General features: G+C 33.6%; 5 protein-coding genes and 1 non-coding gene across 10 annotated transcripts in view; 3 read left to right on the forward strand and 3 right to left on the reverse strand.

The window, feature by feature from the left end:
* Window positions 1-9337, forward strand: part of LOC112015848 (serine/threonine-protein kinase TOR) — a gene marked incomplete at its 5' end in the record, with an annotated part of 56672 nt that extends 47335 nt beyond the window's left edge. Inside the window, 15 exon segments of the mRNA XM_065761312.1 lie at window positions 1-104; window positions 444-650; window positions 4415-4528; window positions 4626-4829; window positions 4989-5069; window positions 6505-6579; window positions 6704-6770; window positions 6859-7019; window positions 7123-7296; window positions 7579-7707; window positions 7817-7900; window positions 8274-8335; window positions 8414-8486; window positions 8569-8703; window positions 9131-9337. The exon segment at window positions 1-104 is cut by the window's left edge and continues 117 nt beyond it. Of these exon segments, the coding sequence (XP_065617384.1) occupies window positions 1-104; window positions 444-650; window positions 4415-4528; window positions 4626-4829; window positions 4989-5069; window positions 6505-6579; window positions 6704-6770; window positions 6859-7019; window positions 7123-7296; window positions 7579-7707; window positions 7817-7900; window positions 8274-8335; window positions 8414-8486; window positions 8569-8703; window positions 9131-9337 (1877 nt within the window).
* Window positions 9338-11020: 1683 nt separating this feature from the next.
* Window positions 11021-17651, reverse strand: LOC111988111 (uncharacterized). Of its 2 annotated transcripts, none has more exons than XM_065761316.1 (3): window positions 17321-17651; window positions 15077-16128; window positions 11021-12086 (listed from the first exon to the last, which is right to left on the reverse strand). In XM_065761316.1, the coding sequence occupies exons 2-3, from the start codon at window positions 16043-16045 to the stop codon at window positions 11199-11201; spliced, it is 1857 nt and encodes a 618-aa protein (XP_065617388.1). In that variant the 5' UTR covers window positions 16046-16128; window positions 17321-17651; the 3' UTR covers window positions 11021-11198. The 2 variants fall into 2 exon arrangements, with proteins under 2 accessions (XP_065617388.1, XP_065617387.1); XM_065761315.1 differs by having other exon boundaries at window positions 17230-17651.
* A 12196-nt stretch (window positions 17652-29847) lies between these two features.
* On the forward strand, window positions 29848-37420 carry LOC111999950 (MDIS1-interacting receptor like kinase 2). The gene is given in 5 exon segments (XM_065761313.1): window positions 29848-29852; window positions 29935-29994; window positions 35043-35073; window positions 36226-36859; window positions 37080-37420. Coding segments are annotated over 5 exon segments (1071 nt in total).
* Window positions 37421-43851: 6431 nt separating this feature from the next.
* On the forward strand, window positions 43852-51996 carry LOC111988112 (MDIS1-interacting receptor like kinase 2). Of its 4 annotated transcripts, none has more exons than XM_065761334.1 (3): window positions 43852-46328; window positions 46540-46932; window positions 51791-51996. In XM_065761334.1, the coding sequence occupies exons 1-2, from the start codon at window positions 44153-44155 to the stop codon at window positions 46914-46916; spliced, it is 2553 nt and encodes an 850-aa protein (XP_065617406.1). In that variant the 5' UTR covers window positions 43852-44152; the 3' UTR covers window positions 46917-46932; window positions 51791-51996. The 4 variants fall into 4 exon arrangements, with proteins under 4 accessions (XP_065617406.1, XP_065617405.1, XP_065617407.1 ...); XM_065761333.1 differs by lacking the exon at window positions 51791-51996 and adding an exon at window positions 47331-47576; XM_065761335.1 differs by lacking the exon at window positions 51791-51996 and adding an exon at window positions 47331-47576 and having other exon boundaries at window positions 46597-46932.
* A 10023-nt stretch (window positions 51997-62019) lies between these two features.
* On the reverse strand, window positions 62020-64030 carry LOC111988107 (uncharacterized). The gene has a single exon (XM_024019868.2). It carries the CDS (start codon window positions 63782-63784, stop codon window positions 62435-62437), a length of 1350 nt encoding a protein of 449 aa, XP_023875636.2. The 5' UTR covers window positions 63785-64030; the 3' UTR covers window positions 62020-62434.
* A 7447-nt stretch (window positions 64031-71477) lies between these two features.
* TRNAM-CAU (transfer RNA methionine (anticodon CAU)) lies at window positions 71478-71562 on the reverse strand. Its single transcript is given in 2 exon segments — window positions 71478-71513; window positions 71525-71562. It is a non-coding gene; the product is annotated as a tRNA-Met (tRNA).
* Between the last annotated feature and the right edge of the window lie 527 nt (window positions 71563-72089).

The following is a 72089-nucleotide window of genomic DNA, read 5'->3' on the forward strand; positions in this document are numbered from 1 at the left end:
TTACAGCACAGTTTGTTGCACAGTTTGTTGTTGCAGCAGTCACTGGATATTTTCATTCAATAGCATGTGCAGCAAATGCTAAAGGTGTTGATGGTAGTTTACAGGTAAATGAAATCCCTGGATCTGAGGCCTTCTTGCAATATGAATATTTGTTCCGCCTGCTTAAAGAGTTTCTATTTTGTACGTCATTCTACAAATATCTTGTCCAATTGTGCCGATTGCCCCCCTGTACATTGATACATAAATGAAGCCATTAATTCAATGTGTATAGACGGATCATGATCCTCATTTCTACATTGCTGCTGTCTGTAGTACCCTGCACCTAGTGTATACTTTCAAATATGATATTCATTCTTCATTCAATTTGTGGATCATGACTTGTCACTGGATTTTAAAATTATCATTCTAATGGAGAATTATTTTGATCCTGTCATTTTCTTCAGGATATACTTCGCCTTCTCACATTGTGGTTCAACCATGGATCTAGTGTAGAAGTCCAAATGGCTCTACAGAAAGGATTTGCACTTGTTAATATTAATACATGGCTTGTGGTTTTACCTCAAATAATTGCTCGGATACATTCCAATACCCGTGCTGTGAGAGAACTGATACAGTCACTTTTGGTGCGAATTGGACAAAGTCATCCACAGGTTTGTTTTCTATGGTTTCTATGCATATATGATTTTCAAACTCCTAGCATCAGTATTGTTTGGATTAATTTGATTATATAATTGAAGGTGACGATCTAGTTGAGTGTTTATGCTAGTCAATGATTTTTAAACACTATTGTATCTATGTAATGCCAATTGTTAGAATAATGTTTAAATGATTAAATTCACCATTTTCTAACAGTTTTGGAACAAGTGATAGTTTATCATGTGATGCAGGGCAATTTCAAGTAGCTATATCTTAATCCTCTTATAACTAATTAGTTAGTTAGTTAGATGATTTTTTAAGCATTAGCCGATAGGATTTAGACACTTGTCAACCATCTAGAGTCTACAAATGCCAAACAACTAGCATAAGTAGTAGAATGTAAGCTTTTTGTAAATCAATTTTTGGTAATTGAATGAATTGTTAGCATTTGTGTGCTATTGGAACTATGTGTTCTTGTAGAGGTACTTATCCACCTATCAATGTGTTCTAAGCAACGCAGCCTTTCATTGTTTCTAAACCATACACAAGCAGCCCATCACAGTCCCTGCATCAGTTTGGTATCAGAGATTGAGATACTTAGGATTCAAGTTCATTTGCAATTTGTTTCTTCATTCTGTCCAAGAACCCATCAAGATTCAGTTTTGATTGCTTTTCCTAGCCTAAAATACCTCTCTTACCAAAACCAAAGCCTTCATATGTGCTAGCAATTAGTTTGTAGTAGCAAGAAGACATGGGTTTTGAGAAGACAACGAAGGATGAGGGCAAGAAGCAAGTTGTTCTTGTAGTAGAGGAAGATGATATTGCAGCCAACGGACCAAGGTGTAGAAGGGTTCAAAATGGCTTAGAAGCTGAAATGTAATTATTGAGGAGGCAACTACAAGCCTTGACTGAACAGTTGAGAAAAGATAAGAAGATACAACAGCAATACTACCAGCATGATACTGCTGAAGTGTAGCTTTATATGAGGAGGATTATGAACAACCTTTTGTTCATATTCCTAGCGAGACAAGAGAAGTATGGCCATAACCCTGTGATGGTTCAACCAAAGATGCCAAACCAGAATTGGGAATCAAGATTTGAGATTGAATTCCTTGAATTTGATGGCAGCTTGGATCATGAGGATTTTGTGGGTTGGCTTTAGCCAAGTTGAAGAGATCTTTGCTTGTTATGATATTCCAGAATCCAAGAAAGTTAAATTGGCAGCTACTAATTTGAGAGGCAAGGGAAGATCTTGGTGTGAGCAGTTGAAGATTCAAAGATTGAGGGAAGGGAAAAACAAGTTTCAAACTTGGGAGAAGCTGAAACAGAAACTCAAGAAGCAATTTTTTCCGTACAGCCACATCCAAACCCACTACAGCAACTTGCACACCTGCTGGACAAATTCAAATGCAGCAAATAGAGCAGTGTTGATTGAGACTCAACAAACAAAGAGATCACAATCAGCCCTTTTCAATTCAATAACCAGCCCAAGCGGTGGTGCTGCATCAAACTTCACTAAGCACTGGAGGCAGCCAACCAAGAATGTTAAGTTTGGGTCAAATACTGCTAGATCTAATGAAGTTTCCAAGGTACCAACCAAGAACCAGCCTGTTTTGTTGAAAGGTAAAACCTTGGTGGTTGAAGAGATAGAAGATCAAGACTTGTTGGTAGAAGCGTTCGAAGATCAAGATTTTCTGGTTGAAGAGTTAGAGGATCATGACGTGGGGCAGCCTATTTTTGATAATTACATTTAAGAATAGATTGGTGAAGAAGGTAAAGAAATGAGTGATAGCATGAAATATGTGGCTGAACCTGTTTATGATCAATCTATGGAAGAAGAAGATGTTATTGTTGAGGAAGAAAAGGATTTATCATTAGTAATAAAGGCCTTGCAAGTTCCAAAGCAAGAAATGGAGGAAGACAAACAACATAAAGGTAAAATTTTTCCAATTAATTTCTGCATTGAAGAAAGAATTTGTGACTTGTTGATTGAGAAAGGTAGTTATGAGAATATGGAGTCACAAGAGATTTTGAACAAGAATTGAAGCATCAACATAAACTGTCTTTGCTTACATAAAGGAGATGAAATTAGAGTTTCAAGAGGTTGTATTCCATTCTTTGTGATGAAGTAGACAGACAATCATGTAACTACGACAAGCAAGCCATCTTGGGAGGAAGGTGTAGCACACGTGGTTTGCACAAGATAGTGCTTCACTACTCATTGCAACCAAAGAAGAGGAAAGCAAGTCCCAAACCAATGGTCAAGATGAAGAAGGCTTTAAAATTGGAGGATCAACCAAACTTGAGGACAAGTTTGCTTTCAGGAAAGGGAGTCCTCCTAATGCAAATGCATCTACATTGGAGTTTCAGTTGTGTGGGACTTTGCTGTGCAGAGGCAGCAACATTTGGTGTGCTAACAACAACAGCAAACTCATTATACAAGGCAACTGCATCATCCTAGAAGGCTAGAAATTCATACAAATCTTGTGGCAACCAAGAGCACTTGAGGTCAAGTGCTTCTTAAGAGGGAGAGTCCTGATGCAGGACAATCTCAAGTAGCTATATCCTAATCCTCTTATAACTAATGAGTTAGTTAGTTAGATGATTTCTTAAGCATTAGCCGATAGGATTTAGACACTTGTCAACCATCTAGAGGCTACAAATGCCAAACAACTAGTATAAGTAGTAGAATGTAAGCTCTTTGTAAATCAGTTTTTGGTAATTGAATGAATTGTCAACCTTTGTGTGCTATTTGGAACTGTGTGTTCTTGCAGAGGTACTTATCCACCTATTAATGTGTTCTAAGCAACTCAGTCTTTCATTGTTTCTAAACCATACACAAATAGCCCATCACATTCCTTGCATCATCATGGAATCAGAGCAATTAGTCCTGATGTTGAACTCTATCTTCACTCTACCTTTTCTTTGGAAAGTTAAAGAAAGCTTATGTGTTGGGTATGTCAAGTGGTAGTTTATCACTAAAATTACTAGATAGATGGAGAAAATAATTTCAATGACCCTGTTCTCCCTTGTTTGCATTTTATCTTTTCAAAATCTCCTTTACTTGTTTCAGCTCATTATTTCTCAATCGTCTCTCTCTCTATCCCCCACCCAGCTAATAAAATATTCATATTTATCTAGTTATATCTAAAATCCATTTCATCACAGTTCAAAGAATTTGGTTAATGAAACAAGGATATTTTTAATTTAAAAAAAAAAAAAAAAAAAAAAACTCATTTAGTTAAATCATGGGCAACCTAGAAATGGTATACTTCTGGATTCTTCATGTAATATTGTACTTGAGATGAATAAATATAAAGATTATAAATGGTGAAATGTCAGTATGCACTTCAAGCATTTAAATTAAATAAAGGAGTTATATATATATATATATATATTTATATGAAGAAGAAGAAGAAGAAAGCTTTGAACCTTTGGTGGAGATTTTGTGAGTCTTAAAGCTTCAATTGGTGGAATTTTATGTCTGTGCCTAAATTTTTCCGGTGAAACTGCATTTGCTTTGCAATGTCAGCGTTTCGGTTGTCTACATTTATATTTGCATGAATGGTGATATCCCTCCTCAAGTTATGTCTGGGAATTGACTTTAATTGGTGCTCTTTCAATTTGCCGGTTATGTCATAACTACAGATTCTTTTCATTTTATTGTCATTTCTTCCACGTTATTTTTATTTTTTATTTTTTATTTTTTTAAGTAAAGAAAAAATTTTATTAGAAAATTTCTTCCACATTAATTATAGTAATTCAATCCCTTTCACAGGCTCTTATGTACCCTCTTCTAGTAGCTTGTAAATCAATAAGTAATTTACGTAGAGCTGCGGCCCAAGAAGTGGTTGACAAAGTTCGGCAGCATAGTGGAGTACTTGTTGATCAGGTGAAATGATTGATTAATTTGATTTTGTTAAGTTCTTTTCTTTTATTTAATTTTATTTCAATTAAAAAATTTATAAGTAGGTCCTTTTTCTCCTCAGGCACAACTTGTATCAAAAGAATTAATCCGTGTTGCAATACTTTGGCATGAGATGTGGCATGAGGCATTGGAAGAAGCTAGTCGTTTGTATTTTGGTGAACATAATATAGAGGGGATGCTAAAGGTGTTGGAGCCATTGCATGAAATGCTTGAGGAAGGTGCTATGAAGAATGATACTACGATAAAAGAGAGAGCATTCATTGAGGTTTTTTGCATAACATCATCAACTTTTTATAAACTTTCTATGGAAGCATAGGTCAAACTATAGCTTGGAGACATTTAAAGTATTTTGACCCTTAAAGCATTTAAAGTAACTTTGGCTTTCAATTTTTGATGGTTGGTTCTTTTACCTTGTGATTTCCAGGCATATCGTCATGAATTACAAGAAGCCTATGAATGTTGCATGAAATATAAGAGAACTGGAAAAGACGCTGAGCTTACTCAGGTATAGAATCTTTTGTTAGGATTAAATTCACCATTTCCTATTAGTTTTAAGCTTTTTGGGACTAGTGGCTATTTATCATATTATTAGAGCAGGTTGTCTTGTGTTTGAACCACTTCTCCACTCTTCTTTCCTATTTATATTTAAAATTTTGTGTTGAGCCCCAGGGTGACTCTCCCCACATGAGGTGGATTGTTAGAATAATGGTTAAATGATTAAATTTGCAATTTCCTAATTGTTTAAGCCTTTGGGACTTGTCGTGTATCATCTTTCAAGAGCGAAATGGGTTTTTTTTTTTTTTTTTTTTTTTTTTTTGAGCTTCCTAATTTATTTTATGAAGAAAATTGTCATGGACAGTTTTGAATATTATCATGACAATCACATAAGCCTTTCTTGAATCCTTCTACATGGTTGATGGGAGACATTTCCTACATAATTTGATTCCTTTTTGCATTTAGTATTTTCCTCTCAACTTTTTGGTGTGAATTCTATTACAATGGCTAAAAATGTAAATGCATATGAACCTACCCCCGTTTGGCTACTTGCCTATCACTCCATGTTCATGTTACCATTACATTAATGTCTTGAAATAGCTAGTTTTTCTAACACTAAAAGAAGTTCATCATATGGCTAACCATACAATCTCTCTCTCTCTCTCTCTCTCTCTCTCTCTCTCTCTATATATATATATATATATAAGCAAAGACCTCTTGTGGGAGAGCATGAGGTTTTGGCATGTGGTGCATTCTATGACATTCTTTTCATTTAGGCTTCTACCTCATCAAAGTTTTGCATTTGTGTCAAAGTATTAATAAGTTTCAAAGAACCTCTCTCTCTCTCTCTCTCTCTCTCTCTCTCTCTCTATATATATATATATATATATATATATATTCAAAAATACAATTTACACCCTATAAGTTTGGTGAATTATGATTTTAGTCCACTAAGCTTAATGTTTGTCATTTTAATCCGTTAATCTTAGTAACCTAAGGTTATTCCATGTGACACATTTGTAGGAAAAAAAAAAAAAAATCCAACAAATACAATTTCACACACAATCAAGAATATAAAAAGAAGAATTATGTTCTTAAGTTACAAAAGTAATTAAATAGTTGTCAATTTATGCAAACAATAGTACAACAGGTTCATATTTTAAATTAGATTAGTCAAATATTATATTACTTAATGATTATTATAAATTGGACATTAAACTATAACATGATGCAGCTATATTCATTGGATTTATATGTGAGCTCTCTGCTCTCTGCCTAGACATAGTTTTCTTGTGTTTTATCATAGCCATGGTTTTGTTTATTCTTTGAAGAAATGGGTGCGAAAATTATAAATAGTGCCTTTGTCAGGCATGGGATCTCTACTATCATAATTTTTTCCCCCCTTGAAAAATGGGTTTTAATATTTTAAGTTTTGCCTTTGTCAGGCATGGGATCTCTACTATCATGTATTTAGACGGATAGATAAGCAGCTTCAAAGTCTTACAACCCTGGACCTGCAGGTAAAAAGATCCAGATCTTCATATATGGGATTTTTTTTTTTTTTTTTTTTTTTTAATTCCATTATTGTGGCATTAACATTTTATTTTTCTAAAAATGCAAAAAAAAAAAAAAAAAAAAAAAAAGTCTGTCTCTCCGGAATTGTTAGAATGTCGTGATTTGGAGCTTGCTGTTCCTGGGACATACAAAGCTGGTAAGTTTCGGCATATGGTTTCATGACAATATATGGGTGTTATACCTGTGAGTGTTACTTTGATATATACACCCTTCTCTATATTTAGATTCACCAGTGGTGACGATCGCATCATTCGCACCCCAGCTGGGTATCATAACATCTAAACAGCGACCTCGGAAATTGACAATTCATGGGAGCGATGGTGATGATCATGCCTTCTTACTGAAGGGGCATGAAGATTTACGCCAAGATGAACGTGTAATGCAGGTATGTTCAGGTTTCCAGGATTATAAAGCATATCTTGTTTCTGTAGTCCATATAAATGTTAGTATTTTTTTTTTTACTTTTCTGCACATTCTTGGTCTTGCAGCTTTTCGGTTTGGTGAATACTCTGCTGGAGAATTCTAGGGACACTCAGGAAAAGGATTTGTCCATTCAACGATATTCTGTCATTCCACTATCTCCAAACAGTGGATTGATTGGTTGGGTCCCAAATTGTGACACCCTTCACCAACTCATTCGGGAGTACAGGGAGGCCAGAAAGGTCAGTTGAAGTTCATTGGATGCTGTCCTTTTAATGTGAGAAAAGTGTGTGCGCGTGTGTATGTGTGCATGCGTGCACGCATATGCATATGGGGGTGGGTGGATATGTGTGTGTGTGTGAACATGCACATGCGTCTTTATGTGTTTTGTGTTTGTTTGTGATGTTGGATGGTTGATGGGGTTTTTGATGTAGCTTCATCTAAGTAACTACTTTATAATTGTGAGTGTTTATGGATGGATGTGTAGCTGCATAGGTGGTTTTATAACTGTTTTGTGGTTTCAGATTGCCCTGAATCAAGAGCACAAACATATGCTGAGTTTTGCCCCAGATTATGACCATTTGCCACTCATTGCTAAAGTGGAAGTCTTTGAGTACGCCCTGCAAAATACTGAAGGCAATGACCTGGCAAGGGTATGTATTATTCTCAAAATACTCATTGCTTCTTCCTCTCTATCTTCATTGTTTTTGCTTTGCTTGTTAATATGTTATCACAAGGTGAATAGATCTGGCCTTTTGACAGGTTCTTTGGTTGAAAAGTCGCACTTCTGAGATATGGCTAGAGAGGAGGACAAATTATACTAGAAGTTTAGCAGTCATGAGCATGGTATGTGTTTACCTTTTAGCATCTTCATTTCCTTACGCCCTTGTAGACTTCCTATCTAGATCCATTTTGCCTCCCTGTGCTTCTTACTAAATTCTTGTCTATCTTCAAAAGAACTTAAGAAGCTCAGTCTATTTCTGAATTTTACATCTCTAGAGTGCTAATTATTACTAGTCAAGTTTTCTTATGTATTTAACGTTATTATTGCACGTATATGTGAGTTTTATTCCAATTTAGCATGCATAAAGCACCACACACTCCTATTTTTTACTTTTAGCATGCATCACCAGGATTTCTGTAGTTATTTTTTACTTTTATAATTTTCCCATCTAATTTTTAGTTTTGAAGTGAGCTAAAGATAAGTTGCTTGTTTCAGGTGGGTTACCTTCTTGGCTTAGGTGATCGTCACCCAAGTAATCTCATGCTACACCGCTCTAGGTAATATGTAGTAAAGAAAGAAGATAGGTGTACTTTTAGCTAAATTTCAGTGTCTTACATTATAAAGTTGTATTGCAGTGGCAAGATCTTGCACATTGATTTTGGAGACTGCTTCGAAGCTTCAATGAACCGGGAGAAGTTTCCTGAGAAGGTATGACATGTATTGTAATATGCTTTGCGTTTTTCGGATTTCTGTATGTTCTAGTTTTCATATTTTAGAATCCATGGTGTAGGTACCCTTCCGCCTGACTAGAATGCTTGTGAAAGCTATGGAGGTTAGTGGTATTGAGGGCAACTTCCGTTCAACTTGTGAAAATGTGATGCAAGTTCTCCGAACACATAAGGATAGTGTTATGGCTATGATGGAGGTATAGACACTAGCAGTCTTGTGTTTACTTTTGCTTCTCTAAGATTTATCATTTGAACAAGTTCATGTTCTAAAATTAATTTAATGGTGTGGATAAGGTGAGAAACACTGCCACATAGGGTAACACATACAAGTATAAAGGATGAACAATCATATGGGAATGTCATATAGTTTAATGCATCAATAGTTGTGGGGTAGCCATGATTTGTTTATGCCTTAACTGGCCCAAAATAAATAAATTTATTGAAAAATAAAGTAATATGGGAGGGTCATTGTTCAGAAATTCTGAAGTTAATGGTAAATGCTTTCACATGGGCGTGATGGGTCTGGTTTTCAGTCTGTTTGACCCAAAACTATATAGAAATAGAAAATATTGCTTATCAAAATGATGGGATAAGGAAGTTGATTCTTAGTCATACCTGTTTCAGGCCTTTGTTCATGATCCTCTAATTAATTGGCGTCTTTTCAACTTCAATGAAGTCCCACAAGTGTCAGTGTTTGCAAGTGCTAATGTCACTCCTGTTGTGAATGCTGAAGAATCTGCTCCAAATAAAGAGCTCACTCACCCTCCACGGGGTGTTCGTGAGAGGGAACTTCTTCAGGTATTTCTGAATCTCAATTGTAAAATAATTTGAAAAGCTTCAACTGAATAGTGCTCATATTATNCATACAAAGATCCAGTAATCACTATGAACTATTTGTTACACCACCCCCCCCCCCCAACAACTAGCCCTACACCTAACCCTGCCCCACTACACATTCCACAAGCCCATAAAGAATCCATTGATGCTATTTTGGATTGCAGGATGTTTTCACTAGGGGTGGAGCGATGCAATGCTTTTAGGTTCTCTGGCAAGGATGACCAAAGTCTGACTGCACTTGGATTATCAGAGACGATCTTCAGCAACTTGATCCATATTTATTCAAGCACTACCAGAGTGGCGTGGATACATCACTAGATCAGGGACATCGCCCACCGATTACAAGAGTTTAGGGGAGGTGTAGGCGACAAGGTTGAGTCTCTCTCACCTTGGGGGAGTGTTCGAACACCATATAGCTTAGATAGTATTTTCTTTTTTTTTGGGGGGGGGGGGGGGAGGGGGGGGTTGTACTACAACCCCTTTTGTCCTTAGTATCTTCAAATTGATCTTTGTAACCCTTGTTTTTGATTTCTGTACCTTCAAATCAGTGGGCATTTATTATGGTTGTAATCTGGAACCTATAAGAAGAGGCACCCCAAACATTCTGTGGTCGTGTATTTTGAAATAAGAGGATATTTTCTGATTTGTGTTGTACATTTGGTGATGATGCCAAACACCCCAAGGTGGTGAAGCCTTGGGTTTTTGTTTTGTTCTTTTATTTACTACTATTCACCTACGCGTTCTGCATCACCTTTTCTCTCTCTGCCCTTACAACTCCTAACCCACATCTCTCTCCATCGGTCACTTACAAACTCAACTCGTGTTCTCCCCTCAGCCCCTAAAACCCAACTTTTGCAAATACCCATTTCATAACCATTCACTATTTCTAGTCCTCACCGAGCTAAGAATCGCCGTCATGGAGTGGCAGCCTCCGCTTTAGATCAAAGAGAGAGAGAGAGGGTCTTGAGGAACAGTGAGAGGATCTTGACATTCGTTCGTGGTGGTTCAGCTTTAGGAAGAGAGAAGGATTGATCTTAGGAGCCACCACCGGTGGTGGGGGTGGCAAGTGGCATAACTAAGCAGGTAAAGACTTCTTTGGGTCTGATAGCTCATTTAATTGGTCATGTGACAAAGATACTTGTCAATTTTTAATTGTGACACCAAACCTAGTTTGGAGGAATTCCTCCAAACTGGGTTGTATATAAACTATGTCCGACTCTAAAGTTATGAAAACCAAAAGCAGGAGGTACTTTAAAATAGACAAAAAGAAAAAGGGGTAATCTATAAAGATATTTTAGCCTATTTATAATTTTGCCACACAAATTAAGCATTATTATCATATCACAGTGAAGTAATATTTTCATTGAGAGAACCAACAACTATATGCAAGAACCATTTTCTTTTTATTTCCAGACAGTTATCTTTTCTTTATTTATTTATTATTATCATTATTTTTTAAGTAAAGCACACACTTAACTGTCGATGGAAACCATTTAATTTAACTCTTCTAGAGTTTCACATAAATATCACCTTTGACCATAGAAAATTTTGATTCATCATATGGTTAAATTTTTCATCACGGCAAGTTAACATCATTTTATAGGTTGGGCAAATTGGATTGTGGGATTACTCTCCACATATGGACCACTTGCCCTTAGCATTCTTTTTTTTTTTTTTTTTTGATAAGTAATAAAGATTCATTGATATCAAAAAGAGAGAGACACCCAAGTACACAGGGAGTATACAGGGGTGAACAAATAAAAAACGAACATTACAAAAATCAAGTAAATCCAAAAGAGAAGAAAAAGGATGGTTTCTCCACACAAAGTAGATAAAGTTAGCAGTTATAGAAGTCTCAAACAATACCTTTTATCGAGGGTTTATCATATTTATCTTTCCTCTCGTCCTCATTCTTCCATTCACTGTCATCATCATCATCATCGCCCATCTCATCTCTTCCATCATTTCCAATATCACTTTCACTAGCTGTCTCCCACTCGGAATCATCAGTCTCTCGGCCATAGATGTCACCAGCATCACCCTCACAATGGACACCCCCATGTTTGATAGCTGCCTCCCTGAATAACCAAGCTGCACGCATCTGCTTCTTCACTAATCGTTCAGCATAGTCAGGAACCTTATTTTGCCTCAATGACAGATCAGGGTCATTTGATTGAGAGCACTCATTTATGAACAGAATGGCATCTAACAAACTCTCTTTAGCTAAACCCAGCATGTCATATGCCTGAGCTCTTCTCCATAAACTTTTGGCATGACGGTTAAGAGGATTGTGAAGACAAAGAGCACGTGTAGCATCACTTATGGCAAACAAAGGTTGTTGCAAAAGAAGATAACACTGAGCTCGATTACTGTACAAAACCACTCTCTCTTTCTTGGATCTCATTGGACACAATGCCAATGCTTCTGAGTACTTTGATGCTGCTCCAGATATATTACCTGATGAAAAGAGGGAATTTCCCTCAAGCTTGACCACTAGGGCTGCTGCCTGTTTAATGTGGAGATCCTCCTTTGGCATGCTCTTTTCCCATTTCAATCTCTGCCTAGAATTTAGTAGTTCCTCGATCTGTTCTTTTGTGCGGTTGCTGAGAGAGTTACGTCCATTCCCTTGTGATTGGATGCATTCCTGAAGAACAGATACAATGGTATCACCAAGCTTCTTGTGATCACCTAGAGCTGATATCTCTGCAAGATCTACAAGTGCTGGTACTGCCTTATCGATAACCTGAAAAACAAGTCAGGAAGTATTAAGGTCAAGTATAAGCTGATTCTTCCTAAGAAGTTTATCATGGTGTTCACTCAATCATAGCCCCACAAAATGATACTTCTTCTTTTTTGATAAGTAAGTGCAAAATGATACTTCAAACTGTCAAAATTTGAAATTAATTCTTAAATTACCAACTGTAACCTAGAAAACATGGCTAGGCAATGTGAAGCAAAACTATATTACATTTTGAATGAACAAGGTTCCAACAATGTAGAGTGCATCTTTGCAAACAGCATTTAAGGCAGAGAACTCCATATCACATTACCAATATTAGGTTGAAGAAAATAAATAAAAATCACAAGGTGAGAGTACTATGATATTAAATTTCTATAAGAAAAATCATTTGATTTGATAGAATGAAACTGAAAAAGGAGTTTATGATATTGTTAAGTTTCCAGCAGGCTTGCCATTTGAGCTCCCTAATTAAGGCAAGAACTCAAACACAAAGTTTAAAGCCAGTGACATGCAACCATGAAGTCCATATCAAAACACAGTCTTCAATTTTCAAGATACAAGATCAGATGATAGCATCTCCAATATGTTGCCTTTCTTAATTGTCCTATTCATAAAGGCACTTATTTGCACTGCAGAGCTTTTATTCATCTTCAGTCGCACAATACAATTTAAAGAATAAAGTAGTTATTTGAACATTAAAGGAACCAAAAAGCTATAGAGTTGAAAAGAACTCATATGATGTGCATGTTTCATACATATAGTGAGGCTTAAGGTGAAAAGAAAATGGCGAATGAAAGCCTTAAAATCTTGGTGTGAGCCTAGAATTAAGCCTAAAGGTTATGCTTTGAGACATTTGTCTTGACTTTCACATCAAGGGGCGCCTCAAAAGCCACTGAAAAGTATGTTCTCTATAAGTTAGCAGAAAGCCAGATGCCATTAGCACCTTATGAAACACATTTCTGTGATTTACTGTAAACTAAAAGATAACAATATGATAGCACACAACCTTAGTATTAATTTTGGTAATAGTCAATCCAATATGAGCTGCTCTCAAAAGCATAAAAATGCTGGTCTCTGAAAAAAATAAAGGAGTGAATTTTTGTCTATGGACTCGAAGTGCTTGCATAATTAACAGTTTATCCTATGATAGCAAAACAGTTAGTCAAACTTGCTTCCATCTCTGGAATTTTGATTGCAATTTGAGTAGACCCATTAGTTTTAACTTTCAAAATCCAATATACATAAGTGAGTAACATGTAAACAAACATTTATTTATTAATAGGGCATATTAATCTATACATTTAACTACAGAAAACAAGAAGGGAGTGGGGCTCTGCTTAACATCTTTCAATGTAGAGGTGTTCATGCATATAGCTTGTGGAAAAGCATTTGGGCTGGCTGGGATAGATTCTCTGATTTCTTGTCTTTTAGGGCAGGGAATGGTAAAAGAATCAGGTTTTGGCATGACATTTGGTATGGGGATCATTCATTGAAGGAATTATACCTAGATTATATTTGATTGCCGCAAATAAGGATGTTACAATGAACTAATTGATTTCATTTAGAGGGGATAATAGAAGTTTGTATTGGAACCCATGATTCTTTGGTACTTTTCATGATTTGGGAACTAGAAGGGGTGAATGAATTGATACATTTGCTTTACTCCTAGCAAATTTCAAAAGGAAATAGGATTGCTTACTTTGGATTCTGAATGGGAAAGGGAGGTTTAGGGTAAGATTTTTTTATGAGTATTTGAGACAAGTCCCTTCATCACAATTCCCTTAGATACCATGCAAGGCGGCTTTCTTTGCATGAACAATAGCCATAAATTCTATCCTAAACTTAGATAATCTTATTAAAAGGAAGATGGTGGTTGTTATAATGTGCAAATGTAGCTGTGAAATCTGCTACTTCATTTTCCAATGGCCCAACAGCTGTGGTCTTTTGCACTCAAAGCTTTTGGAGTGATAAGGGTGGTGCAAAAGCAGGTGATATATTTGCTGTTTTCATGGAGTGATGCGTTCAGACGTCATCAAAACCAGGTTGTGCGGCAAGCAACTTCTCATTGTATAAAGTGGACCGTTTGGACAGAGAGAAACCATTGGACTTTCAATGATGAAGAGGAATTAACACTGGATATTATAAATAGTTTTCTAAGATCTTTGTTTGGATATTGCATTGTGGTTAGGTGGAGGTGAAATACAATTCTATAATTGATTTTTTGGACCATTTGAATGTCTGTTTGTAATTCTTTAGAGAAGCTTGCCATTTTGAGCTTTCCTTTCTTTCAATAAAACATCTTACTTACCCAAAAAAAAAAGGTAATGCTTTGAGGTAAGACAGAACTTTCGAAAACCTAAAAAGAGTTGTGCCTTGCATTAATATTTAGTTAGACGTTGATCCAGCTATTAATTGATATCTTGATCAAATGTAAACTGTATCAGATGAATAATGATTCTTCAGAAAAATAGACAACTTAATATAGATAAGGATTAATGATGGGCCTGTTCAAACGATTTGGGAAAGCTTAACCATCTTGCATGACTTGTGCAAGGAATACCTATGAAAACATCAGAAGATACTTATTCCACATTTCCCTCGACGAAGTGATAGGCTCCTAAATGCAAAGGGTTTTCCAGAGTAAGAAATAGTCATTTTATAGCATAAGACACAATACTTTAGGCTACTGTTACAGGTATAAACTTTCCACGATAAAAATCAAGTCCAAATAGCATAAGTGGAGTTTTCAACATAAGAAATAAGAACAATAAAATTCAATATAAGGATTTAATAGACTAAAACTTCTACACCTAAAATTTATGACAATAATTATAAATAATTGAAGGACAAAAGAAAAACTAAATTATCCACATTAACAGTCACTAAAAGGTTTTAATTAAATCTGTTGTGCCATTTGGATTTGCTGGGAATTTTTGGAAATTAAAATTGTTTGCAAGGTGAAGTATATGAAGCATAATGTGAAAGATACATACCTTATGACAAGTACTTGGGTCTTGTAGCAACCATAGAAGACAATCAATAGCCATATATTGCCAATCATCTGATGATCGAGCAATATTGCACAATGCTTCAATAATGCCAGTACAGTTAGCAACAGGTCCCCTGCCCAGCTTATGATGGCAGATTGTTCTTAATAAACCAATACCAGCAGGTGAATTTTCATTAACAAGTCCACCCCACATTCCTGGTAGCTTTATTAAGAATTCAGGCTTGCATATAGTAGAAAGAAATTCAGGTTTAAAAGCAAAGCAATTGATGAGCTGAAGGGACCAGCACTGTAACTGACTAGCCCATTCTTCTGCCTTTCTGGACTCCATTTCAACGCCACCCATGCCACGGGTAAGCAGATCACAGTGATAACTTAGCCTTCTATCAACATACTGGTAAAAATGTGAGTAAACTATTTCTAGGGAACTCATCGCTAGCTGAATGGAAAGCTCCAGAATCTCACCATGACTTGCTAAAGCAGGAAAAGTGCTGGAATATGTAGCCAAGTGTCCTAAAGCTCGAACTGCTACTCTTTGTTCAACCCAAGTTAACCTCCCTCTCAGAAGTTCAACCAGTGGAGGGATCACTCCAGCATGAACAGCACTATCTGCAAATTCTTCCATGTTCATGGTGTAGGATCCAATAATATGGGCTGCATAGTATGGAATGTATATGTTTTGGTCATGAGCAAGCCAACGGCGATTTTTTAGGCCCTTCCATATGAGTGCAGCCATGCATTCAAATATTCCCAAATCAATAAACTCCTGGTCATTTGGGTGTGCCATGGCAGTATTCCAAAGACCACTGATTGGGAGAACCTGACCATCATCATCCTGTGAAGGAAGTTCTCTAAAAAATTTCAGTATACTTGCTCTGCGCTTGCTCGGATTTCCTTCCTTCATGACACAAAAGAAGCAACCTGGATACGGACAGTCAGATGATACTTTATCCATGCTCAGCAACGAACTAATCAGTATTCATAGAGCTGACAAGTTAATTCCTCATCAACTAGCTGAACTGAATAAATACTTCAACACTGCATAAAAATGACACATTGGATTAGCAACTGGCTGGAAGAATGTCATTAGCTGCCAACCAAAGCCAATAAACCCCCCAGAAACATTCTGTGGCAAGAAAGGATAGTGCAGACACTGTAGATTGTGGACTGTACATAAGAACTTGAATGTAATAGTACTTGTTAAATACACATTCGCCCATGTTATCATGCATAACCACTAATCCATGATCCATTGAATAAAAATATTAACTTTACTAAACTACTTAACTGCACTAGAAAGAAACACAATCTGGTTTCCCTATCATGCTCTTATCCAAGCTATATCTTCATTCTAAATAACTACCTGATTTCCTAGATGTATTTACATACAAATTGCAATACATATTTCCTAACACTAATAATTCTAGAAAATCCAGGCTATAGGTGTAGAGAATTTTGAATTAAGGAATATCCATTCCCATTTTTTCTACCTAGAAGGGTCTCCAAGTAATGGTTGAATACATTGTTTAGGGATTGACATATAGAACCAAATAATTAATTAACTACACAAATCACTAGCAAAATCAGCATATTACTCAATTTTCATTTCATTTCATCAATGCAAAAAGTGAATCCATAGAAACCACAGAAGTCATAAATATTAATTTAAACCAAACCCACATAGACATAAAAAAACTGAGTCAATCCAACACATGCATTGTCAACAAGTTCAGAATTTCTACATATCCAAAAGCCCAAATTGTTAAAGTTCTGAAGAATCGGCATCTTTAAAATTTTCAATTAATTTACCAAAAAAAAAAAACCTATGACAAAATAGAGGTTGACCACTCTAGTACAAACTACAAACAAACAGAACAACTAAACTTAAATTTTCAAATCAATTAGATCTAAAGGACAAAGCTTTAACCAAAGGGTTCTCTTATAAATACAAGTTCTTAAGTAAGATCCAAACCCCAAAACGACCTAATCATTAATCACACAGTAAAATTCAACCTCGCAAACCCACAAAATAATAACAAGCAAAAAACAACAATCTCAAACATGAAGAGTGAAAATTGAAAAATACATTTGAGAAGAAAAAAAACAGAGACAGTGAAGAAGTGAAAAAGAGAGAGATACCTCTGACGACGAACTCGTTTTGTAACAAGTACAACAAAAGAAAATCCTTAGCCAAACCGAACACTGAAAAAAAAATGAAGAAAGAAAAAACCTTTCTCTGTCTGTGTCTCTCTCTCTCTCTTTCTTTTCCCAAGTGCTTGAAAGTAGAATATATTGCTTTCCAGTGATTTGATCTTTTTTGTTGTTGTTGTTGTTGTGTTTCTGCTTCTTCTTCTGGTGTTGTTGCGAAATGGAACTGAAGTAAAAAGACAAGAAGAAGAGAGAGAGAGAGAGAGAGAGAGAGAGGAGTTGTACTACATACGAAGTGTTGTGTGTTTGTGTTTGTGTTTGTGTTTTGTGTATTTGAAGGGGGTTTTGATTCTGACGACAGGCGAGAGAAGATCTCGTCTCTTTGCAATGAAAAAATATGGTCACTGTTTTAAAAAAGCCTACAACCCATAAAAATTTGATTTTCCCAAAAGAACAGAATCAACAGATCTATTCCCACGCGCGCTGCCTGTTCACGTAGTTCCCAAGCTTCTTCTTTTTTTGAGCAAAAGCTTTTTTTCATTTTGTTCAACATATTCTGATATATTTTTGAAAATATTATAAATTTGTGATATTTTACAATATTTTTACAATAAATTATAGGTGATTAATTGTTATTAGTTCAAATTTGAACCTAATACTAATATTTTTTTTTGTCCCAACAATAACAACTAGAAACAACCTACTACTTAAGATTTGTTGTAAAAATATTGTAGACATATCATTTCTTTTTTTGGGATAAAATGTAAATTGTGTACTTTAAGTTTGACTGAAATTCATTTAGTTAGAACTTTGCTTTTCTTCATTTGAATTCTCTAATTTTTAAATTTATTTAAGGCTAAATTGTAAACTACACTCTTAAAGTTTATGAATGTTTGAATTTTACACACTGAAATTTCAAAATTTAGATTTTACCACCTGAAATTTAAGGGTGTTTGGTTTTTATACCTTAACATTTCAGAATTTAGATTTTACTATCTAAATTTTTAGAGTGTTTAGATTTTACTCTCTAAAGTTTGGAGATATTTAAATTCTACACCATGATATTTTAGAATTAGGAGGCATAAAATCTAAACTCTCCCAAAATTTAGGTGAGAAAATTCAAATTCTGAAATTTTAAAATGTAAAATTCAAATACCCAAAACTTTAGGAATGTAATTTACAATTTATCATTTATTCAATTCAGAACTTTTTTCTAATTTTGTTAAAAAATTATCATTAAATATGTAATTAACTAAAGAAATAAGATTTTTTGGAAAAAAAAAAATCTCACATAAAAATCTATAAAATATTGAGCAGAATGCTTGAATTAAATAAATTTAAAACTTAAAATATTCAATTGAATAAAAATAAACTTAAATTTCAAACTTAAAACTTGAAATTTGCATTTTATTCTATTTTTTAAAAGCAAATTAAATGTTTTTTTTAAAGAAAAGAACAGCTACTATAGAGAATGGGAAGGAAAGGAGCGTGAGAGAGAGAGTGAGAGCGCGAGGGAGTGCCGTTATGAAAGTAAAGGGGCAATTGAGGATGGGTCATGGGGCTGGGTGGGTAGTGGCCAGGTTCATTTTCTCCAATTATAATAGCGCCAACAGTGTATTATCATTAACCTTTATTTTTCTGCTCTTGGTCCCAGTTTCCTACACGCCTGTCTTTTTCTTTTGTCTCAAAGACTCTTATTAAACAACACTTTGAATTTCAGGGTCTGTCTTTATGGCCCAAAAACTTAAATTTAAAAATTACATCTCTAAACTTGTGGATGCATTATATTTTTTGGTGTTATATGGACAAACAATATCATATTTAAAAAATTATTTATTATTTTTCATAAGGATAAAGTTTAGTTATAAAATTGTTTGTAATTTAACGTTACAACCTTACTAAATAAAATAGATATTACTATATATTTTGAAAATTTAACCGTTGAATTGCATGTTCTTTACGCACATAATACACATGTCAAATTTTGTGTCAATCGGATATTATTTACTATATAATCTATAAACTTATATTTTGTGCATAATTTTAAATTATAAAAAACTTGTGATTTAAACAATTTATTGATAACATAGCTATTAATATTTAATTTTTTAGAAAATTTTGTAAGTATAGAGAATATAAGAAGAAAATATAATACAATGGTGAATTTATCAAAATTCACCTTCAATAAAAAGATATTGAGTAAAATTGTAACCTTAAACTACAACTAATTTTGTAACTAATTTTTGTCCTATTAAATATTTGGCATATAATTTAAATTTTGAATAAGCAACTACATTTCTTTGTTATGGTATTTGTGCTCACCTCACCTTCTTATTCTTATCCATGACCATTCATTCTTAATTTGTAATTTTCCTATTAATTTTCATAATCATTCTCCTTCCAAAACAACAACTATTCAAATATTTTGTTGAAAATGCTTTTTTTTTTTTTGAATACTAAGGCCTCGTTTGGGAGAGTTGTTAAACAACTCATTTTCAATTTTTAAACAATATTACACACATTTTTATACATTTTTTCACTCACACGTATTTCAAAAAATTACAAACAACATTACTTAAACTCCTCTACCAAACGGACTATAAATATTTTTAACACACACGTAAAAAAATAGGAGAAAGTCTTAAAGAAACTTTGTATATCCAAAAGGGCCTTTTGTTGAAAATGCATTAGTTGACCAGTTTATGTGTAATGACTATAAATATGCAGAATGGTAGAAGTACTACTAAAATTAATGATTAAATTAATTTAAATTTGTCTAATCAACTTTCCTAATCTTTCCTTTTTATCAGTTATTATTATTTTTTTAAATAATTAATTGGTGTAAAAAATCTAATATACTCCTGCAGTAGAGTACCCTTTAGGGAAAAAAAAAATTCCAAAAGGAGATTAAACTAATAATTAAAAAAACTAACAAAAACATAATTGTCATTACAATACACATGCATTCACTTCCTCAATAATGTCACATCATTAATTTTTTTAAATGCATAATTACTAATAATAACAAAAAAAAAACTACCAAAAATATTTCTTTGACAATAAAGAACCTAATAATTACCAACCGAAAAAAGAAAATTCCAATAGGGAGAAATGGCTCATTAAACCAATAATTTTTTTTTTAAAAATCCTATTTAGTGGCATCATAGGCATTATTTCCTTCAATAATGCCACACTATAATTATTAATAAATGCATTATGACTAATAATTTTTAAAAAAATATTATATTAGTAATAGAGTACCCTATAATTAATATGTATATATTAATTAGATCTCCCTAACATCGTAAAAAAAAGCCAAAACAATCATGATTCTTTATCAGGGAAGATCTAGGGTAGCATAACTGTCCTTGGTTTAATCTTTTTTATTTTTCAATGGATTAATTTTTTGTAGGTAGTATATATTTCAATTAACTTGTGACCCCATGCATATGTATAGGGAAAATTAAGAAAAATTACAATTGCACACTATTTACATCATTTAATATATTTTTAATTGCATTCCTTTATTTTTGTAGTGTTGTTAATACCTACACCAAAACTAATAAATTAAATTTGACACTTGGCATCAAATTATACTCCATATGAAATCTAATTTGATTTTTGTTTAATTTTGGCTTTAAGAGATTTGAGTGTATTTGTTGTTGTTTTCTTGCCTTTTGTGTTAGGTGTTAATGCATCATTTATTTTAGCACAAAAATTTAGATGTGATACATAGCACAAAATTAACTATCCAACTTAGAATTTAATTCCTTCTCAAAAAAAAAAAAAGAATTTAATTGAATTATATATATATATATATACACGCACACATATGATGTCAACCTCTTAATTGGGTGCTATTTTTTACTTGCCCAATCCAATAGGTATGCATCTTTTCTTTATTAGTTGCCTTGTTAAATTGTTTATTTGTGGCTTTGTTTTTTGTTTATATTTTGTTAAAATTTATTTTTGTTTATGCAGCTTCTCCCATCACCTGTTTGAAATTTATCCACTTCAGTTATATTCGGTCCATTTTGTCCACTTTGGTCTTATTTGGTTCTTTTCAATCCATTTCGGTCCTATTGAGTCCACTGTGATCTATTCGGTCTACGTTGGTTCTATTTGGTCCACTTTAGTCCTATTCGGTCCACTTTGGTCTTATTCGGTCGTATTCAATCAACTTTGGTCCTATTAGGTCCATTAAATCCTATTCAATCTACTTTTGTCCTATTGGTCCACTTTGATCATATTCAGTCTTAATCAGTCCAATTTTGTCCTATTTGGTCCACCTTAGGGGTGGTTTTTTTTTTTTTGGGATGGGGAAAAGATGAATCCGGCCACTTTGGTGTTATTTAGTCCACTTTAATCCTATTCGGTACATGCATCAAGCCATCATTTGTATTAATTTTGATTTAACCTTTTACAACTGAAATTATTTCTCAACATTCTATATGATGGCTTGATGCATGTATGACTTTGAATGTCAAAAAACTATCCTGGTGTGTTATAAGGGTTAGGTATTTTTTTAAAAATAAATAAAATAAAAAAGCTTATTTTGCTTAAACAATAACTTTTTTTTTTTTTTCTAAACTCCAGGTCCAACTATTAAGAAAAGTACTCGCCAGCTTAAACAATATACATATATATATATATATATATTTTTTTTTTTTTGAGAAACAGCTTGAACAATGAGTTGAGTAAAAAGAAAAGTGTTAAATTTTCAAAAGTTGTAGATAACTAAATAAGCTACACTAGACTCACAAAACTAATGGCAATTAAGGTCCATAAATACTTTCTTGACAGTGTTACTCATACGTGAGATTAACCTTAGCATCAATAAATAGGAGAAAAAGAGAATAATGCATTATGATTAAATTTTTGAAATCAATTTGATTTTTTTGTTTCTTCGTCTTGGAATGGAAGATTTTTAAGCAAGATGGACGACAGGTCACGTGACCTTGCACGTTAATAATAGTAATCGATAACCTTCATGAACACTTATTATTTTGGCTGGGACATGAAAACTTTGTTATTGACTTATTGTGTTGGTTGTAAACATCATTAATTAGATAAAACCAAACGGATTAATGGAGTATTACCGAAGGTGGCTGTCTGGCTGAGGTAGGTAGGTAGCTAGCAGCTAGGCATGCAATAGGGCTCTGTGTTTGATATTTAGCGGGACAGCCATTATGGAAGATCGTCATTAATTATGTTGCTCCTATTTCTTTAAAAAGTGAATCGTGGAAATATATGTCCTCTCCAACTTAAGAATTACAGGAGGCTATCTATTATTTCAAGAAATAATTTATTTCATAGTCTTAGGATTGGTGGTGGAGGTGGCTGAGCTAGTAGTAGGAAGTCCTTGTTGCCCATTACACTTTCAAGTTTAAGAGTTGTCGGTTCGAATAGTGGTAGGTTCCATTAGTATTTAAGTAGTCTCACGCCATTACTCGATACAAGAGTTTAAGTGATGCGGTAATAGTGACCACACCTACAAACTCCATTTTTATATTATTAAATAAAAAGTAGTATATATGCTTGATGATAAAACAATGACCGTGTTTGTTGTAATTTCAGTTTTACCATATCCAAAAAAAGAATGAAAAACGTGTCTCTGTAAGGCTTTCTTTTCTTTGATACATTGTCTCTTAAGTGCTTTTCATTCGTAGAAGCTTACCACTTTGTGTTTAGTCATAAAACCAATATAGGTATGGTTAAAGTTGTTGAGTGAATGAACACCTTGTGTTTAATCATAAAACCAATATAGGTATGGTTAAGGTTGTTGAGTGAATGAAGAGAAGAAAAAAAATGGAAACAAGATTTTAACATAATTTTGTTTGATGTTTTACGCTCACAATGCAAAATTCTCTCATACAGACTTCACAGTCATGTGAAATCTGTGTACTATGAGAGATTGTACATATATATTTAATGTATAAGATACCTTCTCGGAGGGGTGATGCAGAATGACATGCCATGTGCTACTTTATTTGATTTTATTAGAGATCAAGATTTGAAATTCATACAATTAATCTCCAATAATGTACACATGTGCCAAATTGCATCTGATTTCATTGAGTGAGAATAGGGTGTAAGGAATTATTATTTTTTTTTGGTAAACATATTGCCAAGAATTGGACTGTTTATCATTTGCATCACTTACATAGAGAGGAAAATCATTATGATTATTATCTCCTCGCAAAAGAATGCTGTCGTCTAGCTAAAACCTTTGTTGTTTTCTCTGTCCCTACTTTTGTGCAGAGCCAACTTGAGGTTGATGTGTATGGGGTGTGACTCACCCCGGCCCAGACTTGTACGGATGTTTAAGTAATGTTGCTAAATTTCCTTTTCCCAATAAAAATAGGGAAAGAAAGAGGAAGAAGAATAAATCAATAGATTAAAAAAAATGATAGAAGATCGATGATTGCAATGTGTATATAAACACTAAACACATAACTCTGAGTCTCTGACAAAAGAAATAAAAGGGGATATGACATGGAAAGCACCTAGTTTTCTTTTAGCTATGGAGCCAAGTTACAGTAACTGTTTCTGCTCATACGTTGTCTGCATATATAGTATATACTAGCTCCTGCAGCTGCAGGTGCTTCTTTTCAACTCTCCCCATAATGTTAATTTTTGTTTTACTTTTTAATCATGTCATCCAAGGCCTTCAAATAGTTTATGCTTACATTCTTTTGTGGGATCAATATAATGCATATACGTGGAATTGATAGCCCGGCCCTAGCAGAATAATGACAATTATATATGTATGAAACATTTTTTCTTAATAAATAGTGGACAATATATATTCAATTTTTTTTATTAGGACCATATATATTCATAGTAGTAATTAAATGTAAGAACAATAACAATAAGTACAATGAATTCGAATTGAATCTTTTTATATTTTCCAAACATAGATGCAGGAATTTATGTGTAACGTCACTTTAAAATGATAAACAAATTTTTATTATAAACGACTTACAAAGGTGGTAATCAACATAATTAATGTCATTTTAATATGATAAACAAATGTTCGACTTAATTTTTTTAGAGATTGATAATACATTAATTTATAATTGTATTAATTTTTTTGTGATTGATAATATATCTGTTTGTAAGGTTTATGCAATAAAATATGTATTATCATGATGAGGTAATTTTGAGTAAAAAGGGGACACGCACAACCAGTCCACAGTGGTGTATTATTATTAAGCTATAAATGTCTGTTTCCCTGGGATTGCAGCAGATTGTACACAAGTGCGGTTCTAATTTCTAAAACCAATATGTATATATCTCTTTGGTTTCTTGTTGTGGTGTGTGAAAACCATGTTTCAGAAGTTTAAGAAGAGGCATCAGTCCCTTTCATTTGAGAATTCATGCATGCGCACTTGATGAAAACCATGATGTGTATATAGTACTGTACAACACATGGTGATATACATGTGCTTCCAAAGGTGCGAACAAATGTGAAACTAGGGACAATTTTCTTGTTTTACTGTCAAGCACTTGAGAGACAAATGGGGACCAATGTCCAATCCAATGGTTTGCTATGGAAAGTAATACTTCAAGAAAATAGTTTCCGATTCTAAAACATGTGGTGCTGAATCAAATTAATTTTCCCTCCTTGAAGAAAGAACCAAAAAATTTTAAAAAAAACGTACACAGAAAAATTACGGGCTTATTAAATGTTTATTGTTTCTGAATTAAATGCTTGATTCGTAAACTTAATTTGTTTGTACTGTAAATCTTTATTGCAAAAGAATTTGCTGCTGTCCATTAAAAAGATGGTAGAAATTTCAGTTTTAAAAACCGGTTCTATGTTTTGTCTTTCAGATAAGTAGATTTGCATTAATTCAATATTCAAATTTCAAAGCATTCGTTTTCTCAATCTCGCTGGATATCCATATTACTATTGGAGGCCCTGAAATTGAAAGTACTTCTGCCATTTAAAACCATGCACTCACCACCCAAATGGTACTTCCATCTAGGAGTGTAAATTTGGGTTAGCGCATCAGATTTGTGTTGTGTCGAGTTCGTGCCTTGTCGAGGAAGGGGTATTCAATTAAATGGTTCAACTCTAATTCAACCCATTTAATAATCGTTCTATGATCCTTCGACCCTGATCCGACATGTTAATGAGGCGGGTTGACCTGACCCAACTCAATTGACACGCTTAATAAACATGTCGTGTTAGGATTGATAAGAATGTAACACAATCCATTTTCAATCTGCTTAATATTAAACGTAACATTGATCTAAAAATAAATATTTTTTACATTTCAAAAGTAGTGCATACACTTCAAGTCTTCAATCCACGTTCAAAATAATATAGTTCAAGTTCCAATTATATTAGGGTAAATAAAATTTGTAAAGTTTCAATTTCCAATTATACTTATAAGTTTTTTGTAATTACTCACTTTTTATTTTACTTTTAAAATATAGGTTGGATATAAAAGATATTTGACAAATCTAAAATAAAATGAATATTTTTTTGTTATATAAGTTAAACGGGTTGTATTAAATGTGTTATTTTAGGTTGATACAAATAAATTCGTGTGTCAAACGTGTCTATTGCAGGTCATGCGGGTTGACCCTCTTATAACTCGTTTCTTATTGTGTTGGTTTCGGATCAACTTGTTTATGACTCAAACCTGCTAAGGCCCAACCTTAATCCGCAAAAACCCGTGTCGGGTTTGTGTCGTGTTTGCAGGTTGGGTCGAACATTGACACCCTTACAGTTCCTTCCATTTAAGCCATGTAGTAATCGGCCAAAATATCATATATGGCTGTGACATTCAGCAAATTAAATTGAATTAATAACATTTCTTGTTATCGAAAAAGAAACTGTGAATCCAATCTAGCTCCGCCTACTACAAAAGAAATCCAAATCTATTGGCATCTTATTCTAATACTAAAAAATATTCATTATGGATCAAACATTATAGTTTTTTTATTTAAAAAAAAAAAAATCAAACCATCTCAATTGTGAAAGGGACTTTTTATTGGAACATTACTATACTCTAGTTGAAAACTCGAAATCCCTTTTGTATGCTCATCTAGATTTATTAATGATCTCACATAATTCAATATTGAGGTTCACATAAATTGTAATCTCTATCTCTTTAAAATAATATGCATCGAGCCGTCATTTAGAATGTTGAGAAATAATTCAGTTATAAAAGGTTAAATCAAAATTAATACAAATGATACCTTGAAGCATGTACTGAATAGGATCAAAGTGGATTCATCTTTTTCCATCAAAAAAAATAAAATAAAAAAAATAAGGTGGACTGAATAAAACCAAAGTGGACTAAATTAGACCAAAGTGAACTGTATAGGACCAAATTGGACCGATAAGACGGAATAGAATCAAAGTGGATTGAATAAGACCGAATGAGACCAAGTAGATAGAATGGACCAAATAGGACCTAAGTAGACCGAACAGAATGAAGTTAATTGAATAGGACCGAATAAGACCAAAGTGGACTGAATAGGACTGAAGTTTGAACAGAACCAAATAAGACCAAAGTGGACGGAACAGGACCGAATAAGACCAAAGTGAACAGAATGGACCGAAGTAGACTGAATAGGACTGAAGTTGATTGAATAGGACCGAATAAGACCAAAGTGGACCGAATAGGACTGAAGTTTGAACAGAACCAAATAAGACTAAAGTCGACGGAACAGGACCAAATAAGACCAAAGTGGACAGAATGGACCGAAGTAGACCGAATAGGAATGAAGTTAATTGAATAGGACCGAATAAGACTAAAGTGGACCGAATAGGACTGAAGTTTGAAAAGAACCAAATAAGACCAAAGTGGAAGGAACAGGACCGAATAAGACCAAAGTAGATAGAATGGACCTAAGTAGACGGAATAGGACTGAAGTTGATTGAATAGGACCGAATAAGACCAAAGTGGACCGACGTATGAATACAATCGAATAAGACCAAAATGGATCGAATAGAACCGAAGTTGACTGAAAAGGACCGAATATGACTGAAGTGAACCGAATAGGACCAAAGTGGCTGAGTAGGAAATTTTGCTATTTTTAATAATATAATGTACTTAGTTGAAATAGTATTCTTCAGTAATGATCCTTGCCGAGAGAGAGGATTGGTCTATATAGATTAGAATCAGATTAATCTTCAATAGCGTGTAGTGCCATAACGAGTAACCCTACCAACTAACGAGTAAATCTCATTGACAAGAATAGAACTATAGCATCCAGAATAGGCGAACATTTGGCATATCCAATTGTAAATAAAGGTTTCATTTGCATCTCTCGATGGAGTGCATGTGTAGTTAGATTGGCAGATAGAGGAGCTGAAGGCATATAACTTTGGTGCCAAAAAATGGAAACAGGAAAATTTTATATTTTCTCAGAGAACCTTGGACTATTGATCAATTTATATTGCAGAATTTGGGGTTGGAGTAGACGGGAAATTTAACCAAATAGATAAAATATGCCTAATGTCTTTTCTTTTTTTTTGGACAAGTGATAGAAAAAAGTTTAATAAACAACTTAGGAGTTGGCCCATATTTGTTATTGGGTCATTGGACAAAGGGTTTTATGGGCTAAACAAAGCGGAGTGAAGCTAGCAGCGAGCATTTAATTAGAGTTTGTCTTGCTAGCTTGAGTAATAGGTTGGGTGGTGGTGCAGCGGGCAACGCTCCCACAATACGATACAGAGATATTTTGGAAATTTTCATTGGCTAAAATTATGTTATACATAATTATTATTGTAACCCTATTTTCTCATACAATAGATTATTAACCGTTCATTCTTGTGGACTTAAGCACATTGTTGAATTACATAAATTTTTTGCATTGATTTATCTCTTCTATCTGCGCTAATCTTGCATAAAATGATTTTTCACAACAAAATTCAATCCACCGCATTATTTGAATGGTTTTTCTTTGACACAGTTTCTTGCACTAGTGATCTGTCTTATTTTTTCCTGTTTGGGATGGGTATTAAGGACTTTTACAGTTTCAATGTCAGCCTGAACTGTAAAAAATATGGTTGCAATGATGTCCAACTGATCTTTTATGTGCCTTGCAATTGGGGAAATTTTAGTCTTCTCTTTTTCTCCTGTACAAAATAATAGATTATAACTCATCATGTTCACCCTCGAATTCTTATGTAAAATATCATTATGTTCAGATAGATTCCTTCCTATAAATATCTTGTTTGTGTGAGATATTGAGGGTATTTAAGGTTATCAAAATTGCAATCCAGTTTGTAGGATTCTATGATCCTACCATCCCATATTCCCAAAATGATTAGAATCGTTCACTTCCAAGGATGGTAAGAGGAGATATGTGAATTAATTGTGCACAAAAGAATTAGAAGAACAACATTATCATTGTTTCTCTAAAAAAAAAAAAAAAAAATCTAATTCCGAATTTGACCAGCAATTGAACCTACCCAATTCTTAAAACAGACAAAAATTAATTTATGGCCGTAGAGCTGGCTCTGTAGTTGGGCTGGCCCAATCATGAGATCGTATTTGGACTGGCATATCTTAGAATCTGTAAAGGAATACGTAAACTAGATTGTGAAAATTGGAATAATGTTGGGCCAGCAGACATCGGCTCTGCTGAGTAAAAACCATTCAAGGCCTTAGGCAATATTAATTATGCTTTGCGTATGTGACGATGAGGAATATGGCGATTCTCCTTTTGTGTTATTGCAGCTCTTTTGAGCTCTTATAGTGTGCAATGTAAAGAGGTGTTCAAAGAATAATTTTCGAAGGTGATGCTTTAAACATGTTGAGTTTTTGAATAACTGTAGTGATCCTTCGTAGTCAATGATGGAACTAGGAATTTTTCTTTGGGGGTCAAATTTAAATAAAGTATATTTTACGTTATATATAGAAGTATAAAAAATTGTGAAAATAATTCAAAAAGTAAATAATGTATTTTATAGAGCAATTCATTTACAAAACAAAAAAACTTTATCAAACTTAATTAATATGTGCAAAGATTTTGAATAACATATTAGATACTTTTTACCTATATTGATCAAACATCTCAATATATTTGAGATACTATGTAGTTGTAAAAGGAGGAAAATCTCTATTTAAACTGTAACTAACGCTATTATAGAGAACTAAAATAATCAAGTATTAAACTTGTACAAAAGTTAATTTCCATTTCAATATAAATAATCAAATTTGTGGGGTTAGGATTTGTAGCCCAAGCCCAAAACAATGAATTTGTAGAGAGTTGGTGAAAGAGCTGGGTTAATTGTGAATTTAGCAACTGTTAACTATAGTATTTGGGAATGAACCAATGTAAAAACACACTTAAAAGCTAAACAAAAATGATGTCTGAAGAGGAATATTATTGATTGAACAGTTAATACAGTTCTTAGAGTTACAGTAAAACATTTCTTTCTCTCTTCCTCTCTTTTTTCCCATCCTCCTCTTTCTTTAGAGACCTTTTCCGTTTATATAGCCTTCTTCTAAATCATCTTCATCGTACACTTGTTCTTCATCCAAGCAATCGCTTGAGTACATGTCACATCAGGTATCTTCTTTAGTTCTCTAGGAGTGTTGGTAGTTGAAGTTGTACTGTTCAGGGGTCTTCTCCACATAAATGCGGTCAGAAAAGTTGCTGCAGTGCATTAAATGCAGTGGTAGTAGTTTTTTCCTTTAGATATTTTTCCGTTCTTATCATCTTCAGACGTGCCCAGAGCTTATCCTTATCATTGGAATTGCAAAGAAAATCACTTGAACCTCCCAGGTACTTGCTTGATCGAGACTCTTAATATCTGAAGAGAATACTTTCTTCGGCTTGATGATGATCTCTTCGGACTGTCCTCCTCGATCATTTCTAGGTATATTTCTCTCATTTAGAATCCTTCTCAATCATTTTCTTCTCTTCAAACATACCTTAACCTAAGAAAGGGGTCCCAGGCCCAATACACAATGTTGGGCTTTCACCCCCACAAAATTGTTTAACAAAAAAAAAAAAAAAAAAACTTGGAGATTCTTGTGGCATTTATTGGAAATTGAAGTTTTCGCAGTAGAATCCATAGGTGTCTTTGATTTCTAAATTGTCAATTTTTTTTTTAGCATAATATATTTTGTTTTAAAGAATATGGATGATGTGTGAAAAATCAATGAACCAATTCTTTGAATAGTTTGAATAGGAGCGTTGGAGGATCTATAAGAATGAAACAGACTATCAGAGGGCATCGATGTGGTGCCAGCCTAATCTTCTCCAATATGCTTATGTTAGGAACTCTACATAAACTTGCTTTTCATAACTAATGCGTGATGGAAGGTGTGGAAATAATGGTAGAGAAATTCTTGAGATTCATGCAGTTGATTGGATAACATGAGTTAGTGGGCTAATATCTCATGCGGGAGTTTCCATATTTGACACCTTTGTTATTATGTGGTTGTCCATAGGGTTGAATGATTTTGGCACATTGTTGGCAGAAGGTCGACTAGGGAGCATGTTGGATGAGTCCATAGGCGAAGCAAGGGGGGCCAGGCCCCCCTAGCTTTTTCAATTATCCATTATATATAGTTTTCAAATTATAAAAATAGTACAAATTATAGAAAAATGTAGTTATTGGCCCCTTCAGATTTTAGAATTTAGGCCTTCAACCTCTCAATCCTTCTGAATTAGTCCAAAACACAAGTTTTATACATTGTGCAATTGTTTGGGTTTTGGATAGCTCCTAAATAATTTTTTTATATCTAACTTGGCCTCCTTTGAAAATTTTTTTTGGCTCTGCCACTAGATGATTCTATTGTGGAAAATGTCAAACGGTTGGACAAAAGTGAGGAAATCTTATATTTATAAAAAATGGATCAATAGTTTTTAATTTGAATATACTTAAACTAAATTAAGGATTCATAGTAAATCATCTTGATTCTTGGTAATATTACCTTTCATAGGAAAATAGTTATTCTTTATAATGAAATGCAACCAAAGAATAGCTATTTAACGTGAATAACAATTGCAATATATTATCTATTCGTGCATAGCAAATTTTGAATTATCAAAGTTAAACCAATTCCAAATGGCTGGGCCAGAACCAGTATAAGCTACAAAATGCAGGCTAGATTAGTGGGTCTTATTTATAGGCCTATGGGTATCTCTAGATGACTATAAGTCTATATAACTTGGGCCTCTTGATACTCTCTCCGAAGCACCTGATGAGCTGTATCTAATTTCCAAAAAGCTCATACATAAATAATGTTTGAATTTAGAAAGAAGAACACTTTTATTAATTAAAAAAATGTCATACAAATTGGATTTTAAGGCATTACTCTTAACACTATATTAAAAAAAAAAAAAACTTGTGAACAAACTCAAACTTGTTTGACAAGAAAAAAATTAAAAAAAACCACAAGCTTGTAGGGTGCTCTAAAATCATGTTTTAGAATTTATTTTTGAAATTAGCATTTTGTACAGAACGTCAACTCTTTACATCAATTTCTTTTGAGATATTATCTTTTGAGTCAGTCTCATGAGACCAACCCATACAAGATTTTTTCATTTCATTTCCCAAATTAGGAGTTAAGGGCATTTAGTATGTTTCAAAAGAAAATATTGATGCTCAATAGTCACTACACAAGCAATGACGAAAATTGTTTTCTAATCAATCAAACTAAACAGAGCTATCACACAACTAAATCAGGCCAAAGTATAAATCACAAAAAAAACAATGAATTCATTCTAAGTCATGCCTAAAAGATGAAATATATGTACATACACGCACATTCATATGAAGGATTTTCTCTTTCTGTCTTTCAGCTAAAAAAGAAAAAACAAAAATACCGATTTTCACAAAGTCAGTTTGATAAGAAGAATGCCTATTTTTAGAACCCATAAGTTACATTTCTTCAATGACACTAGCTAGGGAAATGATGTTTATATGAATTTTTTGCATGAATCTTGTCTCCAATCATATATGTTTGGCATCCATAGCTAAGAACCACAAAGGACAACTCGCTCGAGCTTGGTCTACAACTGAAGCTTCTGACATCTCTCTGGACTGAAGGCCAGCATTACTGACGCTGAAGAAGGCTAAAAGACAATTACTTTCATGTTATTTTTGTCTTGTGTATTGGCATTTTTTTCCCATGTCCTTAATTTAGTCTGCTAATTAAGCTTTCTTTTTTGGGTTGTAAAAGGTGGAGGTAATTGTTTGTATTGCCTCCATTTCACTATCTGTACGTGTCTGTTTGACTAAAGTTTATAAGTTCAGTTTTTGGTTTTTAGCTTTTATGTGTAGTTTTTTAAACCTTAAATTTTCTTACTTTTTCTCACACTAGTATTATTCTCGTGTGATGCATGGTTTGATGAAGATTCATATGTAAGTAAATTTATTTAAAAATAATTAAAACAAAATTATTAAATAAATAGTAATAATAAATTAAAAATAAGTAAATAATTTTAATTGAAAAAAATTGCTTTAAGTTCTAATTGTTTAGAGTTTGGACTTTATTTGAAAATTCTCTTTGTACTTTGTGTTAATTTCTTAATATGAGATATGGAATGAGTTTGACCATTCCCATTTGGGTTATGTTTAACCTATGCTCTAGTTAGCACAAACAATAATAAACAAAATAATTCTTCAATACAAAATTTTTCCTAGTGATAGTCTAATTAAAAAAAAAAAAAAATGAACACACTCACAAATTAAATATAATAACCAAACCCAAAATCAAAACATACACAAAAGAGTTCAAAATTTGAGAATATAATTAAAAAAAAAAAAAAAACTTACATAAGAGAACCAAGAACTTAAATGAGTATCCATTATATTGTTTTTTTGTTTTTTAATTTATAGTAAACTTTCTTTGGCATATTATCTTGCATGCAAATTTAGAAGCAAAAAACAATAAGTAAGATAAATTTATTAGATTGAAACATAAGTGTAAGTTGCATCTTGGGGGAAAAAAAAGTGAAACAAAAAAAAAAAAAAATTCAATAACGTGAGGTATTTCTAACATACATCGTTATTTTGAAGAATTAAGCTAAAACTGACTAAATTCATAGAGGTATCTCTAACATGACTACCTAACAATTTTCTCTTTGTCGCAATTTTTAAAAAAGGATTCTCTCGTACCCTTGCCTACAATTCAAATACTAATTCCAAAACCACAGCAAATTAACAAATAAATCAAGAAAACTCTGGAAAAAGTCATTTTCTAAATCAAATTGCATAACAATTGGTTGAGGAAAAAAACGGAGGTGCCTGATAAGGCTGAGATCTGCGGTATGGATCTCTTGGATTTGGATCTGGTGCTATTATCACACCACTATGTAAGAGTTATTTGTATTGTTTGTTTTATTTATTTATTTTACCCTATTAATTTTTAAATCTCACATGGGTGTGTTATTGCACCGGATCTCTTGTGCTTAACCCCCACTAATATTAGCAAAGTCTTACTTGTGAGTACATCCACGAGTTGTTGGTTTGAGTAGTAGCAAGCCACATCAGTGTTTTAGTGATCATAATTCATAATGCAATAAAGGGGGGTTTAAGTGGTGTGAAGATAGTGACCACACTTTTGATCCTCATTTTTTCGATTAAAAGAAAAACTTTGTGAGTGAGAGACTGTTAGTATGTCTCTCTAGTTGTGTTAGTTTTCAATGTTTAGTTGAAATAATGTTTTTGGGTCAAAAATTTATACTTATTAAATTAGTGAAATGTCCGCCCATTCCCAATGTTAATGTATTGTTTTGAGATTACCGCTATATGTGTGTATGTATATATACTTTGGATTACAATGATGTGATACTTCCTCTTCTTTCATTCATGGTGAATTTGACTAATTAAATTCATAGTGGGATTTGGCATAATATTCTCTCTCTCTCTCTCTCTCTCTCTCTCTCTCTAAATGTTTTAGGAGGTTGCAATAAATTTTTAATGATGACAGGCAGTTAACAATTTTTAGCCATTGGATCTCTTAGAAATCTACGGTCTAAAAAATGTTAAATTCTTGTAAAGTTACACTAGGCCATTTAACTTGGTTGTAGACCAAGGCTTCAACTTTACTTAATATTTTTTTTTTATTGAATGTGAATTTTGACAAATCCATCATTGGATTACATTTTTTTTCTTATATCCTCTATACTTACAAAATTTCAATGAGATTAAAGATCAATAGCTATGTTATCAATCAAATGATTAAATTTCAAGTTTTTGTAGTTTAAAATTATATATAAAAAATAAGTTTATGGATTGAATAGTAAATCACATTCGATTGGTATGAAATTTGACATATGTTTTAAAAACATAAAGAACATGCAATTCAATGATTAGATTTTCAAAATATGTAGTCATATTAATTTGTTTAGTGAGAGTTGTAGATTTGTAGCCAAACTTCATCCTTAAATTTTGGCAATCTTAATAATATATTAGGCCCTTACAAAAAAAAGGAAAATCTCTAGAAAAATTTTATTGAACTAAAATTTCAAAAGAGATGTAGTTTGCAGTATTGATAATGAAATTGTTAATAATTTCAAAATAAAAAAACTCATAGAAGGAAATCGTAAGACTTTATGTATTTGTGTGTGTGTGTGTGTTTTTTTTTGGTTAATATATGTTCTATTTTTATTAAATTTTGTATAACTTAAGTTTTATAATAACAGCCCTGAAAAAAAAAATTTGGGACCGTCACTAGTAGTAAAACATGATTCCGCTTGCTATTACCCTTCATATCTATACTTTAGAAATCACAATTGATTTCAAGGTTGTTAATGATGTTGTAGCTAATAAAGGCTTTTATAATAGCTTCCTTTACTACTCTAATTCCTGATTGCAGGTCTTTGATGCCCCCATCTTTAGCAGGTGCGGTAAATAAAGCACGGACCAATCAGCTAAATGGGGCGGATCAATGAATAATGGTTTTGTAACTTTGTTTTATTTTTTATACCCAATACACTGTTCCCTCTACTACTACAACACCAGGATGTCCTGATAAGTTGTATTTTTCCAGGGATGCTATTGTGTGAATTTTATTTTTGGTTTTTTTGGGAAGGCTAATAAATCCTGTAAGAGTGAGTAGATTACTCATCCAACTGCAACCCTTCCCTTCATAAATTACTAGGAACAGAGAGGTCATAGTAGAAAATACAACAGGGGCCTCAAAATTGTGAACGTAGTTGCTAGGCCAAGAGTGGCTACAAAAGGTACAGAAAAATGCACATTGTGAGCAAGTGAGAGTAGACTCAGTCACTTGAATAGAAGGAAACACAGCTTTACCACTTTTCTCCGATGCCAATTCTATAAAGCCTATCATTAATGAAAGCAGCTTCAAAATCCAAATATATGCATCGTTATTATTGTTTTTGAAATAATATGCATCGTTATTATTGTTTTTGAAATAATAAATATCTTTAATCTAATTAAATAATTTTTATTCTTAAAAAATAAAAAATAGGGTTAAAATTATAATTCAACAAAAAAAAAAAAAAACCTACTAGAGAAACTTTTTTCCTAAAAATTAGCACACTTTCTATTTAAACATATCTTATGTACGAAAAATTATTGAATATTCTGGGAGTACCATAAATGCATACCCTCTCCTCTCACATGAATTGTGGATGCCACTATAAATTTAATTAGTAGGACCTATAGTTATGTTAGAGGGGGGAGTACGTATTTATGATATTTTGGGAGTACTCAATAATTACCTCTCACGTACGTTTGATATATTTTTTCCTAAAAACTAGCACGCACTAAATCTAGTAGTTTACTCCATTTCAAATCCTAAATTTTAGTTTTATAAAAATAATTTCCTGTGTAATCTCACTGTCATTAGATAAATTCAAATTGAAAAACTATATTAAACTTAAAATAAAAAGAAGAGCCTCATCACATCGTGCGGAGTGCATTATATTTATTGGTATAAGAAAGTCACAATCATTCTTCTCGTTTCCATTACACTTAGCCTCTTATTACTCTTGTTTCTTGTAGTTGTGTTCCTCTATTGCTGATGCTTTAAGGTAACTAGGAACACTCAACACAAGTCTAAATCACCAAGGAATGGAGATTTATTCTCAATATGGAATTATGATGGAAATGTTGCGTATGAAGACATCATCGATGCAATTTAGGATTTTAACATAAAATATTGCATTGGAATTGGGGGTTATGGTAGTGTTTACAAAGCAAATTTACCTAGCGGAAAAGTGGTTGCCCTAAAAAGACTTTATTGTTTAGAAGCTAAGGATCTAGCTTTTGACAAGAGTTTTAAGAATGAAGCCAAAGTCTTGTCTCAAATTCGTCACCGTAATATTGTGAAGCTTTACAGGTTTTGTCTACACAAATGATGCATGTTTTTGGTTTGTTAATACATGGAAAAAGGAAGCTTATTTATTGTCCTGAGCAATGATGTTGAAGCTAGGGAATTAAATTGGAAGAAGCGGGTGAACATCATTAAAGAAGTAGCACATGCTTTATCTTATTTGCATCATAATTGCATCCCAACAATTGTCCATCGTGATATGACTACCAACAACATTTTATTGAATTTGGAATTGCAGGCTTTTGTTGCGAATTTTGGCATAACTAGAATCCTAAGTCCTAATTCCTCCAATTTAACCATACTCGCTGGCACCTATGGATATATAGCGCCAGGTGAGTATTTCGTTTCTATCGGCACAAACTCAAACTCTATTAAAAAAAACAATAGATAAATCAATGATTATATGGTCAAATATTTATTAGAAATATCAAATTGGTGAGATGCTCCTTAGTGGATGTCTAATTGTCATACTATAGTAGGATAATCCTAAGAGGTTACTTACAACTTTCAAGTAGTTTAGTTAAGCTCACACTTTTTTGTGTTATGTTTTAGAATTGGCCTACACCATGGTAGTGGTGCTAGAAATAATTATGGGAAGACATTCAGGAGAGCTTATTTCATCAATAGCATCATCATATGCTCGAGATATGATGTTGAAAGATGTCTTAGACCCGCGCCTTTCACCTCATATAAACCAAAATATTGCTAAGAGCGTGGTTGTAGTTGTAATGCTAGCATTGGCATGCCTACGTTCCAATCCTAAATCTCGCCCTACAATGAAACATGTTTCACAAGAATTTCTTGTTCGAAGGTTACCATTGTCGAAGCCCTTTTATGCAATTTCAATGCAGCAGTTGATGAATCAAGAAATATATTTGGTAGACAAGAATTAGGAATGGTTTAGAGCTGTGATGCCAAGCAGGTGGGTAATCTATTTTCTTTTGGATCTTGCTGTGGCTATTTAATTATATTATCGCAAAATGGATTATGCCATCAATAGCAGCTAAATAATTGGATTTTAGTGGACATGAATGAATTTGTATCATGACTTCCTATATATACATATAAAAATTATAAATACCGAATATAAAAGCATAATAAAGGCTATAAAAAAATATAATGGTTTAATTCTTAATGAAAAGGCAATGGATTTTTGAGTTTCAATTAGTTGACTAATAAAGTTTCTTATAATTGAATAAAAGGTATGGAATTGGATCTTTGGCCTACACAAAAAACCAATTGGTGTCTAAGTTTAATGATAAAAAGCAATTATCATGAGCGAGAGTGCCATAGATTTGAAATACTATGACATCTATAAAAAAAGGAGGGCAATGGATTTGTGGTTTCTATAAAAATATTGGTGTTGAGTCATGTGTCCAATCGAACCTTTAGGCATAGTAGACAAGGCCGGCTCCATATTGATGCTGGATGATCACAAGACCATCCTGACCTAGAAAAAAAATCATTATATATAAATTTTTTAAATTTTATGATTTTTTTTATCTTTTAAAAAATTTGTGACTACCTTAAATTTTTTTAGGCCCAGCATAATTAAATTTTAGAAAAAATTTGGCAACAAACTTGGTTGTAGACCAAGGCTTCAACTTTACTTAATATTTTTTTTTTATTGAATGTGAATTTTGACAAATCCATCATTGGATTACATTTTTTTTCTTATATCCTCTATACTTACAAAATTTCAATGAGATTAAAGATCAATAGCTATGTTATCAATCAAATGATTAAATTTCAAGTTTTTGTAGTTTAAAATTATATATAAAAAATAAGTTTATGGATTGAATAGTAAATCACATTCGATTGGTATGAAATTTGACATATGTTTTAAAAACATAAAGAACATGCAATTCAATGATTAGATTTTCAAAATATGTAGTCATATTAATTTGTTTAGTGAGAGTTGTAGATTTGTAGCCAAACTTCATCCTTAAATTTTGGCAATCTTAATAATATATTAGGCCCTTACAAAAAAAAAGGAAAATCTCTAGAAAAATTTTATTGAACTAAAATTTCAAAAGAGATGTAGTTTGCAGTATTGATAATGAAATTGTTAATAATTTCAAAATAAAAAAACTCATAGAAGGAAATCGTAAGACTTTATGTATTTGTGTGTGTGTGTGTGTTTTTTTTTTTGGTTAATATATGTTCTATTTTTATTAAATTTTGTATAACTTAAGTTTTATAATAACAGCCCTGAAAAAAAAAATTTGGGACCGTCACTAGTAGTAAAACATGATTCCGCTTGCTATTACCCTTCATATCTATACTTTAGAAATCACAATTGATTTCAAGGTTGTTAATGATGTTGTAGCTAATAAAGGCTTTTATAATAGCTTCCTTTACTACTCTAATTCCTGATTGCAGGTCTTTGATGCCCCCATCTTTAGCAGGTGCGGTAAATAAAGCACGGACCAATCAGCTAAATGGGGCGGATCAATGAATAATGGTTTTGTAACTTTGTTTTATTTTTTATACCCAATACACTGTTCCCCTCTACTACTACAACACCAGGATGTCCTGATAAGTTGTATTTTTCCAGGGATGCTATTGTGTGAATTTTATTTTTGGTTTTTTTGGGAAGGCTAATAAATCCTGTAAGAGTGAGTAGATTACTCATCCAACTGCAACCCTTCCCTTCATAAATTACTAGGAACAGAGAGGTCATAGTAGAAAATACAACAGGGGCCTCAAAATTGTGAACGTAGTTGCTAGGCCAAGAGTGGCTACAAAAGGTACAGAAAAATGCACATTGTGAGCAAGTGAGAGTAGACTCAGTCACTTGAATAGAAGGAAACACAGCTTTACCACTTTTCTCCGATGCCAATTCTATAAAGCCTATCATTAATGAAAGCAGCTTCAAAATCCAAATATATGCATCGTTATTATTGTTTTTGAAATAATATGCATCGTTATTATTGTTTTTGAAATAATATACATCGTTATTTTGAAGAATTAAACTAAAATTGACTAAATTCATAGAGGTATCTCTAACATGACTACCTAACAATTTTCTCTCTGTCGCAATTTTTTAAAAAGAATTCTCACCTACCCTTGCTTACAATTCAAATACTAACTCCAAAACCACAGCAAATTAACAAATAAATCACGAAAACTCGGGAAAAAGTCACTTTCTAAATCAAATTGCAGAACAATTGGTTGAAGAAAGAAACTGAAGTGCCCGATAAGGCTGAGATCTGTGGGATGGATCTCTTGGATTTGGATCTGGTGCTATTATCACACCCCTATATAAGAGTTATTTGTATTGTTTGTTTTATTTATTTATTTATTTTACCCTATTAACTTTTAAATCTCACGTGGGTGTGTTATTGCACCGGATCTCTTGTGCTTAATCCCCACCAATATTAGCAAAGTCCTACTTGTGAGTACATCCATGAGTCGTTGGTTTGAGTAGTGGCAAGCCACATTAGTGTTTTAGTGATCATAATTCATAATATAATGTAGGGAGTTTAAGTGGTGTGGAGATAGTGACCACACTTTTAATCCTCAATATTTCGATTAAAAAAAAAAAAAACTTTGTGAGTGAGAGACTGTCAGTTTGTCTCTCTAGTTGTGTTAGTTTTCAATTTTCAGTTTTTTTTTTTTTTTTTTTTTTGAGGATCATTTTCAATTTTTAGTTGAAATAATGTTTTTGGGTAAAAAATTTATACTAATTAAATTAGTGAAATGTCTGCCCATTCCCAAATTAATGTATTGTTTTGAGATTACCATTATATGTGTGTATGCATGTATAATTTGGATTACAATGATGTAATACTTCATCATCTCTCATTTAAGGTCAATTTGACTAATTAAAATCGTAGTGAGATTTGGCATAATACTCTCTCTCTCTCTCTCTCTCTCTCTCTCTCTCTCTCTCTCTCTCTCTCTCTCAATGTTTTAGGAGGTCACAATAAATTTTTAATGATGACATAGGTAGTTAACATTTTTTAGTTATTAGATCTCTTAGAAATCTACGGTCTAAAAATATTTAATTCTTGTAAAGTTATACTAGGCCGTTTAACTATACGTGTGGTGGGTTCTAGTTAACTCAACTAGTAAAGTCTCTAATGGTTGTATAAGAGATTTAGGGTTCAATCCCTGCCTATACTAAAAACTGATTGGTGTCTTGGTCTCATGATAAAGAGCTATCATCAGAAGCGGACGTCATAGGTTGAAACTCTCTCCAAAAAAAAAAAAAAAACTATACGTGTGGGGTGGGGGGGGGGGGGGGATAAAATTCACTATTAGTTTCTAAAGTTTTAGTGAGTGTTTATGGTCTTTAAAGTTTCAAGTGAACATTTTTGTCCCTAATGTCTAAATCCACCCCTCCACTAACTTTCGTTAATTCTCTAGCTTATGTCTCTAACAAAACAATGATGTGATATTTTTTTGTCCATGTGGCAACTCTATTATATTAAAAAAATACACAAGCAGAATGATTCTCTAAGGTTAAGAACATGAAACACCAAAGAGCCAATTGGAGAGGTAATCGAAAGAGCAATCTCCAATATTTTGAAACTTTATGGATCAATAGAGCTATTCACTTGAAACTTTTGGAACAAATAGTGTATTTTAACCTAAATTTTTTCTTGTAATTTTAACAATTTAATGAGGATTTTTTGACAAATTAAATCTAGATTATTATATAATAATCGTAAAAGAAAGAATTCTGATTTTCTTTTGTGTATATTTTTCGTTATTCAATTATTACAAGTAGAGAGGGAGATTTGAAATGTAATTCTTTACTAAAATTAATTTTTAGACATAAAATAAATTGTATCGCATTTTCTTTGCAAATACAAAGCAGCCAGACCGCAAGAAGAAATGCTCTCACTTTGGAAACTAAAAGCTTTTCCCAAGCAATTTTCTATGCAAATACAAAGACCCCACACGGAGAGAAAAATTGCTCTCTGCCAAAAGCAAAAGCTTTTTCCAAGCTTCTTTATTTGGCTCGTATTCTCTTTGGATTGACAAAAAATCCACACGGCAAGAAGAATCGCTCCTTAGTCTTTGCTACAAGCAAAGACTTTTTACATGCCTGTCTCATTCTTTGCAATTACAAAGAATCCACACGTCGAGAAGAATTGCGTTGCTCTTTACTAAAGTACAAGTTTTTTCCAAGCTTAATTAGAGGTCATCAATTCAAAGATTCCACACAATGAGGAGATAGATTCCTCTCACTTTCACACTTTTGAAACTAATGACTTTTTCCAAGCTCTCGTCCATCGCATACGGCTTTATCATGTCTACGTTTGTTTTTATATATTACGAGAATTTAAAAAATTAGTTATAAATATTTTAAATATTTTTAATGTAATTAGATAATTTTTATTCTTAAAAAATAAAAAATAAGATTAAAATTGTAATTTAACAAAATAAAAATAAAACTAATTGAAATTTTTTTTTCTTTCTAAAAATTAGCACATTTTCTATCTAAACATATCTCACCTACGTTTGATAAAACTAGCATACATTAAATTCAGTAGTTTACTCCATTTTAGATCTTAAATTTTAGTTTTATAAAAATCATTTTCTGTGTAACCTCACTATCACTAGATAATTCCAAATTGAAAAATTATATTAAACTTAAAATAAAAAAAAGAGCCTCATCACATCGTGCAGAGTGCGTGTGATGAGGCTAATATTTGCATATAAAGTCTATTAACAATAAGTTTTGCCATTAGAACAAGAGAGTCGATCACATATAAGAGGCTGTATCGGTTTAACCAGCAAAATAATATATTTCTGTACTGATCAATATCGATACCGTTTCGAATTTACCGCTATTTAAAAAAAAAACATTATTTATATATATTTTATAAATAAATAAATATTATTTTCATATTTATAACTTTAATTATTTGGTAAAAGTTAATTAGTTAAGCAACTAAACTTGTTAAGCTTGTAAGTTTATTATAAAAAAAATAATAAATAAACAGATATAAAAGTATAAGAACAAAAAAAGATAATAAAAAAGAAGGGATAGCAGGCGAGAAATGGGATATTACGTGAGAGGAGTTTGGTAGAAAAAGGTGAATAACTAGAAAAATTAAAATGGTGGGTGAGCAAACACATGCCTCTTGTCAGTCGCCTCCCACCCCTATTAATTTCTTTTTCTTTTTCTGATCCACATTACACGCCTAAGACTTACAAATACAACCTACATGTCACTACAATTTCCAACAAGCCCTCATCTTCACACGATTAAACTTATCACTTCCCTCTCAAACATTTCTCTTTTTTCCAACACTCTTTCACCTCCATCACAGCTCTCTCTATCTTTCACCTCAGACTCTCTCTTTCTCTTAAAGCTTCAGACCTTCAGCCCCTTCTCAAGGACTCAAAGCTTGCTGCATATTTACCGGTACCGCCGCTCTCCACCAAATGGCATTACTTCATCGTTAGTGTAAAGAGGAGTTAGAAACGAAGGGAGGCAGAAAGTATGGCTGCGTGAGGGGGAGGGAAAGAAGCATTTTGTGTAATTTTGTACCATTAACCGGCCGGAATCCGGTATATATCGCGGCATGGCCAAAACAGCTCCGGTACGTCCGGTATTTAAACCGCTACGAAATGCTAGCGTTTCTGTTCAGGCGAAGGTTCTGGCACGGTAAATACCAGCCGGTACGGTACGAGATTGTCTTCCTTTCTCTGATCAGAATCTATACTTGTTTTGCTTAGTAAAACTGTATTGAACATAAACAATCATCAATCATCCACTAAACATGCCATCCTCTGTTTCCATTTCCCTTGTTATATTAGTTTGGATTACTACTATCATAATCATAAACCATGCGAGTACTACTGATGCAAAACCTCAATCATCGTCACTAGCCCAGGAATCAAAGGCTCTGAACCAGACTCATTGGTGGGGGTATCATAGAGAAACAATCTTAAGTCCTTGCACGTGGGACGGTATCGTTTGCAATGATGGTGGAAGCGTGATACAGATCAACTTAAACAAAACAGCATTGCATCTGCATGGGCAAGCCTACTTAAGCTCTTTCAACTTCAGCTATTTCAACTTCTCTTCATTCCCAAATTTGGTCCGATTCAAGCTAGTAGAAGTGGGGCTAAGGGGGGCCATCCCACCAGAGATTGGTGGTGTTTCTAATCTCACTCACCTTAACTTATCTCGGAATTTTCTTTCAGGTGAACTACCTCTCTCACTCGCAAAACTCACTCAATTAGAGAAGCTTGATATTTCTTTCAATCAGATGAGCGGTCCAATTCCCTTAGAATTGGGAAACCTGAGAAGTCTTGTTGAATTATACCTGGGTGGAAATTGTTTCAGTGGTACGATCCCTTCAACTCTTGATCTTTTGACTTGTCTCACTCATCTTGATTTACATTCAAATCAAATCAACGGTACTATCCCCTCTGAAATATATAATCTGAAGAATTTGAAGGCTCTGCATTTTGATAATAACAGTCTTTTTGGTCCTATTTCTTCAAAAATAGGAAACTTGAAAAATGTGGTTTCTCTAAACCTTTCTCATAACTTGCTCATTGGTCCACTTCCTCATACTTTGGGTTGTTTGACAAACTTGACCCTTCTCTCTCTTGGTTCCAACCAAATCAGTGGCCCCATTCCCCTAGAAATAGGAAACATGAGAAAGTTGAGGCACTTGGATCTCCATAATAATTGCCTTACTGGTAAAATACCTTCAACTCTTGGTCTTTTGACTTGTCTCACTCATTTTGATTTACATTCAAATCAAATCAACGGTACTATCCCTTCTGAAATATATAATCTGAAGAATTTGATGGCTCTGCATTTTGATAATAACAATCTTTTTGGTCCTATTTCTTCAAAAATTGGAAACCTGGAAAATGTGGTTTCTCTAAACCTTTCTCATAACTTGCTCATTGGTCCACTTCCTCATACATTGAGTTGTTTGACAAAATTGACCGTTCTCTCTCTTGATTCCAACCAAATCAATGGCTCCATTCCACTAGAAATAGGAAACATGAGAAAGTTGAGGCACTTGAATCTCCATAATAATTGCCTTAATGGTAAAATACCTTCAACTCTGGGGAAATTGACCAAATTGGATTTTTTAAATCTTGGTGTCAACTTTCTTGTTGGTAAAATACCTGCAACTCTAGGGAACTTGACCAAATTGGATTTTTTAAATCTTGGTGTCAACTTTCTTGTTGGTAAAATACCTGCAACTCTAGGGAACTTGACCAAATTGGATTTTTTAAATCTTAGTGTCAACAATCTTGTTGATAAAATTCCTCCATACGTGGGTCATTTAACCAATTTAAGCTATTTGGATATTCATTCAAATCAAATAAATGGTTCAATTCCCATGGAAATAAGGAATTTGACAAATTTGGTTTTTTTGGATCTTGGTGTTAATAATCTCTCTGGTACAATTCCTCCAGTCTTTGGTCCTTTAGCCGCATTATGCTATCTGGACATTCATTCAAATCAAATAAATGGTTCCATAAATTCAACAATGAGAGATTTGCAATCTATGCAAAAGTTGGATCTATCAAATAACTACATATCTGGAATCCTTCCACATGAGTTAACTCAATTAACCCAATTGCAATATCTTAATCTTTCCTTGAACAAACTGTCTGGTGAGATACTGCCTAATATAGAAAATCTCTACAGTCTTTCTGTTCTAGACCTCTCCCACAACAATCTGAGCGGATCCATTCCAATTAAACTTGGAAATTGCTTTCTTTTGGGTCAATTGTTTTTGAGCTACAACCGCCTTAGTGGAACCATTCCTCCTGAAGTTTCATACCCATATAAGCTGACTATTGTTGACCTTAGTCATAACTTGTTTAGCGGAAATATACCTTTCGAACTTGGGTACATCGAAAGCTTACGACACCTGGATCTCAGCTTTAATACTCTTACTGGTCAGATTCCTGGCACACTTGTTTTCCAATGCCAAATCAATTTGTCTTACAACTACTTGGAAGGTCCAATCCCAGATGGTTTTTGGAGATATAATACACTCAAGTCAGTCATGGGCAACAAGAATTTAACCAATGACCACATCTTAGGAATACCTCATTGCTCCACAAGGATTAAGAAATTCTCAAATTTGATTAAGATCATTATTCTTGCCCTTGTTATCCTCGGCTTCTTATTACTTGGAGTTGGATTTGTGTTCCTCTCTCGCCGAAAGGTAATTGGGAATAATCAAAATGAGTGTAAAGCAACGAGGAATGGAAATTTATTCTCAATATGGAATTATGATGGAAATATTGCATTTGAAGACATCATTACAGCAACAGAGGACTTTGATATCAGATATTGCATTGGAACGGGTGGTTATGGTAGTGTTTACAAAGCAACACTACCAAGTGGAAAAGTGATTGCCCTTAAAAAACTTCACTGTTTAGAATCTCAGGAGCCAGCTTTTGACAAGAGTTTTAGGAATGAAGCCAAAGTCTTGTCTGAAGTTCGTCATCGAAACATTGTGAAGCTTTATGGGTTTTGTCTACACAACCGATGCATGTTTTTGGTTTATGAATACATTGAAAGAGGAAGCTTATTTTATGCCATAAGCAATGATGTTGAAGCTAAGGAATTGAATTGGAAGAAGCGGGTGAATATCATTAAAGGAATAGCAAATGCTTTATCATACTTGCATCATGATTGCATTCCAACAATTGTCCATCGAGACTTGACCACAAGCAACATTTTATTGAACTCAGAATTTGAGGCTTTTGTTGCAGATTTTGGCATTGCTAGACCCCTAAATCCTGATTCCTCCAATTTAACCACACTTGCTGGCACCTACGGATATATTGCCCCAGGTAAATATTTAGCTACTACATACACAAACACACTTTTTAGAAAGCATGAGATTAATGATTGATCATATGTTCACATATATATTAGAAAGATTAAATTGATGATATGTGCCAAAGTGATTGCATAATTGTCCTAGTATAGGAGGATATTTCTAACAGGTTTCTTTCTATGAGTCTTTTAGTTGTGCTCACACTTTTTTGTGTTATGTTTTAGAACTTGCCTACACCATGGTTGTGAACGAAAAATGTGATGTCTATAGTTTTGGTGTAGTGGTGCTTGAAACAATAATGGGAAGGCATCCGGGAGAGCTTATATCCTCATTAGCATCGTCATCTGCTCGACATATCATGTTGAAAGATGTCTTAGATCCTCGCCTTTCACCTCATATTAACCAAACAATTGCTCAAAATGTGGTTTTAGTTGTGACACTAGCATTGGCCTGCCTACGTTCCAATCCTAAATCTCGCCCTACAATGAAACATGTGTCACAAGAAATCCTTGTTCGGAAGCCGCCACTACTCAAGCCGTTTTATGAAATTTCAATGTGGGAGTTGATGAATCAAGAAATATATTTGGTAGACAAAAATTAGAAAAAGTTTAGATAAGGTGAGTAATCTATTTTCTTTTGGATGCTATCTAAATATATTATAGCAAAATAGATTATGCCATCAATACTAATTACATGATTACATTGTTGTAGACACAAAGGAAGCTGTACCAACCATTAGTACTACTATTAGGTTTTAAAAAAAAACTTCAAGTCGCAACATGAAAGCATAATAAAGCTTATAAAAAAATTGTTGGTGCCGCTTCATGTGTCCAACCCAAACTTTAGGCATTGCTATATTAGCCCTCACATCTTAAGTTTAGAAATCATCTTATCAGAAAAAAAAAAAAAATAAACGAACTTTAGAAATCATAATTGATTGCAAAGCTGTTATTGATTTTATAACTAATCAAGGCTCTTATAATAGCTTCCTTCCTGCTCTGATTTCTAATTGCAGGTCTTCGGTGAACCATCTTCAGTAGGTGCAGTAGACAAAGCCATCCATACCGGGGAAGACAACACTATCACTGACCAATTACCTAAAAGGGGTGGACCATTGAATAATGATTTTGTTGTATATTTCTATATTTATACCTCATCCCATTGTTGTCCTTACTACACCACCAGGATGCTGATAAGTTGTATTCTCCCAGGATTGCAAATGTGTGACTTTTTATTCTCACAATAATTCTTTAATAACGTCCTCTACGCCTAACTAAATTAATTAAATTGATATCACTGCTAGCTTCTTTACTTGAGGTACCTAACAGATTCATCTACTGCAACAACAGTATTCATTTGATTGCCACCAGGTACTATTCATCTTCGTGCCTTCACAAAAAAGTTTCCACAAACATTAATGTCCCTAAGCCTAAGGCCTAATAGTTCCATGCTTCAATGCCAAAATCTGTAATGCAAATTTCAAAGCATTTTCTACAAGCTACGAGCACATAGTTAATATATATTCCAGTAATACGTAAATTACATTTCATGCCAAATATTTTCATAAAAAGAAACAGCAAATTACAGTGTAGAAGTAAAATTCACACTGCAATTTAGAAAATTTAACAAGGTCCTTAAAATTGTGAACGCAGAGGCCACGCCAAGAGTGGCTAGAAAAGGCGGACAAAATTGCAAAATGCCTATTTTGGGCAAACTAAGTAGCATTTTGCCATTTTTCTCAAACTAATTAGGAAAATGCACCTCTTTTGAAACTCGGTGACATTTTTCAGAATCTATAGTGACGTTTTGTAACTCGACTTTCAATAAATCTAGTTACAAAACGTCACAATAGGTCCTGAAAATGTCACTATAGGCTCCTTAAAAACTCCGCTATAGGGTCTAAATCAATTTTGAGAAACTCGATTTTCAAAAGAGGGGCATTTCCCTAATTAGTTTGAGAAAGAGGGCAAAACGCTGCTTAATTTGCCCAAAAGGGACATTTTGCAATTTTGTCCTAGAAAAGGCTAAGAAAAATGTATATTGTGAGCAAGTGAGAGTAGTCATCACTAGAATATTTTTTGAACCGGTCAGAGTAACCCCCATTGAAGGAAAGAAAGCTTTACTGTTTTGCTCCTTTTATCCCAATTCTATAGATTAAAGCACCAACTTTACGAATTCGTTTCAATTTAAGACTTTTTTTTTTTTTTCTCTCCGTTATTCATTGTCGATATTCACGGCCATATTAGAGTAGACAAAAGTGAGAAGCAATTTATTAAAATTTGTGTTTCACTTGGGGCTTGTTCATAAATCAATTTGGGAGCCATTGAACAAATAGGGTAAAGAGCAAAAGCAGAGAAAAAACTTGAGTGAGGAAGTGATTACTAGAAAATCGAAATTGAACCAAGTGATTTTAGCTAAATCTCATAGAGATTTTAGGTCATTCTCGTTGTCCCTATATTTTTCTAGACAAGCTGCTCACGTTCACAGAGACAAGTGCGTGCTAGTACGTGATCGTAACTATTGAGATTTTAAGCACCTAGTTGTTCTTGAAGAAGTTTTTTATATGTTAGGATTTTAAGTTTTAATTTAAAAGATTGTTTTGTGGGGAGTTATCTAAGATTTTCGTATATGTTTAAATCTAGTGAAGTTTAGATCATTTGGATATTTTTAAGATTAGGTGAATAAATATGTGCTTTATTTTGAGATTGAATTTACTTAGTTTGGAGATTTTTTATGTTGGATATACACGTGTGAGTGAAGTCACACGTTGAATAATAATGAAAAGAACAAGTGGTTTAACAAGTCACATTAAAAATAGTGATTTGTTGAGTCAACTTGTCTCTATTTTCTTTTCATTTAAAGAGTTTTATCAGTAAAGTCACGTTGTCCTTAGGGGAGACTCGGAATGGAAAATAGAAACTCTACTCTCTAAGAGCATTAGTATTGGTGGTGTTAAAAAGCTAAATTGCTATTTTTAGCACCATAATGTACAAAAAGCGTGCTACATTGATAGTTGTATAGGTAAAAAATTTATTAAAATCAAATAATATTTTTTATTCTCCCTTTCATTAAAATAATTTTTTTTCTCTTTCTTTTTTTCCTCCATTCCAGTCGTTCTCCACTCTCACCTCTCTTTTTTTCCTCCGTTCCCGTCACAATCTCACATCTCTTTCTCCACTCTCACCCATTCATCCATCAAAGCCAGCTCCGATTCATCCATCTTCCTCACCCATCTTCAAAGCTCAGCTCCGATTTAGCCATCAAAGCCCAGCTCCGATTCATCCATTTTCCTCACCAAAGCTCTCTCTTCAATCAGTCATTGCTGACCCAAGCCCCATCACCAACCCAAGCCTAGCTCCAATTCATCCTTCTTCCTTACCCAAGCTCACCCAAGCTCTCTCTTCAATCAGCCATCGTCAACCCAAGCTTGAAGCCCCATCGTCGACCCAAGCCCGAAGCCCCATCGTCGGGTTATGTTGATTGTGTGGTGTGGGTTTTGGCGGTGGTTTCCATAGTTGTGGTTGTGGGTGCGTCTATTATTTATTGCAGTGGATATATTATTTTATTATGTTGTTTATATTATTTTATTGTATTAAAAGCTAAAATAAGACCATTGATGTTGGGTGTTTTGTAAAGTGAGGAGATAAAATAAATAAAATAATTTTTTGTGGTACCAAATTACTAAATTGGTGGTGCTAAAAAGCTAAATTGCTATTTTGAGTACCATAAACTTCAATTAGTGCCCAATAGGTGGAGCCAAAGATAAATTTTTTTGCCTTCTTGCTAACGTGAATGGCCAAGAGTAGCTATTTACCGTAGCTCAGAAGGTATAAAATAAACTAATTTTTTATTCTATGAGTAGATCTTTTCATTAAAATAATCTTTTCTATCTCCTCCTTTTTTCTCTCTCTTTTTTTATTCTTCTTTCTTCTCACCTTTTCTTCACTATATCACAGAATCTTCTCCCTCTCTCTCTATTCTCCCTCTCTCTCTATTTTTTATTTTCTTTCTTTTTCGCCGATTCAAGCCCTCTCACTTCCTCCTCTTTCTTTTTTCTTTCTTCTTCACCGTATCACAGATCACAGATCACTTCTCTCTTTCTCTACTTTTTTTCTTTCTTCTTCACCAATTGAAGCCCTCTCCCTCTCTCCCTCCTCTCACCACCACTTCGTCGAAGCGGACTGCTAAGCTGCCGCCAACCCAAGCCTGAAATTTCTTTCCAACGACCTAAGCCTAGTGGTGGTGGTGGTTGTTGTTGTTGTTTTGAAGTGGCTGGCAGAGCCCGTGGGGCCCGACGGGGCGGGTTTGGATGTTAAAAAAAACTCGTTTGTTAAATGGGGCGGGTTTGGGTTTTGGGGTTGGACCTGCGGGTCGAGTCCGGGTATAAAGAAACCCGACCCGTTGCCATTCCTCCATAAGTTACATTTCTTCAATGACATTAGCTAGGGAAATGATGTTTATATGAATTTTCTACATGAATTTTGTCTCCAATCATATATGTTTGGCATCCATAGCTAAGAAACACAAAGGACAACTCACTCGAGCTTGGTCTACAATTGAAGCTTCTGACATCTCTCTGGACTGAAGGCCAGCATTGCTAACACTGAAGAAGGCTAAAAAACAATTACTTTCATGTTATTTTTGTCTTGTGTATTGGCATTTGTTCCCATGTCCTTAATTTAGTCCGCTAATTAAGCTTTCTTTTTTGGGTTGTAAAAGGTGGAGGTAATTGTTTACATTGCCTCCATTTCACTGTTTGTACGTGTCTGTTTGGCTAGAGTTTATAAGTTTAGTTTTTGATTTTTACATTTTATGCGTAGTTTTTTAAACCTCAAATTTTTCTTACTTTTCTCACACTAGTATTATTCTCGTGTGATACATGGTTTAATGAAAATTCATATATAAGTTATTTTTTTAATTATAAAAAAAAATTACTAAATAAGTAGTAATAATGAATTGTAAAATATATAAGTAAATAATTTTAATTGAAAAAATTGTTTTAAGTTCTAATTGTTTAGAGTTTGGACTTTATTTGAAAATTCTCTTTGTGCTTTGTGTTAATTTCTTCATATGAGATATGGAATGAGTTTGATCATTCTTATTTGGGTTATGTTTAACCTATGCTCTAGCCAGCACAAACATTAATAAACAAAATATTTTCTCAATACAAAAATTTTCCTAATGATAGTCTAATTAAAAAAAAAAATCAACACATTGACAAATTAAATATAACAACCAAACCCAAAATGAAAACATACATAAAGAAAACGTGGGTTGTTATCTGGGATTTTAGTTTAGAATTTTTTGATAATAGAGTTTTAGTTGGAGTAAAAGTCAAAACGTTGGGTTTTTTATTTATTTATAAATAAATAAACGAACTTTAGGAATCATAATTGATTGCAAAGCTGTTATTGATTTTATAACTAATCAAGGCCCTTATAATAGCTTCCTTCCTGCTCTAATTTCTAATTGCAGGTCTTTGGTGACCCATCTTCAGTAGGTGCAGTAGACAAAGCCATCCATATCGGCAAGACAACAATAGCACTGACCGATTACCTAAAAGGGGTGGACTATTGAATAATGATTTTGTTGTATATTTCTATATTTATACCTCGTACCATTGTTGTCCTTACTACACCACCAGGATGCTGATAAGTTATATTTTCCCAGGATTGCAAATGTGTGACTTTTTATTCTCACAATAATTCTTTAATAACGTCCTCTACGCCTAACTAAATTAATTAAATTGATATCACTGCTAGCTTCTTTACTTGAGGTACCTAACAGATTCATCTACTGCAACAACAGTATTCATTTGATTGCCACCAGGTACTATTCATCTTCGTGTCTTCAACAAAAAAGTTTCCACAAACATTAATGTCCCTAAGCCTAAGGCCTAATAGTTCATGTTTCAATGCCAAAATCTGTAATGCAAATTTCAAAGCATTTTCTACAAGCTACGAGCACATAGTTAATATATATTCCAGTAATACGTAAATTACATTTCATGCCAAATATTTTCATAAAAAGAAACAGCAAATTACAGTGTAGAAGTAAAATTCACACTGCAATTTAGAAAATTTAACAAGGTCCTTAAAATTGTGAACGTAGAGGCCGTGCCAAGAGTGGCTAGAAAAGGCTAAGAAAAATGTACATTGTGAGCAAGTGAGAGTAGTCATCACTAGAATATTTTTTGAACCGGTCACAGTAACCCCCATAGAAGGAAAGAAAGCTTTACTGTTTTGCTCCTTTTATCCCAATTCTATAGATTAAAGCACCAACTTTACGAATTCGTTTCAATTTAAGACTTTTTTTTTTTTTTTTTTCTCTCCGTTATTCATTGTCGATATTCACGGCCATATTAGAGTAGACAAAAGTGAGAAGCAGTTTATTAAAATTTGTGTTTCACTTGGGGCTTGTTCATAAATCAAGTTGGGAGCCATTGAACAAATAGGGTAAAGAGCAAAAGCAGAGAAAAAACTTGAGTGAGGAAGTGATTACTAGAAAATCGAAATTGAACCAAGTGATTTTATCTAAATCTCATAGAGATTTTAGGTCATTCTCGTTGTCCCTATATTTTTCTAGACAAGCTGCTCACGTTCATAGGGACAAGTGCGTGCTAGAACGTGATCGTAACTATTGAGATTTTAAGCACCTAGTTGTTCTTGAAGAAGTTTCTTATATGTTAGGATTTTAAGTTTTAATTTAAAAGATTGTTTTGTGGGGAGTTATCTAAGATTTTCGTATATGTTTAAATCTTGTGAAGTTTAGATCTTTTCGATATTTTTAAGATTAGGTGAATAAATATGTGCTTTATTTTGAGATTGAATTTACTTAGTTTGGAGATTTTTTATGTTGGATATACACGTGTGAGAGAAGTCTCACGTTAAATAATAATGAAAAGAACGAGTAGTTTAACAAGTCACATTAAAAATAGTGACTTGTTGAGTCAACTTGTCTTTATTTCCTTTTCATTTAAAGAGTTTTATCGGTAAAGTCACGTTGTCCTTAGGGGAGACTTGGAATGGAAAATGGAAACTCTACTCTCTAAGAGCATTAGTATTGGTGGTGTTAAAAAGCTAAATTACTATTTTTAGCACCACAATGTACAAAAAGTGTGCTACATTGATGGTGGTATAGGTAAAAAATTTATTAAAATCAAATAATATTTTTTATTCTCCTTTTCATTAAAATAATTTTTTTTTCTCTTTCTTTTTTTCCTCCATTCCAGTCGTTCTCCACTCTCACCTCTCTTTTTTTCCTCCGTTTCCGTCACAATCTCACATCTCTTTCTCCACTCTCACCCATTCATCCATCAAAGCCAGCTCCGATTCATCCATCTTCCTCACCCATCTTCGAAGCTCAACTCCGATTTAGCCATCAAAGCCCAACTCCGATTCATCCATTTTCCTCACCAAAGCTCTCTCTTCAATCAGTCATCACCAACCCAAGCCTAGCTCCAATTCATCCTTCTTCCTCACCTAAGCTCACCCAAGCTCTCTCTTCAATCAGCCATTTTCTACCCAAGCCTGAAGCCCCATCATCGACCCAAACCCAAAGCCCCATCGTCGGGTTATGTTGATTGTGTGGTGTGGGTTTTGGCGGTGGTTTCCATAGTTGTGGTTGTGGGTGTGGCTATTGTTTATTGTAGTTGATATATTATTTTATTATGTTGTTTGTATTATTTTATTGTGTTAAAAGCTAAAATAAGACCACTAATGTTGGGTGTTTTGTAAAGTAAAGAAGTAAAATAAATAAAATAGCTTTTTGTGGAGCTAAATTGTTAAATTGGTAGTACTAAAAAGTTAAATTGCTATTTTTAGCACCACGAACTTCAATTAGTGCCTGACAATGGTGGAGCCAAATATAAATTTTTTTGCCTTCTTGTTACCATGAATAGCCAAGAGTAGCTATTTACCGTAGCTCAGAAGGTATAAAATAAACTAATTTTTTATTCTATGAGTAGATCTTTTCATTAAAATAATCTTTTCTATCTCCTCCTTTTTTCTCTTTCTTTTTTTTTCTTCTTTCTTCTCACCTTTTCTTCACTATATCACAGAATCTTCTCCCTCTCTCTCTATTCTCCCTCTCTCTCTATTTTTTTTTCTTTCTTTTTCGCCGATTCAAGCCCTCTCACTTCCTCCTCTTTCTTTTTTCTTTCTTCTTCACCGTATCACAGATCACAGATCACTTCTCTCTTTCTCTACTTTTTTTCTTTCTTCTTCACCAATTCAAGCCCTCTCCCTCTCTTCCTCCTCTCACCACCACTTCGTCGAAGCGGACAGGTAAGCTGCCGCCAACCCAAGCCTGAAATTTCTTTCCAACGATCTAAGCCTAGTGGTGGTGGTGGTTGTTGTTGTTGTTGTTGTTTTGAAGTGGCTGGCAGAGCCCGTGGGGCCCGATGGGGCGGGTTTGGATGTTAAAAAAACTCGTTTGTTAAATGGGGCGGGTTTGGGTTTTGGGGTTGGACTTGCGGGTCGAGTCCGGGTATAAAGAAACCCGACCCGTTGCCATTCCTCCATAAGTTACATTTCTTCAATGACATTAGCTAGGGAAATGATGTTTAGAGCATTCGCACCAGCTCGACTATAATCTTCTAAAATAGATGTACAGTACAAAATTTACACATTTTGAGCAAAAATACACCCACATCAGTGGGTGTAAAAATATGTAAATCTGTGTATATATTTCCACGAGCTACAGTACCCGTGTATATTTACACGGGTACTGTAGCTCGTGTATACATTAAAATAATATTATCAACTTCCCAGCGCGCCAGAATAACCATCAACCACCAAACCCAGCGCCACCACCAACCACCGCACAGAGAATTAGACCAAAATCAACAAAAAATTAAACCAAAAATAACAGAAAAGCAATTAAAAAATCCAACTCAAAATCAAGACAGACCCACCGAAAACCCAACTCAAAATTAATCAAAACTCACCGGTAAACCCAACCCAAAAACAGTACAACCCCACCGGAAAACCCAGCCCAAACCATACTCAACGGAAAACTCACGTGAAATGCCCAACGGAGCCGGATTTGCTACTAGTGCTGCCACCGGATCCACCAGATCTTCCATTGCTGTCGTCGGTTGGGGGTGGGAGGCGAAGGATCGGTGGTGGAGGAAGAGAGGGAGGGGCGAAGGAAAGAGGGACGGAGAGCTGGATCGCCAAAGGGAGGCCGAATCGGTGGAGGACATCGGCGGCGAGCTGGATCGACGGAGAGCTGGATCAGTTTCAGCTAATGGGTTTTGTGATTTGGAAGAGGAAGGCAGAGAGATGGGTGTAGAGAGAGAGAGCAAGAAATCAGAAAATGAGTGGAAACAGAGAGAGAGAGAGAGCGCGTATTTAAGAGGGGGTAGTTAGAGAGAAATTAAAAAAAAAAAAAGAAAAAAAAAAGAGTATAATGAATATTTTATTAAAATATCTTGTAAAATAAATGAATTGATGTGGGTGTTTTTGTAGAAGTGAATGTGTAAAATAGAAAAAGTAGGTTTTTAGTGTAAAAATAGATGTGTAAAATACACATGCTGATGTGAATGCTCTTATATGAATTTTCTACATGAATTTTGTCTCCAATCATATATGTTTGGCATCCATAGCTAAGAAACACAAAGGACCACTCACTCGAGCTTGGTCTACAATTGAAGCTTCTGACATCTCTCTGGACTGAAGGCCAGCATTGCTAACACTGAAGAAGGATAAAAAACAATTACTTTCATGTTATTTTTGTCTTGTGTATTGGCATTTGTTCCCATGTCCTTAATTTAGTCCGCTAATTAAGCTTTCTTTTTTGGGTTGTAAAAGGTGGAGGTAATTGTTTACATTGCCTCCATTTCACTGTTTGTACGTGTCTGTTTGGATAGAGTTTATAAGTTTAGTTTTTGGTTTTTACCTTTTATGTGTAGTTTTTTAAACTTCAAATTTTTCTTACTTTTCTCACACTAGTATTATTCTCGTGCAATGCATGGATTGATGAAAATTCATATGTAAGTTATTTTTTAATTATTAAAACAAAATTACTAAATAAATAGTAATAATGAATTGTAAAATATATAAGTAAATAATTTCAATTGAAAAAATTGTTTTAAGTTCTAATTGTTTAGAGTTTGGACTTTATTTGAAAATTCTCTTTGTACTTTGTGTTAATTTCTTTATATGAGATATGGAATGATTTTGATCATTCCTATTTGGGTTATGTTTAACTTATGCTCTAGCCAGCACAAACATTAATAAAAAAAATATTTCCTCAACACAAAAATTTTCCTAATGATAGTCTAATTAATAAAAAAAATCAACACATTGACAAATTAAATATAACAACCAAACCCAAAATCAAAACATACACAAAGAAAACGTGGGTTGTTATCTGGGATTTTAGTTTAGAAATTTTTGATAATAGGCTTTTAGTTGGAGTAAAAGTCAAAATGTTGGGGTTTTTTTTTTTTTTAGAAAGAAAAAGTCAGTTGTTGGTTGGAATTTAAGTTTAGGATTTTTTATAATAGACTTTTAGAAATTTAAATGATAAAGTTTTACATAAATTAAATGATTGTTAAATATTATCCCTTAATTTGATGAAATATATCCTAACAAATAATATAAAATTTGTAGGATCAGTTTTTGTAGCCCAAAAGATAGGAGTTCCCCCAGGCCCCAACGAACCCAGAACAATGAATTTGTAGAGAGTGGATCGAAGGTTTAGGCGCTCGCTGGCGTGCATAAAGCATGAACTACCTTTCTTTTATTGAAAAATACAAAGAACAATTTACAACTGTGGGATGCTCCTCGAACCATGGCCGAGGAGGTTTTTCCTTCCCCCCCAAAAAACTCCTCACACTTACACTTTGCTCCCCTTTCTTATATATCCCTCTCTTCCTCCTCATGTTGATCATCTATTGGCTTCCCTTCTGACTGTCTGTCCCATCAGAGGTCATATCCGTGCTCAAGTGGCTCACCCTGATCGATGTCGCCCTGTCAAGGGGTTACATCCCCATTAATGCGGCCAGAAGGGTTAGGTGAGCGTATTCAATGCCGAGGTGACAGTTCGCCTAGGGCTTGCCCTTTCTCCGTACTTCTGTCGCCAACGCATGGCATCTGGCCCTTCTCCTCCTCTGATATTCAAGGAGTCCTGTGGTGGGGCGGTCCTCGTGTTTTTCTGAGGTCTCGGACGACCGAGGATAGGGTCCTCCTCGGACCCATCATGCGTCCTCGGCGTGGGCCATCTGGGCCTGGGTTGAAGTGGGCCAAGGCTACCCGATTTTCTGGCCCCACAAAATTAATTTACAAATTAGTAAGAATAAAAAATTTTAAAATTAGATAAGAAAACCAAGAACTTAAATGGGTGTACCTTTTTTTGCTTCTTTATAGTAAACTTCTTTTGGCATAATATCCTGCACGCAAATTTAGAAGCAAATAACAATAAGCAAAATAAATTTATTAGATTAAAACATAAGCGTAAATTGCATATTGAGAAAAAAAAAAAAAGGAAAAATACAACAACGTGAAGTGTATTGTATGAGATTTAATTGATTAAGAGAGATTATATCGAAAAGTCATGGATTACTAATTAGTTCTTCTTAAAATATTGATAATAAACTTTTAGTTAGTGTAGAAGTCAAAATGTAGTTTATTTTTAAGAAAGAAAACACGAGTTGTTGTTTTGGATTTAAATTTAGAGTTTTTTATAATAGAATTTTATTTTGAATAAAATTTAAATTTGTTGAAATTTAAATAATAAAGTTTTACCTAAATTAAACAATTGTTAAATATTATCTCTTAATTTGTGAAAATATATCTTAACAAATAATATAAAATTATTTTACTAATCAGTGAGAGTAGCCACTTGGCACAACCACAGTTTCTAAACCTAACTTATATTATATAATATTATATAATGATGCGATTTTCAAAAGTACAAATATACTTTAGCACATGTATAATATATGATTGAACAATTTATTTAGTTTTTAGCCAAAAAAAAAAAAAAAAAACTAAATAAACAGTTCCCAAAATGGAGTATTGTGTTTTTGGCTGGTTGATAAGAAAGTTCTTATTGTTTTAATAGCACTAGTTTTGAAGTAAATGCAAGAGCACGTATTAGCCAGTAAAAAGATTACACTTAAGGTTAGAAATAGAATTTATTTATAATTATTTAATTATTGGATTACTTAGAAATTATACTATTAAATATTTCAAAATATTCATATATATTTTCAAATCTATGATTACCTTCAACATAATAATCCACATGCAAGATGAACCCATCTGAACAAGCTACATCTAAATGAAATAAATATAAAAAAAAAAAAAAAAAAAAAAGAGCAAGCCAAAAAGTAATAATTTAAATGCAAGATAAACCCATGTGCAGAAGCTACATCTAAATAAGATAAATATATTTCCATAAAAATAATAATAATAATAATAATAATGAGCTAAACCAAAACAAAATATCCAACTTTCTTTCTCTCCAACCTTCTTCTTTTTCTTATTTCTTCTCTTTCTCTCTCTTATGATGGAAGCAGTTGACTCATGAGTCATGGCTGACCCCCCCTTTTCTTTTTTTGTTCTTATCTCTAGTTGGAGAAATTATAAGATCCTCATGGTGAACCAAGTCATTTGTTTACCATTCCAGTAAAAGACTTCCACCTATTTAAAATTGCAAAGTTAGTATTTAGTTTTTATTTAAAACTCCACAATTTTAAACAAATGTGAGTCTTTTATTAGAATAGTGAACCACATCACTTGTTCACCATAAAGACCTTATAATTTTTCTTCTAATTGGGTGTCAAACACCTCAAGCAAACAAATAAAACAAGAAAGGTAGAGCAAAAATGACGAAACTATCCACGCTTTTTAACTCTTCTAATTTAAAATTTTAAAGGATAAAAACGTTAAAGTACCAATACATGTCTGGCAGCCAGCACTATGAACATGACAGGAAAAAGACTAAAAAGGGCCCTTTTTTATTTTTTATTTTTTTGCTGAATAAGGGCCCTTTTTATTTAGCTCACAAATGAAGGTAGGGGCAATAAGTAATTTCAATCAAATGTTGATGTTTTTAGAGTTCCAAAGAATCTGCTAAGCTTCAAACTTCATTTTGCTGGGTTTGCCGTTTTAACACTTGAGAAGTTGTTTTGTCAAACAAGCACCTCAACTCTCCTTTTTTTAGTAAGAGTATAGACATAGATATCTTATATTCAGATTAAAAAAAATTATATCACATTTATCTAATTGACACTTTAGATCGTGGTCTCAACAATAATTTAGAAAATAATTTAGGTGGCCCAATCATATAATAAACGTTTCACTCGAATTGAAAACTACTAGTGGTTCTAGTACAATCCAAAAGCAGAGTAGTAGACACCTCGTTTTCAAGATAAAAAAGTCGTTGAATTCATGTAAGCATTTGTAATTTTGTATTGTCGAACCAAGACTTTCTCACAAAAAAAAAAAAAAAAAAAAAAAGGAGCAAGCCAGAAAGTAATAATTTAAATGCAAGATAAACCCATGTGCAGAAGCGACATCTAAATAAGATAAATATACTTCCATAAAAAAAAAAAAAATAATAATAATAATGAGCTAAACCAAAACAAAATATCCAACTTTCTTTCTCTCCAACCTTCTTCTTTTTCTTATTTCTTCTCTTTCTCTCTCTTATGATGGAAGCAGTTGACTCATGGGTCATGGCTGACCCCCCTTTTCTTTTTTTGTTCTTATCTCTAGTTGGAGAAATTATAAGATCCTCATGGTGAACCAAGTCATTTGTTCACCATTCCAGTAAAAGACTTCCACCTATTTAAAATTGCTGAGTTAGTATTTAGTTTTTATTTAAAACTCCACAATTTTAAACAAATGTGAGTCTTTTATTGGAATAGTGAACCACATCACTTGTTCATCATAAAGACCTTATAATTTTTCTTCTAATTGGGTGTCAAACACCTCAAGCAAAGAAATAAAACAAGAAAGGTAGAGCAAAAATGACGAAACTATCCACGCTTTTTAACTCTTCTAATTTAAAATTTTAAAGGATAAAAACGTTGAAGTACCAATACATGTCTGGCAGCCAGCACTATGAACATGACAGAAAAAAGACTAAAAAGGGCCCTTTTTTATTTTTTATTTTTTTGCTGAATAAGGGCCCTTTTTATTTAGCTCACAAATGAAGGTAGGGGCAATTAAGTAATTTCAATCAAATGTTGATGTTTTTAGAGTTCCAAAGTATCTGCTAAGCTTCAAACTTCATTTTGCTGGGTTTGTCGTTTTAACACTTGAGAAGTTGTTTTGTCAAACAAGCACCTCAACTCTCCTTTTTTTAGTAAGAGAATAGACATAGATATCTTATATTCAGATTAAAAAAAATTATATCACATTTATCTAATTGACACTTTAGATCGTGGTCTCAACAATAATTTAGAAAATAATTTAGGTGGCCCAATCATATAATAAACGTTTCACTTGAATTGAAAACTACTAGTGGTTCTAGTACAATCCAAAAGCAGAGTAGTAGACACCTCGTTTTCAAGATAAAAAAGTCGTTGAATTCATGTAAGCATTTGTAATTTTGTATTGTCGATTTGTACATACAAAGGTTGTAACATCCATGAGACCATGATCCACCGACACAAACATCAAATCCCGTCGGCATTTTGATCAAAGACAAAACCGAGAAAAAGTTACACTTGCTCTGCCTTATCTTTAATTAAAATCAACTATAGGACTTCATTGATCAATGAAGGATAACATTAAATCTTAAGAAGAAAAATAACATGATTTGTATTATATTAGTCAATACATTCACATAACTAAATTAAATTAAAAATTTTATATTACATTGATAGATATAATAACCATATAAATGAATTTAACTAATAATTTAACACAACATATAATTAATTGTAGCCTTAATCAAACTATTAAAATAAATTCATAAATGCACACGAATTATACCATTTTATCTATTTTTTATAGATAAAACAGAATTTTAATATATGAAGTCGTTCTATGATAATTGATTTTTTATTTTTTTATTTTTTATGATGAACATGATAATTATTTTTTTGTCATTAAACTATGACACTAATTATGATATCTGCTCTTAAGTCTTAATGATTGCTCTTCATCATTAGACTAAGACATCAATTAATTTTTAATATAGGAGAAAAAACTAAAAATTTTCATTTGAGAACAAGAGATTTTATCAATTGAGCTAATTGAAACTTTATATCTATTATTTGATGATAAAACACTATTGATCTTTTTTTTTTTTAGCGAAAAAACACTTTGTTGATTGAGTTAATTAAAACCCATAATTTCATATTCTCTTATGTAATAATAAAATTTACTAATTAAATTAATTGGTGATCCACGCTGTAGTAGGAAAGAGATTTCCTAAATAATCTACACTTTTTTTTTTATTTTTTATGAAAAATAATTTACACTTGGGGCATAAAACACGGTCCAATTACAGAGGAGCCAGAATATCTTAGGGGCAAGTGGCACTGACGAGCTGTCTTTTGAAGTAATAGTCCTAGGCTAGTGTCCTCTTCCTCATTTTCTGCGAAGAAAGAACTGTCTAGAACCAGAAGTGCCATTCACTGAATGTAAAATCCCAATATTCTTTCTTTAATGCTTTACCTTTTTAAGGAACCCCTAGAAAATTGTGCCATATTAACATGCACATGCACATGCACAAAGAAAATATAAATAAATTGTGGGCTTCATTTTTATTGTGATAATCATAATAATAATAATAACATACAATTATATATATAAAAAAATCAAATCAAGTAGCTAAAAATTGTCCACTTTCTTGTACATAAAGTAATAACTAATAACACCATGGTTGCTTCTTGCTTGAGCTTGACCAATGGTATTATTTTGTACCACTTGAAATCTATGGTTGTGGAAAAAACCTGTCTAGTAAAAACTAAACAGAATAAAAAATAAAGAAAATACTAAATGAGAAAAAAAAATTTGGAATTAGCTTGTGTTCAATGCTTTTTTGCACTGAATCGATGTGGACACGTATCTAAATCTGAATATGTGCCTAAAATTGGACAAATATTCAAATTGTATGCAAAATGACATTGAACACAAGCCCTGCCCAAATTTATAACTAGCTTTTCTTGCCCTCTTCGCCACCTTCTTCCAAGTAGGCTTTCTTTCTTCTCTCAGCGTTAGCAAACAGACAAATGACAAAGAAACACGTGGCATACATCCCGTGAACTATCCAATTGGTCTTGGGCGGTTGGTACATCACCATTCTGTGAAACACCGCCATGTAATAATGCAGCCCTACGGCGAAGCCCACGAAGGTTTGGGCCAGGCCCAGAAACTTTGAGCCCAGCCCACATTCAGTTGAGAAGACAAGAATCAGGTACATCAAAAGCAGCAACAAGTATAACACGTATCCAAGTGTCTGTAGCAACTGTAAACAAACGTACGTGGTCGTCGAAGTAGCGTAGAAAAACCTGAGTGGCTCGAGCCCCGTGACCAGCGAGGAGAGGCAGAGAATTGAGAAGTAGATGGAGAGGTATATTTGGATGAAAATCAAGAGCTTTTGGAGTGAGAAATAGGCTTTGATTTTAGTGAAAATGAGAGAGACTAGAAGCAATGGGATTAACATGAAAGCACAAGAAATTACGGTGGCAATGGTGGCTGCATATTTGTTTCCAACAATGGGTTTGAACCCTTTTGTGATTTCTTTGTTGGCTTTGAAAATGTATGCTTTTGAAGTGATTGAGAATTTCTCAAGGTCTGGAATCAGAGTTCGCTGGAACTTTGTGGGCAGACCTGTTAAGTCTCTGAACTCTGAAACCAAATCATCCTCTTCGTCTAACCAGCTGGGTTGTGTTGGTTTTTTGGTCTGGTTGGGTTTTTTATTTGGTTGCTGGTTTTTGATTGGTTTTTCAGATTCAGGCTTTGTTAACTTCTTCTCTACATGGGGTTGTGAACTTTGTGTGTCTTTCTTGGTGGTGATTTTGGTTGTTTTGTTCTTGGGTGTGCTTAATTTGCCTAGATCTGAGGTTTTCTTCATGGAAAATGAATTGGGTTTGGTAAAGTTTGTGGCTTTGGATGTGGAATTGAGCTTCTTGATCTTGGAGGTGGAATTGAGCTTCTTGAATCCTAACTTGGATAAAACATTGGATGCTAGTTTGGTAGAATTGGTGGCTTTGGTGAGCTTGGTTTGGTTTTTGCTGGACAGACTAGACTTGATGAGTTTGGTTTGGTTTTTTGAGGATAAACTAGGCTTGCTAAGCTTGATCTGGTCCTTGGTGGATAGGCTATTGGTTTTCTTTTTGGGTTGCTCATCTGTTTCTAGTTCTAACAATTTTCTTCTACCAAAAAACTGTTTGTTGGGAAGTTGAGAATCTGAGCAGGCACAAAGGAAAACAGATGTAAAGAGTAATAGAACAAGATAAAGTAATTGTACCTTTCTGAGACTGAAGTATACTAGTGGAGCCATTTTTGAAACGTAGGTTGATAAGATCTCTATTGAGAGGCTCTTCAAAGATGTAACAGGCTTTGGATTGGATCCAGAGTGATAATAAGAGAAAGAGAGAAAGAGAGAGAGAGGGACAGAGAGATGGAGCAAAAGAAGGATTTATAAGTAGCACATTTTTAAAGGAGGAAAAAGCAGAGGAATGGGTGGGTAGGAAAGGACTTAAATGCAGAAGTAGAACTTTGTTTTGGAGATGAGATGGGTCACATGGTGCAAGTAGGCAGTGTAGACTGTAGAGTTTCCAATCTACGCGGGTTTGCTGGCCCAGCTGTTGCTGCTCACTCATTGGCTCTCTCTCTCTCTGAGCTCTAGCCTCTAGGCAATAATGTAATAATACTGCTTAATACTTATTAATTAAGCTATCTAGATTTTTGCTTAGTGGAAATGGATATTTTAGTCTAAAATTAGTTCATTAATTTGGGTTTACTGTATAGTAGTAGGACTATTAAAATTCATTTAAGACGATGGCTTAAGATGTCAATAATTATAATCAAATTTGTTCCCCCAAAACAAAAAGGGCCATTCATTATTTTTTGTTTTGTAGAATGTGATATAGGCCTTGATTCCAATTTAAGTTTTGCTTGTCCTCTTCCTCGAATTATTAAAAGCTTCAAAAATTTTCATACGTTGGGGAACATCAATTAATAAGGAATTTATTTAATCATTTGAGGGGAAAAAAAAAACATAGACTTATTTGTTAAGACTTAAGGATTCAAGTGGGAGTCGGCATGCTTATTGCTTATAAACACTTTTGATGGATTTTGGGATCAAATTCTGCATTCATCCAATCAATTGGAGCTTATGGTGAAGGGCTATTTAGCAATTGATAAAGGAAGATGGATATTTCTTTTATTTTATATATAATAGAAAAGGGTGGGCGATTAATTTAACCGTGTCTCAATTGTCAAATCAATTAGGTCCATAAGCAAATGAAATTCAAACCAAATAAGAGAGAGTCAAACAAATAAGGAATGCATTTGGAAAAAAGAATGGTGGAAACCTGCATTCATATTTGCAACTCACTGTCACGGGTCGTTTTACAATTTAAAATGATACTGTTTGACTTTAATAATTTGGTTTATTCGCTAGTTTTCCAACCTATAGGCATAATATAATAATAATAAGTGCCAAATTGGTTTGGTTGGTATAGACCAATTTGACTCAAAAGAGTGACTCACTGAAGTATTAGCATGTATTGGATTTCCACCTAAGTAATTGCCATCGGTTTCATAATCTATTGGCAAACATTTAATAAAGAAGAATAGATAAATAACAATGCTAAAATTATTAAAAGTTTACAATTTTTACCATAACTTATAATATGAAAAGTTGTAAATAGTAAAAATAATGATTTACTATTTTATCTCATGAATTAATAGAAAAAAAGTGGACTTTTTCGGGAACTAAGCAATTTTTTTTAAATTTTTTTATAGTTGAGTTAGTTGACTTGGGTGCACCGATCCATTCAATTTCCCTCATCATCATAGGAAAAAATAATAGTAAAAGCTCTCAATTTTTCGTTGGGCCCAATACACATTAATTCATTCAGGGTTCCACGTTGCACTCTTTGGAAGTTTGGGCTCGCTGACATGTGGGGCCCACGGGTGTAAGTCCCACATGTCAGTGAGACATTGGGCTTATAAGCCCGTCTCACCTAGATTTTTTTTTCCCCTTTGGAAGACTAGTGAGGATCAACATGCAGTTCAACAATTCATTCACATCATGATGATTCATGACCGACCCGAAAAACCAAAAGAAATTCACATAATTACATCATAGATTAGTTCTGATTCTGATGGATTTTTTACAATAACATCCACCACCGTGAGTACTGTGGGGGGCCCACTTTGCATAATTCTAATTTCTGAGAATGTGATATTCTAATTAGTTGTGGCCTTGTGGGGCCAAAGATTGCGGGCTCGTTTGGTACATGTGTTTAAAAACTGAAAATTGTTGTTTGAAAACATTTGTGGAAATACGTGTGGGTGAAAAAGTGCGTTGAAATGCGTAAAATGCTGTTTAAAAACTGAAAATAGTTGTTTAAAAACACAAACCAAACACCCCCTGCGTGGTTGAAGGTTCCCATAACCCAAATGAAAGCAACTCGACCGCCAGTGCCACTAAGGCGTCGGTAATTAGTATCTGAATGGAAGCCACATGGCTTTTAAGCGAGTCCGACACCTTAATTTTTTGTCTTTTTCGTCCTACGACTTTAACTTTAATACATCATCTTGTAATTTTGGACCTCCTCCGTCGGTTCGAGTGCACTGAAGCTAAGTCGTATACTTTTTATCCAATGATATAAAACTTCCTTTATGTAATATTTGTCCAATGGTATAAAGCTTCCTTTATGTAATATTTGTTTATTTTCGTTGTAGAATGTTCTCACTATTTTTTATTTCGTAGACGCTTGGTTTAATTTAATATATTTTTTTGAAGAAGATATATGTAAAAAATTGTTTCTAAATTTATTATTGTTTTATTAGAATTTTTTAAGGAATTAATTTGGAGTTCAACTGTGCAAGGATTAAAAAAAACTGTGGCTAAAATTGTACTGCCCACCATTTTGGGTTGTAGACCTAAATCCAAGGTTATTACACTGTGCAATAGTAAATTATTAGTTAAGATTGAAAGTTAAAAAAAAAAAATACCCTTAATTTTATAATAATATTCTTTAATTGTCTAACTAAGGTTGAAATATACTACATTGCCCTAAAAAATGAATCTAATAATATTCTAGTAGTGTTGTATAGAAAAAATTACTCTTATTGTGAAGTAATTTATCTCCCTTTCTCATTCATGTACACACGCATACATACACACACAACATATATCATATGATATATAGGGGAAAATGAACTTGAAAAATATGGTTGGGTATGCACAATTGACAGTCTCCTTTTACTTTTTTTTTACTTAGCCAGATTATCATTGTATGTTCATATATTTTTCAATTTCTTACCATTGAGGCATGGACACATTATTTTTTTCTCGGTATATGTGTTTCTCTTATGTTTAATATTGCAGGACTTTCACAAAGATTGGTGAGCTGAGATTTCACATTTATGCCGTGAAACCAACTTCCATGCTTGTCTGTCTAATCCTGATATGTGGTGACTTACTTGAAGCAAAGCAAGCATATTTTGAGCATTCTAACTTTATGCATATTATTACTCTTTCATAGGATATATCATGTGGGTCTAGTTCACACTTTTGAGTCTTTGACAGCAAATCTAAAAGCAATTATAAAAAGTAAAGGAAAAAGAAGAATCTCAACCAAAAAAAAAATAGAGGATCTTCAAAATGGCAAATGGCTTATCTGATTGAATGAAAATGATAGGAAACAACTACGAACACAAACCTTTATTAAAGAAAATAAAAAGGTAGTCTGTGTTCCATTATAGGGTTGGATTTTATTTTATTTTGTGATCAAACATGGGTTGAGGACCAGCATGGTTCCAAAAATATAAACCAAACACACAATCATGCGTGCATCCAATTCTACGATTGCTATTGATTTTTAAAAGGAACAATCAATTACCAATCTTTTTCTTTTTTTAATTGTTCATTTTTACATAGGACTTCTTAATATGCAGAAATGGACTCACCTCACATTATGGACCAATATCCCTGGCCACAATATATTGATATTTGGTCACATTTCGTTGGTAACAACGAGTTTAATTCTTTTTTATTGCGCTTCCACTCCTAAGTCGATCTCTGCCACTGAAAGTATGAACATTTTTGCTTTGCAAGTGACCCGTCTGGAAAGCACATAAAGCAAAATAAAAAGGAGCGAAGGCCACGAAGGAAAAGATCACATTTCTTCATCTCTTTGTTTAAAAGCAAATATTCTGTATCTTTGATGAGGACATGGCCCCATTTTCATTGCTAAAATGGGACATATTTATTATATGTATATATGGAGCAAGAGGTGAATATATATGGAAAAAGAGATGGAATCTGTTTACCATTAAAAAAAAAAAAAAGATGAAATCTTTTTTACCACTAATTAACTTATGCATCAAACGTCTGAATCGTATCTCTCATCACATGTAAACCCCATAAACTTGATTATATTATATATAACTTTCTGAAGATGGTTGCTTCATTCATTTTTTTTTTTCCTTTTTTTTTTGTGTGTGTGTGTTGGGGGAATTCATATTTGCAACTCACTGTCACGGGTCGTTTTACAATTTAAAATGATACTGTTTGACTTTAATAATTTGGTTTATTCGCTAGTTTTCCAACCTATAGGCATAATATAATAATAATAAGTGCCAAATTGGTTTGGTTGGTATAGACCAATTTGACTCAAAAGAGTGACTCACTGAAGTATTAGCATGTATTGGATTTCCACCTAAGTAATTGCCATCGGTTTCATAATCTATTGGCAAACATTTAATAAAGAAGAATAGATAAATAACAATGCTAAAATTATTAAAAGTTCACAATTTTTACCATAACTTATAATATGGAAAGTTGTGAATAGTAAAAATAATGATTTACTATTTTATCCCATGAATTAATAGAAAAAAAGTGGACTGTTTCGGGAACTAAGCAATTTTTTTTAAAATTTTTTTATAGTTGAGTTAGTTGACTTGGGTGCACCGATCCATTCAATTTCCCTCATCATCATAGGAAAAGATAATAGTAAAAGCTCTCAATTTTTCGTTGGGCCCAAGGCACATTAATTCATTCAGGGTTCCACGTTGCACTCTTTGGAAGTTTGGGCTCACTGACATGTGGGACCCACGGGTGTAAGTCCCACATGTCAGTGAGACATAAGCCCGTCTCACCTAGAATTTTTTTTCCTTTGGAAGACTTGTGAGGATCAACATGGAGTTCAACAATTCATTCACATCATGATGATTCATGACCGATCCGAAAAACCAAAAGAATTCACATAATTACATCATAGATTAGTTCTGATTCTGATGGATTTTTTACAATAACATCCACCACCGTGAGTACTGTGGGGGGCCCACTTTGTATAATTCTAATTTATGAGAATGTGATATTCTAATTAGTTGTGGCCTTGTGGGGCCAAAGATTGCGTGGTTGAATGCTCCCATAACCCAAATGAAAGCAACTCGATCGCCAGTGCCACTAAAGCGTCGGTAATTAGTATCTGAATGGAGGCCACATGGCTTTTAAGCGAGTCCGACACCTTAATTTTTTGTCTTTTTCGTCCTACGACTTTAACTTTAATACATCGTCTTGTAATTTTGGACCTCCTCCGTCGGTTCGAGTGCACTGAAGCTAAGTCGTATACTTTTTATCCAATGATATAAAACTTCCTTTATGTAATATTTGTCCAATGGTATAAAGCTTCCTTTATGTAATATCTGTTTATTTTCGTTGTAGAATGTTCTCACTATTTTTTATTTCGTAGACGCTTGGTTTAATTTAATATATTTTTTTGAAGAAGATATATGTAAAAAATTGTTTCTAAATTTATTATTGTTTTATTAGAATTCTTTAAGGAATTAATTTGGAGTTCAACTGTGCAAGGATTAAAAAAAACTGTGGCTAAAATTGTACTGCCCACCATTTTGGGTTGTAGACCTAAATCCAAGGCTATTACACTGTGTAATAGTAAATTATTAGTTAAGATTGAAAGTTAAAAAAAAAAAAAATACCCTTAATTTTATAATAATATTCTTTAATTTTCTAACTAAGGTTGAAATATACTACATTGCCCTAAAAAATGAATCTAATAATATTCTAGTAGTGTTGTATAGACAAAATTACTCTTATTGTGAAGTATTTATCTCCCTTTCTCATTCATGTATACGCGCATATATACACACAGAGACATATATCATATGATATATAGGGGAAAAGTGAACTTGAAAAATATGGTTGGGTATGCACAATTGACAGTCTCCTTTTACTTTTTTTTTTTACTTAGCCAGATTATCATTGTATGTTCATATATTTTTCAATTTCTTACCATTGAGGCATGGACACATTATTTTTTTCCTCGTTATATGTGTTTCTCTTATGTTTAATATTGCAGGACTTTCACAAAGATTGGTGAGCTGAGATCTCACATTTATGCCGTGAAACCAACTTCCATGCTTGTCTGTCTAATCCTGATATGTGGTGACTTACTTGAAGCAAAGCAAGCATATTTTGAGCATTCTAACTTTATGCATATTATTACTCTTTCATAGGATATATCATGTGGGTCTAGTTCACACTTTTGAGTCTTTGACAGCAAATCTAAAAGCAATTATAAAAAGTAAAGGAAAAAGAAGAATCTCAACCAAAAAAAAAAAATAGAGGATCTACAAAATGGCAAATGGCTTATCTGATTGAATGGAAATGATAGGAAACAACTACGAACACAAACCTTTATTAAAGAAAATAAAAAGGTAGTCTGTGTTCCATTATAGGGTTGGATTTTATTTTATTTTGTGATCAAACATGGGTTGAGGACCAGCATGGTTCCAAAAATATAAACCAAACACACAATCATGTGTGCATCCAATTCTACGATTGCTACTGATTTTTAAAAGGAACAATCAATTACCAATCTTTTTCTTTTTTAATTGTTCATTTTTACATAGGACTTCTTAATATGCAGAAATGGACTCACCTCACATTATGGACCAATGTCCCTGGCCACAATATATTGATATTTGGTCACATTTCGTTGGTAACAACGAGTTTAGTTCTTTTTTATTGCGCTTCCACTCCTAAGTCGATCTTTGCCACTGAAATTATGAACATTTTTGCTTTGCAAGTGACCCGTCTGGAAAGCACATAAAGCAAAATAAAAAGGAGCGAAGGCCACGAAGGAAAAGATCACATTTCTTCATCTCTTTGTTTAAAAGCAAATATTCTGTATATAATTTTTGTGTGTGTGTGTTGGGGGTATATAATTTTTATTATAAATTGATAGTTGAGGAAGATGAGATTTGAACATTAGATATCAAAGTTAAAGATTTCGAGTAGTGCTAATTGAACTAAATTACAAGGCAATCTCTTGGCTGTTGTAACTAGATTGATGAATCTCTTTCTCCTTTTAGAAAGATTATGGCGTCACTCTTCACCCCCTCACACATTTCCTATATTTACTACTAGATCAACTAATTTTGGCCACAGCTTTAAAAATTACAAGGTGCAGTTTTCATACGTTGACAAACCAAACAATCTCCTACAGTAAGAAATATAACAGTGGTCTAAATTATTTTGAAACGCACCATAGTCGTAATTTCTTAGAGGCATTTATTATTATTATTATTTAAAATGTCCCTTAGAATAGAGGCACAATTAGCACATATTTTAAAGCAGAAACTAATTTTTTGATTCTCCCAAAGGTAGGAAGGAAGGAAGGAAAGGTCATGAATAAAATGAGCATCCAGAGCAGCACCGACCAGACTCACTCCAGACTCAAAGCAGGGTACACATCAATGATAAATGAAGAAAGTTCCTGCCTCTTGTGAGACTAATATTAAATTGCTATCTCGTCTCAAATAGAAAAATAATACTAAATTGATGGATGCTGATTTGCTCCTACTATTCAAATCCTCTGGATTTTTTTTAAATAGCGTATTCCATGGAAGTTTGACCTTAGGACTTTTTCAGTCTATGCTAAAAAAAAAAAAGATTTCTGGGATAAAAAAAATAAGACAAAGAAAAAAGGGATTGGGGTGAGAGAGGCTCGAACTCTCGACCTCAGGATAACTCAGAAGCTATGAGACCTACGCGCTAGCCAACTGCGCCACCACCCCGATGTTTGTGTTGTTGCTCAAGTATTAATTTAATGACTACATACAGCTCCATAATAATAAGATATATGCATGAGTGGCATTTCATTACAGCAAACATGGGGCCAATTGATGACATAGACTTGCAGATTTACTGCTAGGAATTCAGGAGTTTTGGGTAGCTGAATTCGAGGAAAGCCAGACCTCCTAGAGCAGAGAAAGAAGGAAATGAGAGATAGAGAGAACAGAAAGGGTAAAGAAAACAACAATCTTTTCTTATCCTTTGTACAGCCACTCTCCCAGTTTAATACCCTGAATAGCACATCAGTGACTAACTTCCTAACTGCCTTCTCAAGCCGGCTGTATGACTACCTTGCCAGCTAGCCAATCCAATACTACTCATCCTAACTAACTCACTCCATTAACTAACTCTGAGACAATACAGTGCTAATGTAGATACACTTCCAATACTAGTATATATACACTATAGTATAGGTATACAATGCCAGCTAGGCAATTATAACACCATCTATGACAGCTACATTATATAC

The sequence above is a fragment of the Quercus suber genome, unplaced genomic scaffold, assembly GCF_002906115.3.
Source record: "Quercus suber isolate HL8 unplaced genomic scaffold, Cork oak 2.0 scaffold_406, whole genome shotgun sequence".
Taxonomy (NCBI): Eukaryota; Viridiplantae; Streptophyta; class Magnoliopsida; order Fagales; family Fagaceae; genus Quercus; species Quercus suber.

What these genes read in the sequence shown, in the direction of transcription:
- LOC111988107 (XM_024019868.2), bottom strand. Translation starts at nt 63,784, where the DNA reads ATGGCTCCACTAGTATACTTCAGTCTCAGAAAGGTACAATTACTTTAT.
- LOC111988112 (XM_065761334.1), top strand. Translation starts at nt 44,153, where the DNA reads ATGAGAAAGTTGAGGCACTTGGATCTCCATAATAATTGCCTTACTGGT. An exon ending in CTACGGATATATTGCCCCAG is followed by an intron (nt 46,329 to 46,539) that starts GTAAATATTTAG and finishes GTTATGTTTTAG; the next exon opens with AACTTGCCTACACCATGGTT.
- LOC111988111 (XM_065761316.1), bottom strand. Translation starts at nt 16,045, where the DNA reads ATGGATAAAGTATCATCTGACTGTCCGTATCCAGGTTGCTTCTTTTGT. An exon ending in ACCCAAGTACTTGTCATAAG is followed by an intron (nt 12,087 to 15,076) that starts GTATGTATCTTT and finishes CTTGTTTTTCAG; the next exon opens with GTTATCGATAAGGCAGTACC.